The sequence below is a fragment of the Cyprinodon variegatus genome, unplaced genomic scaffold (genome assembly GCF_000732505.1).
Source record: "Cyprinodon variegatus isolate N-32 unplaced genomic scaffold, C_variegatus-1.0 Scaffold28, whole genome shotgun sequence".
NCBI classification, from domain to species: Eukaryota; Metazoa; Chordata; class Actinopteri; order Cyprinodontiformes; family Cyprinodontidae; genus Cyprinodon; species Cyprinodon variegatus.
Window position 1 is genome coordinate 2,079,311 of NW_015150481.1, and position 72,089 is coordinate 2,151,399.

Genomic DNA, 72,089 nt, shown 5'->3' on the forward strand with positions numbered 1-72,089 from the left:
ATTTTTTTGAGTTATGAACTATAAATTGATTTTCTATCTGTATAAGTGTGCAAATGACATGCTGTTTGTTAGTCCTATGCATTTTCTTTTTAGATTTTCGCAAATGTAATCACAAATATGAAGCTAAGAAATTACATTTACAAAAGTATTCACAGCCTTTTTTATTAAGCTTAAAATTGACCTTAGGCGCATACTGTTTACATGTTTTAACAGCATAAATACATTTCAACTTAGGTAAAATCAGAATGGACATGACTGGGAAAGACACCATCCATAAAGTGAAACGATGTAGACCTTCAAGACGGGATTGTCTCAAGGCACAAATCCGGTCCCAGTTAGCACAGAGGCCTCATCGTTCAGAGGACATTTTGAACCAAGGTGCAGGGTGATACCATTCCTGCAGCAAAGCATGGTGGTGGCAGCATCATCCTATGGGGGATGTTTTTCAGCAGCAGGGACTGGCAAACCAGTCAGGATAGAGAGGAAGATGAATGCAGCAATAAACACAGAAATCCTGGATTAAAAAAAAATTGCCCCAGCGCATTCTTAACCTCGGATTGCTGCAATGACCCAAAACACACAGCCAAGATCTCAGCGTAGAGGCATTACAGAACATCCTGTTGCATCAAGAAATGTGGATGCTGGAAATACTTTCCTGTAGTCCTCATGTCCAAAACAAATTAAAATGCAATGTTTTGACAATTGAGAAACAAAATAAAGGTTTGGAAAATCTCAATCTGTGGGTTTTGGCCTTTCTAATTATTGCAAATCAATAATTAGAGACACTGGTTTAAGTAAGTATGATGATCCTTGTAACTAAATGAACTCACTGTGACAAAACAGTTGTAATGTGAAATGATGATCACTGGTTTCTGATGATAATACTCTATTACCAAAAGATGCATAGACCAATTTGAAGGGAAATCCACATATAATTTATAAGGGAGCTATGCAATGGTGGGAGACATACATTAGGGGTGGAAAAAGAAAAAAGTATATAGATAAAAAAATATAAAGTCAACACTTAGGTTTAGTTTTTGAGAATAACGCAAAACTTACAAAGGAAAACACTAATATTTGAAAAAGATATTTATTTAAAAAATATTAAATATTTTATGGATGATTTTACGCCCTGTCCATATTATTACACCACAATGTCCTGATAGATGTTAACTTTATTTTATTCTTTCTATCTCACTGACCCCCTATATATTTTACCCCCTCTGTGTGACTAGTTTTTCCTGTGTTTTTTTATATTTATCTCGCCCCTAATATTTCCCCCTAATTATGCCCCCTGGGTTCCTTTCTTTTTTCAATTTTTTTAATCTAGGATTTTTTATTCTCCCCCTAATACTTTTACAGCATTTTTCCTAGCTAATATTCTTCCCCACCTTCTCCGCTTGGAGGCTCTGTAATAATTAATAGATTAATATTTAAATTTTTATTTGTATATGTTTGATCACTTTTTTTTCTCTGCCATCTTATCCACTGTGGAGGACCAACTCTGTCATATCTAAAAATAAATACAAAAATAATAAAATGCTCAATAAATAAATAAGAATTAAATTAATTGCCCCCAAAAATACAATAAACAAATAAATGTAGGTAGAAATTAAATTATACAGTGAGATATAAATGTGTATATCTCTTTTAATATGCTTCTTTATTTATTTGCCTTTGTAATAATTACGTTATATATTTATTGTGTGTTATAATCTTCAACTTTATTTATTTATTTCTTATATTTTTAAGTATTTATGTAAGTGCATGATATAATATTTTTTCTGTTTTATTCTGCCTTTGTATTTTTTTTACCCTTTTTATTTCTTCAAAGCTATTTGTTTCTTCTGTCGTTTTTACATTTTTGTATGCATTTCTGCCTCATTATGCAAATTAGGAGGGCTGGGTCTGAGCATTTATTTGTTTATATATTATTTTTTGAGGCAACTAATTGAATGCTTATTTATTTACTGAGATTTCATTTATTTCTGTATTTATTTTTAGATATGGCAGAGTTGGTCCTCCATAATCCACCTGCTATAACTTAACACATAACAAAAGCGGCCACGGGGAGGCGGTAGAGAGCACCCCCCAAAAAAGCACACACATCCTGTCGTCATGGGAGCGCCAGTAAATCGGCTGCGGCCCCTTTAAGAAAATCTCCCCACTTGTTTCGGTGATATCAACCAGAAGAAGAAGAAACAGGGCACGGCTTGTCTCTTTATAGCGGGTTATAACGGCGCTGTCCGAGAACGACGCAACTGGTATTTTTTTTTCTCCTTTTCTAAACATCATTTGCGTTTTCTCCTGTTATAATGACGAGGCTACCCGCTGTCTAACGACAAACCCCGGGGAGGATACAGTCGTTTTGACGGTGCTGAGCGGAGAGCGGCGGCGGACATTGCAGGGATGGAGGGACCTGGAAAGCAGACGTCGTAGTGAGGAAGGCGGGCAGACAGATAGACGCTAATTTGAGAAGCAGCAGGTGTACGGAAGGATAAAAGCAGCACCGGAGGGAACCTCAGTGTTCATGAAACTTTGCTACGATTTACGTGCTGGGTAAGAACCTTTCTTTTTTATTTTACCTCTCTGCGACACCACAGAATTAAAAAATAAATTTAAAAAAAGCTTATTTTTATATTCATATCCGCCTTTTTTGGCCCGTCGCCTCTTCTTCACGGCTTTCATATTTACGAGCTGTTATATATAGACATATTAATTTATATTCCATTTTATGTTGTCGAATAAATAAAAGTAGATTAGCTTCGCAGCTAAAAATAAAAATGCTACCTTCCTATTTAACAGGTAAATCGAGCTAGCTAACATTTTTAGCTAGCCCTCCAGGGACGACTTAACGGCTCCAGGAATGACAATAACCTTGAGAAAGTATGATTTTCGTTTTTATCACTTAAAAGCAACAGGCTTTATTTAATTTATTTGAAATTTATAGATAAGTCGGCATAAATATCTAATGTGTGCAGTCAATCTTACAATCAACAGTCGTATAAGAATGAAACCATGATGAGATTTTCCTCAGACACCTGTTAAGAATCCACATCACACACATATATAAATAAAAAAATGCTTATATAACAAAGAATGAGCAACCTTTAATATAAACAAAGTAGCATATGATATTAGTCTTTAATTTTAATATAATAAAGCTCCCTGAAAAGGGCCTAATGTGTTTGTTGGTGTGGCTAAAATAAAGTTGTTTTTTATCCAAAAAGATTTAAGCAGCAAAACATAACTTTATTCCTTTTAGTTTAAGTTGTTTTGCTCTTCGCCGTTTAAAAAAACAACAACAAAAAGTAGTGTTTTTCATGTCCTGGATGCCTGAGAACTTTCTTAAATGTGAGAATAATGCACCGCTTTTCATTTATTTAGCAATTATATGCCCGTTCATCAAATTTTGATCAAGTTTTTTGGTAATGAATTCAAATCTGCAATATTTCCAAGGTTTCTGCACCCATGTGAAAACTTTACCACCCTAAAGGGTTTCCCTCTATACTCTGAATACAGACCTATGAATCAAGAGTCGTATAAGAATGAAACCATAATGAGATTTTCCTCAGACACCTGTTAAAAATCCACATCACACACAGATACAAATAAATAATACTTATATAACAAAGAATGAGCAACCTTTAATCTAAACAAAGTGGCATATAATTGTAGTCTGCTTGTTTATTGTTTAATTTTAATATAATACAGCTCCCTGAAAAGGGCCCAATGTGTTTGTTGTTGTGGCTAAAGTAAAGTTTTTGATTTTATCCAAAAAGGTTTAAGCAGCAAAACATAACTATATTCCTTGTAGTTTCAGTTGTTTTGCTCTTTGTTGTCTTGCTCTTCGCTGGTTGAAAAAAGAAAAACAACAAAAAGTAGTATTTTTCATGTCCTGGATGACTGAGAACTTTCTTAATTGCAATCACTTAAATGCATCACTTTTCATTTATTTAGCAATTATATGTGGCTCATCAAATTTTAATCAAGTTTTTTGGTAATGACTTAAAATCTGGAATATTTCCAAGGTGTCTGCACCTATATGCAAACTTTACCACCCTAAAGGGTTTCCTCTATACTCTGAATACAGACCTATGAATCAAGAGTCGTATAAGAATGAAACCATAATGAGATTTTCCTCAGACACCTGTTAGAAATCCACATCAAACACAGTTATAAATAAAAAAAAATTCTTATATAACAAAGAATTAGCAACCTTTAATATGAACAAAGTGGCATATAATTGTAGTCTACTCGTTTATTGTGTAAGTTTAATATAATACACCTCCCTAAAAAGGGTCTAATGTGTTTGTTGGTGTGGCTAAAATAAAGTTAGTTTTTTGTTTTTGTCCAAAAAGGTTTAAGCAGCAAAACCTAACTTAATTTCTTGTAGTTTTGATTGTTTTGCTCTTTGTTGTTTTAAAAACAACAACAAAAAGTAGTATTTTTCATGTCCTGGAAGCCTAAGAACTTAAATTGTGAGAATTATGCATCACTTTCCATTTATTTAGCAATTATATGCCCGTTCATCAAATTTTATTCAAGTTATTCTGGTAATGTCCTAAAATTTGGAATATTTCCTATGTGTCTGCACCCATATGCTAACTTTACCACCCTAAAGGGTTTCCTATTTACTCTAAATGCAGACCTATGAAACACATTAAAGTTGCTTTTTTGTTTTCTCATATCACCTACCCTTTCCAATAATCATATCCGGTGTAGCATTTCAAAGTGCACGACCCACACAGTTATCTTTGTGATTGGACTCCACCTGCTACTTAATCTGGAGGAAGCCTTTCAGGGAAAGCATACAAACACGATTTCAATCAACCTTCTGCTCAAGCCAAACAATTAAACTGTAAACACTGAGTTTTATAAAAACATGGGTTTTATATTTAGAAAAAAAGATCGATGAGATAGGACTTACGCTTCCTCTAAAAGTTGTGTGATCTTTTCTTGTAATCTACTGTGCAATTTAGCCATGCAGTTTGTTTTTGCTGCCTTATTTTCATGAAAATAATTCTGTCTTGTCTAGAGTACATTGTTGAAGGACTTCTGTGTATAAACCTGCTCACATTCAAGGTTCTGTGTGCTTATTGTCTGTCTGTGTGAAGGATCCTACTCATTTACAATACTTAATCTAACATAATCCAAATGATCAAATGGCTTTGAAAGAGCTTTTTAATTAATGTGGCAAATTATAGCCTAAAACTAATATCACATTTTTTGTTTAGTTGGGATATCCTCACAATAGTGAACCTGTAACTTAAGGCAGAAGTTTGCCAACATGAGGCACTCTGATGGACCAAGCTTTCTTTTTCTGTTCTAATTTACATAGTGCTTAAATAGACTCATCTGTTGCAAACAAAAATAGCCAAGATATGCGGAAAGGCATATAAAAGCTAATCCAGCTTCTCAGGTTTATCCAGGTTTAATCATAAACTATATTAAGTTTATTATAAACTATATTAACCAAGTTTAAATCTAGTTTGGCTAAAACAAAGACCAGAAAACTATGATTTTTAAAGTGTTGTTTGATATGTTTACTCTTGTATCAGAAACACAAAGCTGTCTCTGATCACTAAGGTCAAAAGGAAATTAAATACTCATCACATTGTTTAGCTTCACCTTCTGAGTCACCTCACACGAGTTCAAATTGGATTCCTTTTTGATTGAAGTCGATCACCAGTTTTATGAGGGGCCAGATGGGCCGATCGGTGAGGATATATTGATCGTTTATATAACAGCACAGTGATATTGCTGCAGAGCAAGGACACGACTGGAAGGTAATGGCCTATGCTCTGTTGTCCCGTCTCTCACTGCCAGTCTCCAGAAAAGAAATATCATATTCCATCGAGGCGATAATCGTGACCATGTGGGAGTTGCTCCCTCTGTAGCAACCTTGCTGTGTCTGTGCGCCGACGCAGCCATGTGAAGGCATTACTAGTGAGCTCTAAAGGCACTATTATAAACCAAACAAAAAAAAACAGATATCCCTTTCACTGACATTTGTGTTTGAGCAGCCATCTATACCCTTTGCCCAGAGGTTTACATTAGCGACTTGGATGAAGGCTAATGTATTTATCTTGCTCATGCTGTTAATACTGCTGCAGAATATTTTTTTTATTTTTTTTTTCATGTGACCCTAGCTTAACATGCAATTGCAAATGGAGCAGAAAGTTTAAAAAAATTTGTACTTTCCCCTTGTTTTGGTGCTCCAAGTCTACAGTTTATATTCAAAAGTTTTCTTTATTCCCTATCCAATTGAAGAAATTATATTTATTAGAGCTGGGCAATATGGTCTAAATATAAAATCTCAGATTGTTTTATTTCTTTTTTTTCCCCCGATTTTCCCCCACCTACTTATTAACATCCACTGGCGCTCTGTTGTGAATATTTACATTAAATAAAAAGCTTAGATTCTCTACCGACCATCATGTTGATTTTATGGACAACATGAGCACAAAGGAACTATTAATAAAGATATAGCGGCGTATTAAATCAGAACATTTCAAAAAAATCTTCGACTTCTTACCTGTGAAGCGTTCCTGAGGCAGTCCAATCTTAAATTGTTTATATTCAATTTGTCCGTAAGGGTATACGGATAAAAATTTATCCAGCATTTTAATTAAAAAAAACATTCCATGATGAGAAAATCACCTCATAAAAACCTTTTTTAACCATCAGAAAAGTCCCATCCTTATACCTAATGATAACTATCTTAATTACCCTACATTCCACAAACATTTCCGGTCCAAATGTTTGGTCCAAGGTTTTAATCATATTTATAAACCCGGTCTTCTCCATGGTATATATGGGCGCCATGTCTTCAGCTATGTGCAAAGCGACCGCTTCTGTGATTGTTTTCCACTGTGTTCCTTTCCTCTTATATGTGGTGCTTTGCGCAAAGGTTTCAGCTACAGTTGGCTGTTTCTTAGCTGAGGTTTGTTCTGGGTTGTTCATGCCGGAGAGATTGGCATTTTTCATAGCTACCAGCCTTTAGGCTAATGTTGCAGTGTGGGGTTTCTTTCTCCATGTTTGTCACAGCAAACCCAAACCAGTTCCAAACAAAGGATGATTTTATTCCTTTTTCAGGACTAACTTCCTATTCACCGGTAGCCAGGAGGTCGCTTGCGGAACGGCACCGTGGGAGTAATACTCCATCTATGGAAGCTCCTGCGAGCCAAAACTGTTATGTAATACAAAAAAATCCTTTTTTATTTGCCTATTTTTCTTTTCTTGGCCGCCCAACCCATTAGCTTGTCCCTTTTCCATCTATCCATACAATAATCTGCTGTCCGTGTTACCCAGTTATCTCCACCTTTATATCTATTGATCATTTTATCTCTAATATCACAAAAAACAACAAAATATCAGACTTAAAGAATTCAACTTTAGAGGACTTTAAAAAATTATAACATCTTTACATGAAAACTGCGTAGGAGCTTTGGGAAATGAACCCTTCTGCATCAAGATGGGAACATGCTTTATATCTCAGCTCTGGGCAAGGCTTTTATCTCATCTTATGTATTTCTCCCTCTGACCATCTGCCACACATTTATTTTTTTTAACAAGTAAACCAAACAAAGTTGCGACATTTTATTCTTGGCTAAGGTATTTAAAGGTCCTGCTAATCCCTCCGTCTCATAGTGTGTTATGAAACTGGGCAAAAGTTGAGAGCAGTATCTTGCTGTTGCGCTGCTCGCTCTTTTCAGAAACGTGACACCACGGAGGGCGAATGAAATCACAGGATATCCTGGGATAAGTTGATGCAGCGTATTTTAAGACGCACCTGTAAGTGGAAGCTGGCCTTGTGTCGGTTAGTAGAGCAGAAACACGACTGTGGCATTTTGATCAACAGGCAGTTATTATAGATGAGTGCCTAATGTCCCGGAAAACATGTGCTTCCACAGGAGGTCTGTAAATGCTGCTGGTTTAGTGGATTTACTTTAACACTTTCTCCTGCACGCAGAGTCGATGGCTAATGGTAACAACAAGGATATATTATTAATAAATAAGCTGTTATCTATGGATATAGTCTTGTGGGCTTATATTTTGTCTTTTTAAACCCACAACTATGGACATTTTAATATTATTAAAATGGGAGAAACTTTCAACATTCTTTTTTTGTTTTTGCAGTCAATATTATTATTATTACTAATATTATTCCTTCTTGCAACAATCCACTGCTTTTGTTGAACGAAAAAAAAAAAAAAAAATCCAAATAAAATGTATTGAAATTAGTCGTTATAATGTGACAAAATGTGGACAAAATTAAGGGAGATTAAATGCATATGGGATGCAGCGTATATGTAACCAACTGTGGTAATGAAACAAGAATCATCTGTCTGACTGATTTAAAGGTTTAAGCCAAACAAAAAGCACTTTTGTTTGGGATGAATGAGGTGGGGAATATAAAAGCTCTAATAAAAAATGCATGGGTGAGGCTATAGAGACTGATGCAAGGCTGAAAATTTCATCTTGGCTTCGGGTTAATGGGAGTAGAGCGCAAGTTATACGTTTTTGCTGGATTTATTGCAGAAAAATGAACAGTTTTAATACAAACATAAAGATTAATCACTGTTAAAAGTTTCCTTGTTCGATAAGTGTGGTTTCTTTCCACGGTGTGAAGAGGGGTGGTTTATAGACGCACTATAAGAGCAACAAATGTGGACCATTAGAGCAACCACAAGGATAGATCTTTTAAATGGTCTAAAATGACTCTCCGATGTAGCTTTTTCCATTTATTGGCTGCAAAGAATGTTCCCCTTAACAAACACTGTTTTGTCTTCAGAAGTTGCAGATATTCATGGGAAATCTGTCAGTTTGTAATATAAATCAGGATAAGTCCAGAGAGCTTTTGCAATCAGAACTTTTTCTTTTTTTCCAAGGAGGGGACGCTCAAACTTTTTGTACCCTCTGGATCCTTCATATTGCCCTCATGTTTTTTTACTGTTAAAAAAAGGATTAATTTCAGAGATGGATCAAAGGCTTTGTTCGCACTGCAGGCCTCAATGCCTTGTTGTTCAGACTGTCATGAAAAGATCAGATGCAGGTCACATTTGGGCCATAAAATCGCTGGGTCACTTCAGGCTGCAGTGTGAATGTAGCCAGTGATTTGCGGCCAGTTTCCCAATCTCTGGTTTAAAACTCGACTGATTCTGGTTTTCTGCAATTTCTCTTTTCGAACTAGCATTGACAGAGAATACGTTTATTAAACATTCCTGGTGTTGGCTGTCAAAACCAGAAGTGTTTTTGCTCTCTCTCTCCATGACGAGGAATGGAGTTGTCAGTTTTAACTCTATTTACTTTACTATAAGCTGTGAATGGTATACAAAAAAAAAAACTTTAATATGTTTCACCTTTTAATGTCATCTTCTGGAAGTTAATTCCCACTGGTCTCGCAAGTTTCCTTTGTAATGCCCACTGAATCTAAATGTCATTTTCTGACTTTAAATATTTACTAGGGGTGCAGTGGATCTCAAAAGTCAACGGTTCGTATCGTTCAACTAATTTTTTGCATCAGAGCAAAAAAAAAAAAAAAAAAATCCAAGACAAATAAACAGGTTTTATCCTTTTGTTATTCACACATTTTTTTTCTTCTCCTGCTGATAAAGATCTGTCACAACCTTTTCTGTGAAGTGTGCATGCGATTAAACTTGTACCGCAAGCTAGATTGTAGCGAAAACTGAGTTTCAGTCTCACAACAAATCCATCTAGAAAGACTCCCGTTAATACATCCGCCTCCGAATAACCACTGGCTCAGACTAATGACATACCAGCAGTGATTTATGGGTTTGGATATGTAGGAATGATGACATTCAGAAGGGCCTTGCTGGGGTATTACAGACATGGCTATGCTGGAGGACTCACCTGTTGATGCCACAATTGACTTGGTTTTAGCTAAAGTAGCAAGAATTTCTCATTTAAAAAAGGATTGAAGAGAATCACTTTGTGCATTTTTAGATGGAAATGTCTGTGCTTTTCTTCAGACAAGATTTTGAAAAAGTTTGATTTATCAGCTTATGAAACGCTACGATTGGCTGAAAGCGTATTATGGAAGGTGTGTACTAGCTGGGACATCACCCAATTAGCTCGAAGTATTGTACTAAACGTTCCTCCTTTTCACGAAGAGAGTGAACGGCAGCCATCCCAGATTGATAACGTAGCACTTAGCTCAGTTCTACACATATGCACGACAGGATGTTGTAACGTGGCTGAGGTACTCTCACTATGTGTTTAAAGCTCTCGTTTTGCACAACTGAATATGGGCTCATGTTCACACCTATAAATACACCAGTACTGTTTTTGATGGCTTTTGCCAGGTCGGATTGTGCAGCAGGGGGCTGCATATACAGCGTGGTGATAAGCGGATTTTAAGCGGGCTTCGTTTTCACTCCTGTCAGTGGAACACCGGGGTGATGTCGCTTCAAATGCGTTTCCATGCTTGATGTATTTCCACCATCATATGTCTTTCTTGTTCCAGAGTACTTACACACCATCATGGTTTCATCCACTAACCTCTTTCCTTCATTAAATTGGACAGGAAAGCCAAAATGATACCATACTGGTGATTTAAATTACGAGGAGTGTTCAGGCTCCTCCTTTGTTCTGCTTGCAATGACCACGCTGTGGAACGGAACGTGCGCATCGCTTTTTTTCCTCTTCTCTCTCTGTAAGTCAGTCCACGGATCATGTCGGGGCCGAACTGAAAATATTGATCTGAGCGGATCAACGATGATCCGTTGCACCACAAATTTTAACCTTTCCCAGTAAGTGAATTCGATAAATTGGATTTTTTTTCCATCTGTGCTATCTATTAGGTTTTAGATATGGTGTGCTCAATCACCAGGGAAAGGTTAGACATTGAAGTTTTTGACAGATTGAGCAGTCATCAGATCTGATCAAGCTAAAAATGTAACCAAATCCTGAGTCTTTCAAAATCTCATGGCTCCTTTCTAGGCTAACCATCTCCTAAAATGGCTTTTAATACATTTTGCTCAGATTCCTGCATGGACTGAACATTTTGCCATAATGAGATTAGAGAAACATTTGTTTTACTCTAGGTTCCTGGGCCTCGGGGGGTCACTGACTGACTGTAGTAGTCGATGTGACCAAGAGTAACCTCCAGCTTGAGGGTTTATTAGCAGAAGATTACTCAGAGACACATACCAGCTCTGATACAGAACATTAGGCTTGCATTAGAGATGCAGAGGGAGCTTGTACAGCTATTGAAGCCTGACTAATGATCACAGGTACAAACAAACACTACCAGCTCTCACATGCTTCTACAAAGCGGGATGTTTTTGTTTTGTTGGCGTCGTTATATTTTACGATCGTTGCGTCATTTCTGCAAAACCTGTGTCATCTGTGACTTATGACGAGGTAAAGGTGTTTAGAGGTCTTTCTGTTTGTGAAGCAAATGATTCATGAGGGCTGTTTATTCGGACTGAGAGGGATCAGACCTTGAGCTGAAACCCACTCCTCCTCCTCCTGTCCTCTCCTCACTTCTATTGACGCTTCTATTTAGGACTTGTTCAGAACATGGCTCTGGAGCAGAGAAAATGCATCTGCAAAGGAAATAAACAAACAGGAGGAGGCCTTAAATGAAAACATGAGATCATATTTTTACTTTCAGATCTGTAAGTTCTTTATTTATTGACTTTAAGATAGTTTGAGGCAATCAGTGACTGAAACTGAGGCAAATTATTGTGGGAACAGAAAGGAAACACAAACCCCACCAGTCACATCTACACGTGGGTGGGGGACGGAAACTTAACATTTGTGTGAGAAGGTGTTGATAGAAACTTCATCCCACTGTTATCAGGCCGTATAACCTCCTTTAAACAGTGTCTCAACCATTTCCCGTTAGCTTAAGCATTCTTTCTACTGCCGTTAGCATCTTGGATCGTAAAACTACTTGTTCGGGACACTGTGAACACGTGACAGAAGGTGCTCTGGTTAGCTAATACCCAAACTGAACCTTTTGGCCTACATGTAAAATGATATGTGGAGGGAAACTAGCCACCTGCTGCACAGGAGGGTCAACATGCAGGCACACTCTGCTCACAGAGATGCAGGCTCTCAGGTTCTGGTCCAAACAAGAAAACATACATGGAACGTAAGAAAAAAAAAAAGTTTCCTGGTGTGATATGTGGAAAATCTTCTTGTATTAACTAGAACGATATATCATAGCTCTCATTTCCCTCACGTAGAAGCAACCAAGAGTTAAGTGGTTGAGCTATACCAAGCCAATTAGACAGGGTCAGGGGGGCAGAGACTAGATTTAACCTTTAAAGTCATTTTAAAAGATTCCTTTCTACGTTATGTTATTCTTTTTGCTTCTTTGAATGCCCTGCTAATAACTTAGCAGACATTTCTGTGATAGATAACTGGACGCAGTACAGAGGCTGTGGATTAATCCTTTTATTGCCTTTAAGTCATAAGCACTATAATTAGCACAGATTGTAGAGGTGGGAGATTAATTGTAGTGAAACAGCATCCAGTGGGTTTAAGAGGGAAAAAATAATGAAATATTGATGTAGGAATTGGCAGTTAAGACCTATCCGGTTTCATTAATGTCTTTCCTAAACTAGCAAAAATAAATGGAAGATAAGTTCCTTTGCTTGGAAGTACACAAAACTGCTGAAAGTGCTGCATAATTGTCGGCATCTGTTTTTCATCTTAAAATGACAGATTTATCTTTTTAAAAGGAGGTGGAAATGGAAGAGTCATTCAAAATTGACTCCTCTGAAGGAGTCTGCAACTCATTTTTGGTGTCCGATCAATAAAATGAGGGTGAATGAATCCTGTTAATGATTTAAACTTTAAACGAAGCCAAGGTTTAATCCTGCACTCTGATTTTTTTAAGATAGCACCCGTCAGATAAATTGTTCTCTCGTCTTGTTGTCTGACAGTCCTCAATCAAGCAGATTAAGTAATCTTATTGGATTACACTACTCCTAATCCTTTACCAATTGACAAATCCCAGCAGAAGGCAAACGGTTCAGGGATGACTGCTCATATTTGGGAAAGCATCATGTATCAGTTTCAGACACTTTTTTTAATCTAAATAAACGGTTATTGGAAAGAGTTAAGTCCCCACACTCATTGCGTGGCGACTGAAACAGGCCGCTGTCATCAGACACCAGCCGTGTTTTGGCCACAGCTTTAGTTCTGGAACTAAATCAATTTTGGGTCAAAAAATCCAGAGCAGTCCACTGCACCCAGAGCAGAAACGAGATGTAATCCTTCCATCTTTGTGTCTGCGCTAAAGGGCAAACCAACCCCACAGGGACGGGGTTAAAACTCAAAGAGCATTAAAGGTTACAGCATTCACTATGTCACCTCGCTGGACCTTTTAGTGAATGTGAAAAGGTTTGAAATACTAATGGTGCTGGTGAGCAGATCAGTGAACTGATGGCATGTGGAGGATCACTGTCCCCTCCAAAAGTAATAAGAATAACCGTTAAATTTTTTTTTTTTTTTTTACGTTTTTCTATTGCAGGGTTGCCGTCCGCCATGTTAAGGTAAAGCCCAGGTACGCGGTGTTGACCATGCTAAAGCGCCTGGACAGGATCCGCTTCCGAGGCCCCAGGACGAGAGACGACTTCCCAGATCTGGGCGATTCGCCACCCGCCTCCGACAGTGAATGTAACGACGACGTGCAGCTGAAGCCGAGAGCATCTCTGCGGGATGCAGAAGATGTTCAGCGAGACCCTGTGAGTTTGATCTGTGGAATTGTGGTTTTCCTTTCCTCTCTTTATTTATGTACTTTGTTTTTCCTCTTGACACGATAAAGTGTTATGCAACGTTTGCTTTTTTTATTCATCGCACTGGAAGCAGTGAAAAGAAATAGAGCCGTTCTCTTTAAAACCCATGGGAGAAGAGCTTTTACCCTTTGTAACGGAGCATTTCCTCTCACCAAAGGGAGAAAAATATGCTCCTTCACCCTACTGATGTTTTTGTTGCTCACAGAAGAGAGGGTCTTATAATTAGAGTGATGTGGTCAGGATTAATGTGGACATGACACCGAGATGGCAATCTGCTTGTGAACAGAGGAAATAGGAGGAGCAGCAGTGAGATGAGGAGATATTAGACAGCAGGAAAGAGATTAAACCTGACTTGAATTTGACGTCAGTGGATTGAACTAGTGGGTGTCCCCTCCTCCTGCACCGAGGTGGGTGGAAAAAAAATTCTCCTGTTGGTGGTTAAAATTACCAAGATTGTCGTCATTGAGTCCTTGCACAGATGGAAAGATGTCCAGATTGAAAGTACTTTGCCAATCACTTCCTTTTTGTCACTTGAAGCCAAGTCGCTCTGCATTCTACTTTCTGTTTGTTTTTAAATAGACGTTGGATAAAATGGTGGTCTGGGACTTTTTTCTGGATCCCTTCTGAAAATGGTTTGCCGAGTAATGCTGGATCTGAGATGCAGAGTCTGACTGGTATTCACCTGAAGTGCTTTCAAAAGCAGGGTTTTCTAAAAGTATTCATTCTTTTTCCAGGTTTATAGTTCAGAATTTCATGGATTTTACTGGGTGTGAAGTATTGCATCATGATTATGGGGAGGACGGTTCCCCAAGTCTAGTCTTAGACTTACTTAAACAAACTTTATTGACATTTTGTACACACAGTGTATACAAAACTAATTTTTCGTTTTTGTACAGCCCTCATGACATTTTTCTTAAAGTGCAGCAGTGATCCGAGTCTCCGAGCACTAAATTAGTGAATTCCCCCTCAGTATGTCACTAGATCTAGAATTTCTGGTTATGAGCCATTTATTTGATTTAAGTTTGCTGAAGGAGGCCTGCCTCTAATGGTTCCAGGAGCGTAGCTCTTGAGGACTAGACTTGGGACCCTCCTTATGTAAAACTACCTTTAAGTGTATATACATCTGAAATCTTGACCAAAAAAGGCCATTCTAATGCTTGCATTGGATCAAAAGGGTCTCAGCGTCTCGTTAGATTCTATATTAGAATCTAGGTTTGAACTTTGACCCCAAGTGGCTCTTTGGATCTTCCACAGTGGCTCTTTAATGAGATAATAAGATCATACCGTTTTTTAATAATAATAATAATAAGAGAGTTTTTTTTTCTTTCTTTTTTTTTTCTTTTGCAGTTTTGGATATTTTTGTTAGAATTAAACTTTGAATAAAAATCAAAAAGGAGTGTTTTGGTTCATGTTTTATTGGGTTTTTAAATCGACATGAATAAACCACAATCTTTACTAATAATCTGAGACCATTCATCATTTTTTCACTTTGCTTTATATTGACCCCCTGAGCGTTGCAGCTGATGTTTGCATGTCTACATGTGCAGCAATGTTTGCCTTTGTGAGCACCAGGAAGACATCGCCCACATCAGAGCAGTGATGAGTCACACTCTAAACCCCAAAATAGACAAAGCTAGCTCTTAACTCAGCTGGGATGCACACATTCAAACACGCGTGTGGCTTACAGTATATGTCACTTTACCAGTGGATAGCTGTGTTTAGTATGTTAAAGCTGCAGCTATTTTGTACCCCCTGTAGGGTTCCCCTGGAGCCTCTCAGGTCTCTCCTACCCTCCAGGATTAAATCACATGACACCGGTTGAAGCCTCCACTTCATCACCTCATGTGAAAAGGGTAAAGCTTGTGACCCCAGCTGCAGAGTTCCCATCCCATTATCTTTATTAAATAAGCTTGCAAGCTCACCTGTTTCTTCTAATAGACAAACTGCTGTGGCTTTAATAATCCTAAACCAGTCAGGCCCCATTAGAATAATTGTGATGGGTAATTAAGGAACAAAAAAATTCACACAGCACTTTTATTTCTTGCATTCATATTGCTGCACCCTATTTGATCGTTTTGATTATGGTCAACACTGCAGAACATCTGTCCTTAAAACGATCAGCCAATGATCTGGCTATCACATGTAACCGTATATGGATGCTGTTTTGAGTTGTGGGTCAATAAACAGGACATGAGTTGAAAGTAGGATGGCTTTGTTATGACTTGAAGTGCATTAAATCTGCTGCTTGATGCATTTCACTCCCGATCTTACCCTGTCAGGGAGGAGATAAGAAAAACCACGGAATGTCCTGAATTCCTTACTGTTCTCTGAAAATGTTTTTTGGAATTATTTGGACCATCGTTAGCATTTTCCAAATACTCATGTGGTTAAATACGAAGTAGCAACTGAAACTACATTTTATTTTATTGTAATTTAGAGTATTGACGTCAGACTTTTATAAGCTTTTACTTTAAAGACTTTTACGTGCATGCAAAATATATCCATGCTTTTTATTAAGCTTGCATGCAAAATAAGTCTGGAGACTTGCATTGATGTATATGTAACAAAAATCTTATAAAAATAATTGTATTTGAGCAAAAAATGTTTCCATTAATTAGTATTTCACATGTATGTTGTACAAGCAGAAACGTATACATGCTTTAATTCTAGTTTTGAAATAAAGCAAGAGAAAGGAGCGCAGAGCACCTTAAGGTCTTTTCAGACTAAATGGTGAGCATCTTTAGAAACATGTTTGAGTTGATGCAGATTCACTTATTAGTATTCTTTACTTTCAACTGACGTCACGTCTGCCTCGTTACTTATCCGTCTCATGAAGTGGTGGTTTGACTGAACGAGTTTACTAGAGCCCCGTGTTTAGTGAGCATTCAATCTTGACTTGAATATGCCTTTTGCATGTGTTTAAGGTTGCTCTAACAGATCTAATCACAAGAGACTGATAAAGGATGCTTTCGGCTTCCTCGTGAAGATATTCAAACAGGGCCTCGCAGTAAGGATTTCACAAAAAGATGCAGGAAAAACTGGCCTGCTAATATTTAGTTGATTTCGAAGGGAGCGGTGTCAATAAATTCCAAAGTTTGTGGCGATCACTTTTTTTTTAAAGGTTAGTACCGTAATTTTCGGACTATTAGCCGCACCTAAATATAAGCCGCAGAAGCTAAATTGCATGATTTGTACATATACAAGCCACACCGGACTACAAGCCGCAGGTTTTTTATGTTTAATATCCGTCTTTCTCGCTGTCGTTCTGTCTCGTACCACTCGCGGTAGAAGTCTGCTTCCGGAGGACCTCTGCATTCCCCCACGCGCGGCTACCGTACTTGTGTGTTTAAGTAAATGTGACGTCAACATGGTGGATCCTTAAATCCATGGATTGAAGTATTACCCTAGTGGCCGTTAGCTGTAAAAGTCCATAGATAAGCCGCATTGTTATATAAGCCGCAAGGTCGAAAAATGGGGAAAAAGTCGCGGCTTATAGTCCCAAAATTACTGTAATTCACTTTTGACGCTAATTTACAGATAAAGAGCCTTTCAGTGTCATAAGCAGTGATTTGAAGATGCATTCAGAGTACTTTAAAAAACTAGCAAACGCTTTTACGTCGAAGGATTATTTATTTACCCAGCCATTCAGTCACAATGAGCACAATATGTTGTTACATCCCCATCTTCTTTTATCAACAACCAGGTATGAGTTGACATTTTAGATAAACACTGCGAATGTTGGACCTGAAAAAAACAGCAGAAACCTGTCTGAGTATGTTTTGTTGACAGACACACATAGCAAGTACAAGTTCATATAATAATCGTTACTTACGTGACTCTATATGAAGCAAGATTAGTCTTTCAGCACCTCAACTCCGACTTCTTTAACCCATCCACAGTCAAAAAAGTTGTAGGCATCCTCCTTTTCCATGCCTTCATTTGTTTAGCAGTGCAAAAGCTTGTTTGTAACGCTAGCTAGTTTGAGGTATCGGGGAACTGAACTAGCAGGTATTTTTCCAGCTTGTAAGTCAAATCAGTCTTGGATAAGTATCTATTCCATCGTATAATTTGACTTTTTCCATGTATAGATTCTGAGAATTAGAATCTAATGCATGAAAATATTCGGAGCAACAGTTGTATTTTCTTCACACATCGGCAGCCATTTTTAGTTGGCCTGACCAGCACTTAATTAACCGGAAATGATTGGTTCAAGTGATTGCAAGCCAAGAATTGGATCAAATGCCATGTGAAACATATGCATCCAGCCATATTTGGACTTTATGTATATAAAAAAAAAAGATACTATGTAGATTCTATCATTATGCTTTTTTTTTTTTTTTTGCACATTCAAAGAGTATAGTTTTTATAGGGCACTTTACATAATTATTTAGTTCTCAATGTCTCAGAGTGTTAATGTTTTTAAGTAGTGATCCTAATAAATTTTGTCAATATTTTGTGTTGTTACGCTGTCCCATCAAGTCTCGCGGTGGGACAGAAGCAGCCTCCTAAGCTCATGTCCTTAAAGAGGAAAAGCATATAGGCAATAATCATTAGATTTGATGTTGGGGCTCGACCTACTTGCAATTCCCAGGGGGATCTAAAGGCATCAAACATTGTGCAGTTGTGTTAGTTTACCAACTGTGGGATTGTTGTCATGACGCAGAAACTGAAAGAATCAAAGCAGAAGAGCTGCAGCCGAGCCCTGATAATGCAGCAAAGCTTCACTCCCACTATCCTCTGGTAACTCCACCTCTTCCTCATCCTCCATGTTTTCACCCTCATTCTCGTCTGTCCTCTTCCTTTCATTTTCCTCACTCTCCCCCCAACAGCACACTCTACTTTAATTATTTGAGGTTGTTTTTTTTAAGAACACTATCCATCATTAAGCTTGTTTCCCATGAGCCATGTCTGTCATTTGGCTCATTCGTCTCCTCTTCTATGCTTCATTCTTTGCATAGAGAGCATCAGTTTGAGACGATGCAGCATATCTAAGCAGGAAAAAGCACAAACCTACCGGCTGCAGTCGGCTTACCCCGCTGCTGCAGCATGTGCGTGTGTGTGTGTGTGTGTGTGTATGCGTGCAGCAGAAGTCTTAAAGGACCCTCACTGTAGTCGAGCAGCGATGCTCAATCTGCAGTGCTCATCCTCCACTAGCGCATCCGTCTCTCTGTTCCCTGCATCGCCCTCTGAGCTTCACCCTTTCTCCAATCTCTCTGCCGTTCTCCGCTTCCACTTTACTGCTGTGTTGAAAACCATCGGTGTTGTTTGAGTCATCGGTGCACACGTCAGTAAAAGGGGGGGGGGAGGGATTCTCCTCGTCTCCTTCACTCCTGCTGGTCCTGAACCCGGAGAGGAAACATTGGCGTGAGTCATGGCTCGGTACTGATGGTGTGTTTCAGATAGTTTAGGCTTTTCCTGTCTGTTTTACTCAGAAACGGACCTACTGGGGGTTCTACCAGTCCCCCTCTGGATTTATTAGGTTAAGCTTCTGATTGTGTGTGTGTTTCTTCATGTGCAGGCCGGTTCAGGGTCCCCCACGATGGCAGCCGCCGTTCAGGACTTCCAGAGGTCAGAGTCAGAACGCCTCAGTGAAGTGAAAGGTCACTTGGAAATTGCCTTACTTGAGAAACATTTCCTACGTGAGTATGCACACACCTCAGTCTGCATTTGTGCTTATGGCTTTATGGTTAGGACCTGTGGTTTGGGCTGATGAAAAGCAGGACAGAGCTTCTTCCACAGGTGTCTTATGCAAACTGCAGCAGGATGCAGACTCCATTTGCATGGAAACATCGGCTTCAGGAGCTTTGCTTACAACCTAATTCCTCATTTTTCAGAGAGACCGTGACGGCGAACACGTGCTTCTGCTTTTTGCTGCCTCCTGATATTGTGGCTTAACAGTCATGATGGTCACACTTCTGGGTGTCAGCTTTCTGCAATGGTTGTTATCATCATTGAACTCCTATAGCTTTATAACCTAATGTTGGATTGGACTCTGACTTCCTGTTTGTTTGTTGTGGGCTAGCAAACTTGAAATGATACTGGGAGCATCCTGGATGCAAGCAGCTGCTGAGCTGATGTTAATCAGTTTAGCAGGCTACAGCCAATAATGCGAAGAGAAACACACTCAGTGACCCCAGAGCTGTTTACCTTGTAGATTAGACATGAATGATTTAGAAAGTCACACATCAATCAGCTACGATTATCAGCAGGTCCTAAAATACATCACGAGAAAAGCCTCTCACTGTTTGGGGCCTTAAAGCATGAAGAAACAGCTATATTTAATTTTGATGTACATCTTATATTACTATGTGGTATTTTGTTTTAAAAATGTAGCATCTTTTTTCAGTTAAATCCTTCACAGTGTAACATGGTGGAAGTCATCTATCAGCTCTCACCAAAGAGGCTTTTTTTATTACTCTTTTACGTGGAGTCTGACTTCATTTTCAATAAATGTTTCCTGTGTTGCACCGTCGTGAGCTGCCTTCTGATCCGATACCAAATACGGCCACTTAATGGATGATTCATTTTAAAGGTTGGTTTCAAATTTCTGCGGTTTCATCCTAAAAAGCTCTCACTTCCAGGGCATTATAAATGATGACATAATCAGATTTTTTTTTTCTTTCCTGTGATTCAGGCCTAAGCCTTTGTGCCTCTCATTTTTTAACTGTACAAACCATAGTCGGGTGATCTAACAACAGGTTTTTTTTATTTTATTTATTCCTTCAATATTTGCAGGGTTTGTGTTTGGCTTTGCATAATTACAATGTTGCTTCCAGCCTATTTTTAGTTTCACTTTGACTGCATAAGATTTGCATTCAGGACAGCAGCTAACAACACACCAACGCTGAGACTTCTGGGAAAAAGCCCTCCTGTTACAAGGCTAGTGTAATGGGATTGCTGAAACATTAAATAACCTCAAAGCTAACCGTTTTATTTTGCTATCATTCTTATTTAAATGAAAAGTCCAGCTGTTGTTCCTAAAATAAAGTCAGGATAGTGTAGGACAGTAAGAGAATCACTGTTACATCAGTCTAAAACTTCCAACCAAACATGGATGATGGTGTCCAGTAAGGGGGACGGGTTGTACTGTAGTGTGTAATGAACTGTAAACTCTCTCCTTGTTTCTTTACATCTAATATGTGTGTTTGTGAGACAGGGAATACCTCAGGCAGTGTTCGCTCTCATAAAGCCTCATATGAAGCTAAAAGGTCCAACGTCATCGTTACGATATGAGCTCTTTTCATGCTTCTGGATATATATATATGTATATATATTTTTTCTTTTAGTCTAAACTCGCTTTTCCATTAAATAAAAACCTTTTATCTTTATTCATCCAGAAGCTCTCTGTTACATCATTCCCTCTCCCCTCTTTTCAGGTCTCCTTTCATTTCCCTCTCATCATGAAAGAAACAGCATGAATGGAACCAAAACACATCTGTGATCTTTTCATTTTTTCCCACTCAGAAAATGATTTCTGCTGCTTAAAAGAAGGCAACAAACTAGCAGAGGTGGTGCTGCCTATCTAGACTCCATCTTCATCCTTCTCTTTTTATTTCCGCTCTCTTACCACCTAATGCAGTTCTGCCCTTTCAGCCCTGTTGTTATCATGTTTACTTCTACGTCCGTCTGCTCTGTTTATGAAGTTCCGTGCAAACAATAAACAATGGAGTAGCACTCGGCGAGGTTTCCCAGTTAAGCTTGCTGCATAGGCGGTCGTACGTCAGCAGATCAATGCAGACTCATGTGCTTATATGGAGTTTGTCATTAAGTGAGCTAAAGAGATTAAGATGGTGAAACAAAACACTCCTTTTAGAGAATAATAATGTGTTGGGTAATGGCTTCCTGGTGCACACATATAGGAAAACAAAATGTTCTACTTAGGTTAGTTTGAGTTCCTTTTACTTTCAGAAATGAAGCTTAGATTTCATCTGCTGTTTGGACAGTCAGGAAAAAATGTAAAAGCATAAACATTGGGGGCATAAATGATGACAAGATGAAAATGATAACATGACAATCATAACAGCAATGATTAGAGTTTTGGAGAATTTGCTCCATCTAACGATGGCTAATCGTTGATTAGCATGAGCCGGCTGTGTGATGTAGGCAGACTGGAAGGTGCTGCAGTCTCTTGAAAAGCGTAGGTTGAAAAAGAAAATCTTCAAATGTTAGGCAATACCCAGATTAGTCATGTAAACAACAATTGTACATCTCTTATTAAACAGTTTTCTAACTGCAACATGATTTTGGAAAGTCATATAAGGTTCTCATAGTGTTGCTGGTCAGGTTTCTGCTTAATGCTGGGGTCGATAAAATATCCTATACCAACAATAATCGCAAATATCACCAGGAATCATAAATGTGTTTATGACCTATTTTATAATGTGGAATACTACAAAAGGCTTGATATATTTCAGAACATTAGTCAACAACAGGTATGAGAACTTTACATTGTTTTAAACTTTCTAATATATTGAGATTTTAGACTTGGGCTAATGCGTGGCAGCAGACGTCACAGACTTATCAAACGTTTAAATCTAGCAACTGCCATGTTTAGTACCTACTCTGGTCCCCTGCGCGTCATCAATGCCATCTGCATATTTTGCCGTCTGGTGTAAAAACATAACAAAGGTGACCCAAATATTTATTTATACCACTTACCAAAAGAGAATTAACCTTGTCAGAGATGGCCATCAGCGATCAGAAGAGCTGACTGGCGGCGGACTGCAAGTAGCCGTCTGTGCAGTATACATTTGGTATCAGGTGAGCTAGCCTAGACTGTTGCCAACTAGATTTAATGTCTTGTACATTCTTTACTTTCTTTATTAATTAAACTGACTAAATGCCTTGTAAAAGAAATGAATTTGATATTAAGATCTGAAGATTGAGCATCGGACAGTATCGTTGTGTTTAGCTGAGAGTCTGCAGGGACCCCTTATGGATCGCATCCAGTCACTGATTTTTCTCTGTTTATCGTTTAAGGTCACAGGGATTTAAATGAGGATGATCCATTGTGGTCAGAGGGGAAGCGTCACACAGCTAAGCTAAGCGTGCGGTACTCGGTATGGCAGTGGTTAGTTAGAATGTGTCATGAGGTCGTGGTTCTCTCATTGCTTATATCGGATTGATTTCCGATATCAATATTGTATTGGTTCATCCCTATTAATAGGTGGACATAAATCTAGTAAAACTTTAGTACAGGTTTGCTATCAAAGTGTACTCAAATTTAACATCTGGAATAGTATTTAGGGATGAGTATTTATCATATAGTTTATTGCAATAAGAATCTAGTCATAAGAATTTTTATCATCTTAAATGATAAACTAGAATCAGTGATGATTTAAACCCCTGAAACTGTGTGAATTATTTTATTTTTAATTCTTTTTTTGAAGAATATAATTAAACTCAGTTCCGGATTTTAAGTATGTTCTTCAAGAGTATTATTTGTGATCGTCTGACCTATGATTACTGTGGTAAACAGCCATAAAGTTACCTACGACTGGGAAGAAGTAATGATTTTTTTTTTTCTTTTGGTTGTTGTTTTTTTTATCTCCACTTTTATCTTTATCACAATATTATCCAATATTGTGATAAGATTTTAAATGCATGTCCCTCAGCCCTAGTACTATTACTAGCACTGCTACTTAAGAGGGTTAATTTGTTGATTTTTCTTGTTTAATCCAACAAAAGTTGAGCTGATTGTGTTGTTAGTTAGAGCTTCTCTGATACAGTTACCATATTTATTTCTGCTAAAACGTATGATCCCTTAGTTTGAGTTGTTGGATTTAAACTATCATAATTATAAATATCATTATTTAGATGTAACGTTTAAATTTATGCAGCAGCTGGAGAAATCTGAGAACTTGATTATTCAGACTCTGAAAAATCCTCATTTGAGCAGCTATAGGTAGACATCTGCTATTAGGAATCACCGGATGGAAAGACGAAATAAAGTAATGAACTAGGCTAATTGTCTTGTAATGACTTTATATCTTGTTTTTCCAATATGGACCTTCCTTGTGTCTGCAATAAGAATAGAATTTAACGGAATTTAAATACAGAAAAACATTCAATTTTTCCCATAATATCACCCAGAATTTTTTTTTTTTATCATGTTTTTGGCATGTTTTCTTTCCCTTATAAAAAGCAAGCATAACGTGGCCGTATGGTCTGATATCCTGTTTATGCTGTGTTTGATAAAATGAAGCCCATATTTTAATCAAACAAGAATTCATGCTATAAGTGCAACCCCTTTGTTAAAGACGTATAGTTGAAATGAAGTGATTCTCCTTCCACTGGTAAGCTGTCAGAAGGTGGTACCAGTGGAAATCACCTTATGTCATTATATTAACAGGCTTAATGTGCTAAAGCTGTTATTGCTTCCCTCTGTGCCCTCATATTAAGTATTTCTCCTTCCTTTTCTTGGATGTCTTTTCACCTCAGTTTTAATCATGGATAGAAATGCTGTCTCTGGCTTTTAAAGCAATGATTTGTTTGATTTAAAACAGTGATTTTTATTATATATATTAGTCTTGCCCTTTCAGTTTTTGTTTTATTTCTAATTTTTTTGGTTAATCCTTTTGATGGGTCTATAAGGTTAGGAAGCGCTGCATGAGTTTCCTGTGTTTGGTCATGCTTTGAAGGTCAGTGCGAGAGGCTGCTTTAAACTCGGCACAGTGTCTCTCCGATCGATACGGTGTCCTAGCTGCTGCCCTACTTCACACTGGGCCAGGGAACACACTTGGACATGGTGCACACCACACAGGAGTTGCTCTGCAGAGGGCTAATGGAATCAGTGATGAATAAGCTCTGTAATGCAGTGCTTTTGCTGTTCTGCTATTTAGCACTCACTCAGCCACACCACAAGTATATATCATGTCTTTACATCACTAATCAGGCCTTCAATATCCAAAAAGTTTCAGCTAGGCTGGTGTTTTCTTAAATTCAACTGCAGAATGAGGCCTCTTAAGAATGTTTTATTAAGGCGCGTTTCTGTGATCTCATAAGTTATAGTTATTTATACTCAACTAAATCACAGAAAGGCAAAATATCGCCTCAGTTTGGACCTGGTTTAATAATACAGGAGCTCTGCTGCTACATTTGCAGCCTTGAGTTTTATCAGGGAGCTGTAAACATGACAGACTGTAGATTGGACAGCTACTGTGGAAACTGGGGAGTTTTCTATATCAGAAATCTATAGAAATGTGGCTGAATAGATCAATACTGCCTCTTATAAATGATGTGCGTTTGAACTTTGGAGTAAAGGCCCTGGATCAGATGAGAAAATGCAATCTGCTTCAGCAGAGCATATTTTTCAGCTGTCAGCTGTAGTATTGAATAAATACTCAGGTGTTTATAAACCTTTGTTTATGTAAGAGATGTCTGCACATATTTATCTACAGTAACGCATTCAAAAACGGAGGCTTTACTCGATACGTTATGAAATGTGTGATATGATGCTTTTGTTTCTCCTTTGGCGCTGATGTGAGTCTTTGCGATGCCAGCTGTACATCCTGTCCTTCCAAAATAAATCGGTGGAGAAGTGTGACGTACCAGAAGTTTATAGAGACGCTGTCCTAAAACTGAAGGGGAAGATGGTGAAATCTGGGTCATTCAGCGATGGCTGTGTCTGAGTGGGAGGAAGCCAGTAGGCAGGAGTTTTAGATACGATTAAAGGACAAAAGATATTCTGTCTTTGTTTAGGCTGAGCTCCTGTTGGATTACTGTGTTGTGGAGATTATGGAAAATCAATTGGAAATACTTGACAAAGTATTAAAAGTGCACCGATTATGATTGTCTTTATAGAATAAGCAACAATTGTTTAATCAAATATCTGATTTGAAACACATGGTTAGTATTTATGTTTTTCTAACCAATAGAAGTGTAAATAACATTGCATATTATCTTGATACAATAACAAAGTATATATATTGTGATTTTGATGAGAATATAGCTCAAAAACCTAATGAGATCTTGTTGTTGGTCTGCTGCGGTTAGTTCAGATATGCTGCCGACCAGCCTTTGGGGGTTTAAGACGAATTTTAAAGTAGGGATGTCCCGATCCAATATTAATATCAGATATTGGCCAAAAAACTAATATTCAATTTTATATTTATTTTCCTGCTGATGGAAACAATCAGCTTCTGTTAAAAGTTTTCGTAACACATTGGTTAAATTTACACTGGTCGGTTGTTTTCATACCTTTTTTTTGTTGACTTTTGTTCCCTGTTTTAGTAAAACTACTTGATCGAGCCTTCCCTAACATCCTACAGTATAAGTAATAAAAGCTGGTATGAATTGTGCTAATATCGTATTGGGTCAATATCGGTATTGGCCAATTCTCAAAGCTGCCATATCTGTATCGCATCAGAAATAAAAAAGTTGTATTGGGACATCCCGAATTTTAAAGGAGTCAATAAAATGGTAGTGTTTAATGAAATATTGTGATATTTGACAGTTCAGCTTCTTTTTTTTTTAACATCCCTAGTGAACAATAACTGCTTCTTTGTTTTTCGCTGATCCGATCTTACACAGATCTAAACTTTTTCCTTTGTTAATTTTTGTTTTTTAAGACTTATGATTTTGGTCAGATCTTGAAGAAAGCCAGAGAATGACATGATGTTGAAACATTTTATGCTGGCTCTCGTGATGAATCAATAATCAAAATTAATCACGGTTAATCTGATTAATTGTGTCAGCCCTAGCTGTATCCAAGCATAATTTATCGAAATTATTGTGGAAGGAAAGCATGTGATAGGAAATTGCACCACTACTCACACTGCCAAAGATACTAAAAGCTTGTTTAATGATCAGGGAGTATTGTCCAAAGGAAAAGGAGATACCTCAAAACAATGTAGAGTATGTGAGGGCTACTGTTAACGCAACTCAAGCGTCTTTTATAGCTCAGCATAACCCCAGGGTGATCGACTCCATGCTTCACTGATGCAGTATTTCAGCAAATTAAGTGCCAAATAGGCTGGTTCTTCAATGGCCTGCCCATGTATCATGTTTTTGCCATAATTATCAAGAAATGTTGCCAAGCTCACCTTTCCTATTTTCATTTCCTATTCATTTTATTGATTCTTCGAACATTTGCTCCCTCCACTATTTAGTTTTGCTTCTGGTCTGAGTTGGACAAGACAGCCTAAGTTTATATGGTTCTGATTTTAGTAATTCCAAAAAAGTTAACGAATTCACTGTCCAGGTTTGAAGACGTTTGGTTTCCCATCCAGGAAGCTTTTTCAATTCAAAATGTCAAAATTAGCGTTGAGTTCGAGGCTCTATAGAGTGGAATAAAACAAAGCCTTGTTTTGGCTTAGAAAACATGCAAATTGTCGCCCCTTATGCATCCATTAAATCAGAATCCAAATATTACAATAACTATAATATTTACTCTACAGCAGGATCTGAAACTAGCCACACTGATTCTTTAAGAAAAAAACTGACTAAAAGAGAAAACTTGTGCAGCTTGCCCTTGTTTTAAATTCATATTTTATTAGCTTATATATTGAGATGAATGTTTTAATAACTTGTAGTATTCCATTTTTTGGTGTTTTTTTTGTTGTTGTATTGTTTTATGGAACAGGTCTCTTAAAAAAAGATACTGGTTTTATACAGTTTTTATTTCCATTCATTTAAAAACCTCATTCTGTTACCTGATGTGAAATCTTTCATTTTCATGCTTGAAGTCAGGCTTTGATCAGAGCAGGCTGTGTTAAAATATCTCTAACTCTTATTTACCTGGTGTTTTAGCCGTTTTGTTAGCGGCCCCTCCCTTCAATCCCCCTCCTCACTTTTTCATTGGTCCGTCTGTTGATCTGCAGATTGGCTCCAGGCCCTTAACCCAACCTTGTTCTGTCCAAGTCAACTAGTGATTTGGCAAACATTGTAGTGCATGTGAACAATGGCCAGTGTGAAGCAGCAGATTTTCTCTGTGTCTCCCTACACCCCACCACCAAAGCCCCCCCACCTCCATCCTTTAATGAAAGGAGCCATTGTCTCTGAACGGGTTTAGAAAAGCTGGGCTGTACTTTTCCTTTCAGGTCTTTAAAAGTTTGCACCTAAATTAAAGGCAGCATCTTGTACAGTATGTACTGTACAAAGGAAAAATTACAAACCACTAGGGTTAGGTAAAAATAATAGATTAAGGCGTATTTAAGGTTGTTTTTAAAATACATTAACGATTGTGTTTGGAAATCTGTTATTCCAAGCCCTCTTAGTGTGTCGGACACGGCAAAGCTCCACCCCTCTCTACCTCTGCTGCCCTCCTTCTGTTTCCACCAGCAAACCGCCGACCATCGCTCTGTGTCCCCCCTGTTGTGTTGTGACCGATAAATTAGCCTACAGGACCCTGCCATGAGCTGCTGCCTCGTTTATGGATGAAACGTACATCCAGCACATGCTGTAGCTCCCAGTTCGGAGGGACTTTAAGGTGTTCTCGGAGCCAAACGACGTGAAACCCTGGCTCGGTTTCAGGACCAGCCCAAGGCAGCCACCCTGCCATCCCGTTCCTGTGGAAGTGTCCCAGGAAGTGGACGGCTACAGAGACGTAAGATGTGCAAGTTGGAGGACTGCACCTTTGACAGCTTTGAGCTGCTGTATAGCGGAGCTGTGGATAGGATCAGAAGAAATAAAAGTAACCTCAGCCTCAGTAAGTGTAGCAGCTTTAAACCTGGGATTTATTTGGCATTATGATCTTTTAACCTATAGTTTAATTATCAAACCTGAGATATGCAAGATCATTGTAGCTGATCATGGTTTAACAGACTCCCTGAAAGCTTTACTCTCCTATTCTTAGGTTACTTTGTTAGCATGTTGTCTAGTTAGGAACACAAACTGGATTTTGACCATTAAAGATTCAGTTTGGGTTTTTGTATGATTATGATTATTATATGATTTCACAAGTAGTGTTGCTTTTGGCTGTCGCTTGTTTCAGCTTGGAGTCCTAGCCAGATTTAATCGATGTAATCGCAGACATTAACTCTAGAAAAACTATCAGCATGTCAGATTTAAGCGACTTTTCATGTGGCTATCTTCTCCAAAGATCCATCTTTACATTCAGGTTGAAACTTTTAATTTCTATTACTTGTTTTAAAAGGTTCCCCCTTAAACCTGATGATTCTCTCTTCAAAGGGAGGTTTGTTATTTATTTCAGAAGAGCACGCTGGAGAAGGTCAGTGCTTCAAAGTGACATCTTGTTGCTTGACATTTAGCTAATCCCTTTTCTGTGCTGCACATAAATGGTTCAGTTACTGGCCTTCATTTTTTTTTTTCAAAGATACCCTGTGATACTAGAATTTCTATAGAACTCAGCGCTCCTATTTTAGAAGCAGAACATGCAGGCATATTGACAGAATTATTAATGTGTTTTCTAATGTAGAAAGCCACACTGGAATAGGGACGGGAATGTACTCTAGCTCTTTCTGCCTGACACAGATAGCATATGGTGTCATGTTGTCGTATGGCCTATTTCCATAGTGTTGTCCTGGATGGACTTGTGGGAAAGGAGTCGTCCATTTCTCACAGTTAAGAGAAATGTAACCTTAACAGATTACATGAAAGCCTACACTTCCCATAATGCCTTTATAGCGCCAACAGGTTTATATTCAGCTGTGAAAGGGAAAGTAGTACCCTAAACCAAAGTTTTTTTTTACTTGTGTACCACCTTGGCCTTTTTATGGTACTATGAGTACCGACTTGGTCAAACGTGTCAATGATTTTCCAAATTTGGAAAGCATAGCTGATTATATAATGAACATTTAATTCTCAGGCACATCATTCTTTTCAATATAATGAAAAAATAATATGAATATGTTGCCTGGAATAAATATTGAACCAACTACAAAATAAGATTAAGTTATAAATGTAGAAACTAAAAAAGTTTTTAACAAAAACTGGAGTTGTTCTGAATAATTTCCCTATAATCACATCTAAAGTTGACAAATCAGGGGAAAAAAAGCAACACTTAAAAAAAAGTATAATATTCAGATTTACTGTCATTTATAATTTGCTTTCATCAATCAGCTGTTTATTAATGGGACACCTGACCTCATACCTGGCCTATATTTTAGCCATTTATCCGTGACTGCAGCTATTTTAGTATGTTCTTCCCTTGTGACCTTTTTATTTGCCCCTTTCCTTTCTCTCTCACTCACAGAGCAGTTTTGTAGATGCACGGCACTGATACCCACTCTACTGATTCATTTAACTGTTGATTAGGACATTTCTTTTTGGTTGAATAAAATCTTGATTTTTTTTTTTTTTTTGTGTGTGTGTGTGTTTGGGTCCTTACAGAGCAATACAACCAGAAATATTTTATTTTATCTCTATCTGGGAAATAAAATATTAAATATTTTCCATGTACCCCTCTGCAATGCAACGGTGGACCACTAGGGGTACTAGTTGAATCGCTGCCATAAAGGATTGGGTTTCCTCTTGATGTCTAGTTATAGTTTTTCATAGTTCAGGGAAAACCAGTGTGTATCCAAACATACCTTAAGATATTGGTATTAATGTAAAAAAAAATCCAAACCATCCTGTTCTTTTGTGGAAAAACTAATCTACTAACATATTTGTCCAGCCTTTGTAGGAGGAGCCATCACTCTTTTGGTTTGTGCTTCAAGCTCTGCCATAAAGTCAATTTCTCTCCTTTGTTTTCTTGAAAGACTTCCAGCGGCATTATGGATCCTGCTTTAAACTATAGCAGGTGAAGACCGATGTCTGTAATCTCCTGGATCAGCACAGACACCTGCCATTGTTTTATGCTTTCTCTCGTTTATTTTTGTGGAGCAAACAAAGCCATAAAAAATTTCTTTCTAATAATTTCCAGGATGATGGATGTTTCTCCAAAGGTTTTTAATTTCATTTGACCTTAATGACGGGTTGTATTTGCTTCAGAAGATGTCTGATGGATGCCTTTTAGGGGATTTCTTGACTCCTCAGGTCTTGTGGCAGTCAGACCTCTCGGCTCAGGTTATTAGTTTTCCACATGGGGCCTAGCAGGGTATGATAGTTGTATTTCCCAGAAAAGAGGTTATCTTCTTTTGCTCAGGATTTTTTCTATTTTGTAGATAATTAACTGCAATCTGGAGCATTTGATTGTGAAAACATTTTCTATATTAGAACAATTGCACTATAAGAGAATCAAATGATTATTTTTCCAGCTCAGGTTTTGTTGTGAAAAATTGAGTTGTGAGACTTTTTATAGAGAAAGTAGCCATAGATTAAATATCTCATTAGATCATGTTACATAATAATTTCAGTATGAACCAAATGCCTGTATCACATACTAGTCCTCTCCAATATAGTATTTTATTACACACAATTCTTCCAAATATTATTCTCTGCTATTTTTTAGAAACCCTAAATGGATTGAAAATAATTTATGTTAAATTTTCTAATATTCTGTAAATCACTACTGTAGATGTAAATGATGAAATTGAAATTGAAAGTTGTAAGCAGTCCCTAAAACTATCTTCATAAAAGATGAATGAACGCTCCGCTAAAAACCAACACAAAGTTTGTATTGACTGAATTGGGACGGCTCTTGTTTTGTTTATCTTATTGGATCAGATCAGCATCACTGTGTCGATCACTCTGGATTTCTGTTCTTCTCTCCATTGATGCAAGTCTGACTCGGCCCTGGGGAAATAAAGCAGACCCTGTTATAAACAGGACTGCTTTAGACTTAGACGGATTTATTTTGTCATTTTGTATACACGAGTGTATACAATAAGAAATTTCGTTTAAAACTGATTAGATATTGGTTTTGGGGTCAAATATATTCTGTATGTTAGCAGCAATTCCTTTAAGCCTAACCACAAACTTTAAAGAAAATTTATTAAACATGAAATGAGACTAAGTATCGATTTTGAATAATTTCATCCGCACAGTCAGAAATGAAGTAAAATAACCATACCATTTTGTTGGAATATTGACCGTTTTACTTTTGTGTGTTAATATGTATGTTTAAAAGTCACATTTTTCCCATATTTCTGAGCTCTAAACTTCCCTTCAATACTGGTTTTAGAATGATGCTAATGCTTTAGCTACAGGAGGTTAAACAGTAAATGTTTTATTAGCCATAACGGGAGATGATGAAGGTCAAAAGTAGGGATGCAACAAATGATTATTTTACTAAATGATTAATCTGTTGACCTTTTTTTTTTTAATAGTTGGATAGAAAAAGGATCCTTAGGGAACATTTTTTTTTTTTAAGAATTAAACACAGTGAAACAAAAACTTTCCAGGTTAGGGAGTTCTGGATTACGCATATTGATGACCAACAACACTTTTTATCTTAAATGCAAAATATTTCTATAGATTTTTATCAATTTTTGTATAATTACTGATCTAAGCGGTTCGGTCCATCAGCTAAAGGCATCTTTTTATAGTCTCTATATTCCAGTTAACGATTTTTCGATGACTAAATTAGTTTAAGATTATTTCAATAACCGTTGAATCGTGATTAATCCAATTGTTTAGGCACTGGACAAAAGTAATGTGAGAAAGAAGTAATAGCTGCCAGAGTTGGAAATTTAAACTTGTAATTGATGTGTGGTGAATGTGGTGCCCCGGCCTCTATAAAGCGTCTTTTTCTCCACCATTACCTTTAAAAAAAAAAAAAATCTTATTAATGTGATGCAGATCAGCTTTTTTTATTTTAAGGGTACATTTTAAGTTGAAGTATTTCTCTGAATTTGGTGGATTAGTGCATGCAAACCCTGAAGCTTCTGCAAATACGCACACCTCCTTTGGCCTCTTTCCTCCTCCAATATTCATGTGATCCTTTAGTCGGGGACAATGGTGTGAGAGGAAATGTTGCTGATGCTGCAGTCCGGCCTCAGAAAGTCCTGATACCTGAAACCAGCTGACTGAGAGGAAGAAGTTGCGTTTATAAGACAGGATGTAGTTGAACGTGACTCCAGTTTGAATGCTAACATTCTATTTTTCTCCTTTTTTAATGATGTGAAACTGAACAAGGAAGTGAAACTGTCGTATTTCTATAATACTGAAAGTCAGTTTTAACTTTTAACTGTGTCTTCAACTCTAGTTTGTTGCATGTTAGAAACTAATCCTCAGAATTTTCGTTTGTATTTTTCCCAGAGGAGGAGCTGAGAAAGTTGCGGGAAGAGACCAATGTGGATTCTCTACGGCAGGAGCTGGAGAGGGAGCGGAGTAAAAGGCTGGATCTGGAGCAGAAGATGAATGAGGTCCTGAGAACGAGGTAAGCTGCAGATGTGAGTAATGAGGAAAAGATGGAGAACAGGTTCAGGTCAGCAGAGTTCACCATAGGTCAAGTGTGCATGTTTGTTAGCGCTGGCATTGGCTGCGGTTTCCTGTTATAAATAGAAGCATCAGCAGCTCGGTGGGCGGGGAATTCCTCAAGGAGGTGAGTTCGTGCCTGAGCTTTGAAGGAGATGGAAAAACAGGGTCGCACGCCAAAACGTATTGCCAGCTCCGTGTGACCCTGCAGCTGTGCTGGTGTCAGCTGGAGTTATGCCTGCAGGACTCGGCCTGTCTGCGATCAGCTGATACCCCTGTGGCCCACCACTGAGAAATACTACACAAGTTTCATACATCACAAATAAACATTTGTTTACTAATCATAGAAAACATTAATGATGGCTATCGTAGCAGATTAATGGAGCAGCAATGAATGTGCCTTAAATGATCTCAAGACAGGCTTACTGAATGCACTAATGAATCATGATACAACAAGATTACAAAATAAGGAAATCGGTGTTCAAATCAACCTTTTCTTTTCTGTAGGTAAACACCACCGAAGCAGCCGCTTTGGATGTTATCATCCCATTTAGCGGTTATCAGTCCCATAGAATGGCTTCAGATTGTGCTTCCTACCTCGGGCCTAATCAGGCTCAGTAGGTTATCCCAGAATTAACCCTTTTTTACCCAGAGAATTTATCTATTTATGTGTAATCTGAACATAATTTTAATGGTTCTTCATCTATTGTTAAAGAAAAAAGTTGATCAACATGTCACTCATATCGAACAAATCTCATATCCTGTCAACTCTTGTTTTTAAAAATTAAAGCATTAAATCTGTGTGACTGGAACATGTTGAATTCACTGGAAGTAAAGCTTTAAAATGCAGTTGTTGTTTTTTTAAGAAGGTATGCTGTAAATAAAGTACATAAAAGTACAAAGGAGGTAAATAGAAAATAAAACTTAATAGTCGCCGAAGCGTCTATTATTAACGATAAGCTGCATATTATCAGCCATGAGAAACGTACTAGAATGTAGAGGAGGTGCAGCCTGGAGCCTTTCTATGGGACTAATAATGGCCATTTAATGATTGATCACATCTGAAGCGGTTAATTAAAGCATAAATCTGTGTACTTGGAGGTAATATTTTAATCTACCTCATATAAAGTCATTGCGACAGCTGAATCGATACAGGTGAAGATGTAAAGGCGAATGCATGGATTGATTTTTGCAGAGGCTATGCTCTTTTTATGGCAGTGATCATTTAGCGAAGCACCTGTTGTTGGGCTGCTGTCTTAACGTGGACAGATTGGGGTTAAAATTGCATCTTATCAATCTGCATGTACCCATTTCTCTCTGTGGTTTGGCATCGGTTGTTTATCGAGCGAAGCACTTCCTCAGATGTTTGTCCTGTGACTCTAAAGCTTGTGGTGAAAATGAGAAGTTGCAACTCAGCTGAGTTTCCTTCGTCTTTCTCTACCCTCAGACTGGAGGACTCTCCACCTCAGCCCCCAAGGAAACAGCAGTCGCCCTCCAACAATGGCACAGGTAAGCCCCAGAGGGAGATGGAGAGGTGGGCTCTGATGGAGATATTTTCTGTGGGAGCCTATAACTGAAACACAGTGGGCCGGAAGTGTTTGTGGCCTATTGTAGGATATGAGACTGTGCGTGCGACAGTTGCATGTGGTGATTTCCTCTGTGCAGTTAAAGCAAAAGAGCAGCACCGTGTCTGCACCACATGCGGCACTGTGTGCTTGTTTCTTTGTTTGTTTCAGAGGATAGATGAACTCATTGGTGCAACTATATGTTGTGTGGATCTTTGGGAATAAGTGTTTTTGTCAGTTTGACCCCCAGTTAGAGTGGCTTCTGTGTATGTGTACCTGTCTGTAGCTCGTCTCCAGAAATGGGCAGACCCCAGAGTGCTGTCTGGAGACGAAGGTAGGAGCTAATTAAGGAAAATAGGTTGTGATTGTGGATCACTTCATGTAGGTCAGATGACTCTCTTATCTTCAGTAAGGAGGGTTGAAGAAGAATAAGGAATGATGGAAAGTAGAGTTTAAATTGTTCTGGCATATTCCAAAAAGGGAAAAAACAAACCACTGGACTTTAGTTCAAAGTTTGAAGATGTTTTGCTTCTCATCCAGGAAGCTTTTTTAATTCAAAATGTCAGAATAAGCGCTGAGTTCCAAGCTTTATAGAGTAGCCCAAAAACAAGGCTCTGTTTGAGCTTTGTTAAAGTGAAACGCCTTCAAACTTTGTCCAATGGATTGTTTCTTAACTTTTTTGGAATGACTATGACCTGGATGACTGAGAATCTTTACCAGCATTCTGACTTCTTAGTAAAAATAACTTAATATCATTGTTTCAATAAGGTTCAGTTCATGATACTGATAAGTTTTCAATAAAAACTGAACTGTTTAATCATAAAATATCTGGAGGAATGTTCTTATAAGAGAAGATATGAGGTTTTTGACCTATCAGCTCGCTGTTCTGGTTGTTTTTGTTCTAATCAGCATGGCTCCTGCTTAAGGCCAAACAGTAGGAGCTTTTGTTCTCCTTGAAAATGTTTTCTGTCTTCTCCCCACTGGACTTGGCAGGGTTTGGCTAGGTATTCAAACTATAGAGATCTGAGTTTAACAAGTGCTTGTTTTCACTATGTCCAGTAGTTTTGAGTAAAGTAATTGGTCAACTCTTAATCAGCAGGTTCTCTTAAAGTTCTAACTTTAAAGTATGTGATTGACCAGTTCCTGGCGGTATTTCACTGGGAAGTGAAGGGAAGCTTTCAAACTTTTGAAGATTTATCGTAGGCCTTTAATTAAACTTCATATTTGGTTTCCTTTGATCTACAGATGAGGATTGTGGCCATTGGGGTGCAGTCACTCAATAAAGCAAAAAAGGACATTGATTTTGGACTTTAATCTCAGAATAAAATGTCGAATTATTTTGGACTCTATGGCCAAATGAAAGGACTAACAATTCTATAAAAAGGGAATATTACAAGTACTCAATTCTATGAGACCAAAATCAAAATTATGAGAACAAAGTCAGAAATCAATCAATTTATTTATTGAGTGGTGTTTTTTTTTTCTTTTAATGTTCTAATGCTGTTGCATCATGATTAGTTTTCTCATCCTTGCTGAAAAAAAAACAACCTTTCAGCTTAATGCTGCTGGAGATGTTTAACCGTTACGATATTTTTCAATAATCTAAACCTCCTTTCATTGTTTCCACTCTCATCCCTTGATAATGCCGTTTGTTTACTAATGTTCTCCAGCAAATGCACAAAAACTACTCATTAAAATGAGCATATATGCAAGCAGCTGACTGGAATCATCTGTCGTTCAGCAGAGAAGCAGCAGAAGGAGGTGTGGAGTTCACGGCTGCAGAAGTGGCTGTACGAGCGCTTCGGGGTTTACATCGAAGACTTCCGCTTCCAGCCAGAGGAGAGCACTGTGGAGGCAGAGGAGCCGCTAAGTGCTAAAAGGTGCGTTGGATTTTTTAGGGACTTATTTGCTGTGTTCAATTTTGGTGGCTGGATCCGTCGAAACAGTTAAAATGAGAAGGCCAGAAGAGTTTGGGTATAGATTCAAGCAGATCCAGCCTTCCCCAGCTTTCACCACCTAGAAACCATGTAAGTTGACTCACAAATGTGGCGAAGACTGGGTGCCGAATGCTGTTTGCTAATTTCATGTCTGCAGAGCTTCAGCAGCTATACCAAATATCAGATTATTGTCCCCACAATGCAGAGATATTGGAATCTGTGCTTACGTCAGAAAAAGGGACAGATAAAACCTTTCAATAAACCAAGAATAAAAAAAGATATTTCTGAATAAATAACCATTTGAATGAACTATTTTTATTAATTATTCACATACTTGCAATTTATTAAACTGCACTTACAATATTCACCACTGTTGGCGCCATTTCCCCTTTTTCCTCTGAGCACGGAACAGCCAGCTTGATTGGACTCGTAATGAATCAATGGATAATTAGGCCACAGAGGATATAGCGGTCCTTTACTTCCAACTGGGTGAAAAGAAGGCTGCATTTGTCGGCCACACACGAAGGAGTTTTCCAATCCTAACAGACCAGGGCGCTGCACTATGATGTAATCGGCTGACGAATCTGGCCTTCGTAGGACGCAGCCCCTGCATTCAAACTCAGCAACTGAGCACGAAGACAGACATGGCACACCTCAGGGTCATTAAGCTGCTGCTGTTACGGATTTAGTGGTTGTTGAAGTGAAAGTTAATTCAAAACGCTTATTCATGTTGTCCTTGTAGCTTTGGATCCTGTAGATTTTAGAAGCTTCGCTTTTCTGTTTCCTCTATAAAGGACTATGAGTCATAGCAGGCTGATGAAGGCTACCCTGTGGCCTTCTCTTTCCTAACAAAGAAGCTGAATTTTGTCTTCTGTGCTATTCCTAACCTTCACTCTTCCTTTTCTCATTTCAGGTTGACAGAAAACATGAGGCGACTCAGTAAGTTCTTTAAAACTCATACAAACTGTAAACAAGGATAATGATGTAACATTTTTAACAACATCCAGTCTTTTAATTAATGTTTTTTAGTCCCAAACCTTAACTGTACACCTTTTTATAAAGTTATCCTAACACATCTTCTTAACCTTGTTTTAGAGCGAGGAGCCAGACCTGTCACTAACTTCTTAAGGAACCTCTCCGCCTTATCCAACTGGCACTCGGTCTACACCTCAGCCATTGCCTTCATTGTGAGTCAATACTTTACATAAGAGCCTCCATATATAAGTCAGCCCTAAGAAAGTTTTATGCAAAATATGCTGTCAATTTTAGATTTAAGATGAGGATTAAACACATTTCTGCAGGTGAAGCTTTAGAGTTTGTAGATGAGGAAACGAAACGAATGAGTTTTATGGGTTTTATTGACTCTCGCAAAGATCGCTGAGGTGGAATTAGATCATTATTAATGTCTAAAGTTGTGCCAACTCTTCTGCCAGTTGATCTGTAGCCAAAATTACTCTGAATCTTTGATGTTTTGTCATTTAACAACATAATGATAGTAGAGTTTGTCATGATAATCATCGATTGTCAACGAAAGGATGAATTTTTCTTTTATTAATGGTAAAAATAAGTGTTTTTTTTTTTATTATTTGATAAAGAGGATCCAATTGTCCTTATTTTCTCAGACTCTTAACTCTAGGTTTTTATTCAAATCAGAAATACTTTAATAATCCCAGAGGTAAACTACTTTTGTTACACGCTCCAGTGCAAAAATAGTGCATAAATCTCAATTATTGTTAAATATATAGATATTTTTAGTTTTTATTTGAACCATTTCCTTAATTTGTCTTTATGGTTTGTGTATAATCCCTGAGCATGATGCTGCCGCTACCATATTTCATTATTACCATTGTGTGTTCAGGGATATTTTCTGTTTCATGTGGCCTATGAAGTAGAAAATAGAGTTTATTCATCAAGCTACTTTCATAGATAGAAGTTACAACCTACTTCTCAAACATTAAAGAGGAAGAAGTTTAATAATTCTAAAACCAGATCATTTTTTCCCCCACCTATTTGCTAAATTTGAAAACTGCAACCAGTTACTGCGTCTTTTTATTAGTTTTATACGTTTTTGTTTGGATTTTACTCGGGGGTGTCAAAATAAAGGGAGCTGAAGGCAAATGAAGGAAACCTTTGCTGGTGGTTTGTGAAATAATTATTTTATTTCTGGCTGGGCACACAATAAAAGTTTAATTATCGTCTTTTGTGTTATTATTGTTTAAAGATCTGAGCTTTTTAGTTGCTAAACACCTCCTGATGATGAGATGTTCTCTTTTCTTCAGATTTACATGAATGCTGCTTGGCACGGCTGGGTGATCCCCATGTTCCTCTTCTTGGCCATCATACGCTTATCTTTAAATTACCTCATTGCCAGGTAAAAGAAAAACTAATTTGTCTGTTTTCTGCATAAAAGTCGTTTAAATGTTAATAACAGAGAAGTCGGGTAATGAATAGATCTTTAAATTAAATGATGTAATTATAATTTCTTTGTGTGCCAGAGGGTGGAGGATCCAGTGGAGCATTGTGCCTGAAGTTTCAGAACCCATGGTAGGAAATCCTCCAGCTAGATCACAGCAAATGCAGCTTCTTTCATGGATCAAAGTCTGTTTTAATTTACTGCTCATTGTTTTGCAGGAGCCCCCAAAGGAAGACTTGACTGTGTCTGAGAAGTTTCAGCTTGTACTCGACGTTGCACAAAAAGCTCAGGTACAGGATTCTTCCACACGGCCAAATCCAAAATAGAAAAGAGTTTGGTTTATGGGGTTTTCTTTGTTCCGTCTACAGAACATTTTTGGTAAGATGGCCGACGTTCTGGAGAAGATAAAGAAGTAGGTTCCGCTTCACCTGAGATCCCGTCCTGCTCTTCCTGCAGCAGAACCCGACTCATTTCCTGTCTGCCTCTTTGTGCGTTGCAGTCTGTTTATGTGGGTGCAGCCTGACAGCACCCGGAAGCTTTACATCTGCCTGTGGGTCGCTTTCGTCGTGTCCTGCGTCCTGCCATACAAGCTGATGGGTTTCATGATGGGTGAGACTCACAAACATTGCACACAGTTTTTAAATATCAGTGAAACCACTGAATAAATGCAGCTGTTATACACAATGAGAGCACTTCCTGATCAATATAGTTAAATCATCCGATGTAAACGTTTATAAAACACCTGCTGAGCTTAGTGTTTTTTATTAATCTGAAGAGCATCTTTTTAACAAGCTAATGTCTAAATTAATCAGGCTACCTGCTCAGTAGGTGGACTTTGAAAGACTGTTCTTTGAATTAAAAAAGACTAAATTATTATTTCAAGTTTAAAATAAGTCTAAAATGTTTTCTTTTTTGTAATAAAGTGATAAGTTCAGAAGCCAGCTAACTGGCAGTGTGCAGCTGCAATCTGTGGATGGAAAGTGCTCCAGCATTTTCTCTGCATGATCCTTAGAATGGCTAGAAAAGTATAGAATTATATTAGTTTTTTTTTTTTTTTTTTTTATCCATGTGTGGATATTTATGGGAAATTAGAACCATCTGTCCAGGTTCCTTATTTAAAGCTCAAAACTGATAATAAGAAAAGGCTTAAAACTTCTTTTAATGAGCAAAAATCTGAAAAGTTGATATGAAAACTGTGCCTCCCACCATCTTCATAGCTTCTACAGAGCTATAGAGGGGAGTATCAAGCTGTGACATCAAAGTCACAATCACTAGATTGTTCCAAATCTGATTGATTAGTTGGCGGTGCCTCTGATTTCATCACAGCCCTTTTTTTTCCCGACCTCCTCACTAGTTTCTCTCTCCTCTCCACAGGAGTGTACGCCGGTATAAAGTTCTTCATCATAGACTTCTTGTTTAAGAGCTGTCCAAAGCTTCGAGACAAGTATGACACACCTTACATAGTATGGAACAGCCTCCCCACGGACCCCCAGCTCAAAGAGAGGACCAACGCCACCGTGTCACGGAGGGTGAGTGGACCGGCTTTCCTAAACAGATCAAACTAAAGGGTTACAGGTTGTATGACAGTGTAGCCCAGTCCTCCGTCGCACACAGAGGAGCAGAGAAGAAAGAAGCGAGCTGCTCTCACTCTGTTCGCTCTCTGTTCTGTCTGTGGTTACCTAATGGTGTGTGAGGATGCGTGGCTTCAGTCTCAGGTCTGTTCTGTTGTTTCTCTCTCTCAGCTCTCCTGCATTGAGAAGGTAGGGGCTCTGGTGTGTCCCCCACCCTTTGGTTTCCTCCCCACCCCGCCCCCCTCTGTGCGTGTGGGTGTGCCCACGAGCTCACCTCGAAGCGTGTGTGTGATGCGTGACACTTTCAGGCAGTGACTGAATGAAAAGGATCAAAAATATCAGAAAATATCCAAATATTTATATCTTTAAATTAAATACCAACCTGGTTTTCTATGTATCAGCAACACTTCTGGCATTTCTGATCCTACATGCTCTCAGATTTAGTCTTTATTAAGTAGCCAAGAAGCACATAGACCTGTTTCATTTGACTTTATAAGGTTTCCTTGTTTACCTTAACAAGCACTAATAAACCCTGAGTTATAAAAGCTGGTAGTTTTATGTAGAAAAACTCTAAGCATAAAGCCATCATGAGATGTTTTAGTGTAAAGGTTGGCATTTTTACACACGGCAAACATACACCTGAAACTTTTTCACAGCATCATCGTGGAGTGATGGATTTTATCATTGGGGGGCCTGGTGGGTTTATTGGAAGATGAATCCAAGAGGAAAAACCAGTTGGAGGAAATAATGCTTTCCAGTAAAAGCCGGTACAAACGTAGGGAACCCATGGATGGCTTTCCTTGACTTTCCACGATGCTCCATCACTGGGGTTTAATCCTCTGGGGTTTGGGATGTGAAAAAGTTTGAGGCGTGTGAATGCTGCGAGAAGGCGCTGTGAACTAACCAGAGTCATTTGGGTTTGTGCTCATCCAGAGGCTAAGTGAATGACGGCCTCCCTCTCAGCTTTGCACGTTTACACCCGAGCCTGACGTAATGAAGTGCACATGCAGAGACGCACATTGTTCAGTACTAACAGATCAAGATGATGTTTGGAGAGAATCAGTGATGTGACCTGTTTCTCCCTCTTTTATCCCCTTTTTTTTCCATCTTCGTTTTCCCCTTCATTGCCTTTTCTGTTGACTTATCACTTCTATGCCATCCTCCTGGGGTTTTTTTTTTTCTTTCTTTTTCTTCCTCCTGTTTCTTCTCCTCTCATATGGCCCCCAAGGTTCAACCGGTGGTGTCTCGGAGCAGCCTAGCCACGGTACCCAGCGGTATGAGCAGGGAAGACGAGGCAGGTCGCTCTCACAGCACCAAAAAGGGGCCCTTCCATGAGATCTTCAACCTGCCAGAATCAGAGCGCCCTCTGGCGGGTGAGGAGACGTATTACAGCTAGTTAAAAATTCACCACAAGTTTTTTAAAGACTGCATTGAAATCATGTGAGCTTTTTTGTGTTTTCATAGTGTGTGAGAACGGCTGGAGGTGTTGTCTGATAAACAGAGACAGGAAGATGCCCACAGACTACATCAGGAACGGAGTACTCTACGTGACAGAGAAGTATGTTTGGTTGCTCTTGCTCATCCAGAGGTTTAGAAACTGTTTAAGAGGTTATTAAGCTTAGTTTGTGTCAGCTGACCGACTTTCTTCTACTTTCTTTCAGTTATCTTTGCTTTGAGAGCTCCAGCTCCAAATCCAGCTCCTCCAAGAAAAATAAAGTGATCAAGCTGGAGGACATCACAGACGTCCAGAAGGTATCCCACTGTTCTACTGTACTGGAATCCATGCATACAGGCATAGATAAACTGCTATGAAGGACTAATTATTTAATTTTCTTCTTTAGTACAAAGTTCTGTCGGTTCTGCCAGGAAGCGGTATGGGCATCTCTATAGCCACTCCGTCTACTCAGAAGGTAAGCGTTCTGCTCCCACCAGGCGGCCTCCAGCTATAAACTAGAACTAGAACTTTTAAGGAAAAGTTGCTTTTTGTCTCAAACTCAAATAAACGGACTGGTGCTGGTGACATCTCATTGGATGTTAAAGATATGGCAATGTTTAAAACTTAAAAATATATAAGGTTTGTAGAATTATGCCGCCTCGACCGAAAGAGGAAGTCTTCAAATGCTGTATCTAGATCTGGAAAATCCTGGACTTATCAGCAAAAACATCCCCAGATGTTGTTGTCGCCCCTCCCCTCCCTGTTTACTGAGTACAATTTTTTTCATGTTTCTAAAAAATTTTTTCCAAAATTTTCTAAACCACAAGGTACTAATCAATACAAAAAGTATAAAAAAGTACAAAAATTTGGTCAGAAATATCTGAGATGTTTACGGTTTACTAACGGCACTGTGGCTATGAGTCTGAATACAAAAGTTGGTCCAAACAGAGCAAAATCACATTGTAGAAATTTGTTCGCAACATCATTTCAGATCCAGAGCATCAAGCTCCAGAAATCAGCACTTAGAGCAACGGGGAATGTGGCAAACAGCATCTCCAGTTAAAAGATAGAAAACTGAGGAGGACATGGGCTGCAGATGTAAACATTTCCTGGTCACAAACGTACCGAGTAAAAGAAGGAACAGACTGAAGCAACAGCAAAAAATTTAAAAAAACAACAAACTGCTGCCTTTTATCTTTCAATGACTTACCGAACGGCTTTAAGAACACAGGTTCACTCCGAATCCGTTAACACAGAGCAGAGACAGTAGTGAACGCCATTACTGTATGACACAGAATCCTAACAACAACAATGCTCGGAATACAAAAATAAAACAACCATATTAAAAATATAAAGTAAAAATAACTGAGTACTATATGCATTAGAGCAGACTTGTCTGTTCTTGAGATTGACAGCTGTCCCAGCATGCACTGCGGCAGCAGCAGCTTCCAGGGGAGCGCTCAGAGTATTAAGTTAAAAGTTAATTTAAGGTGAAAACGTTATACTTTTTAGCATCACTATGCAGCCTATTTACTGATTTAGAGCTTAATTTTAAAAAAAAGTTACAATGTTGAGACCACAGCTAGCAGCAGACCTCCGATGCTAACAGCAGCCAGGGCTAACGTTAGCCCGTCTGCAGCAAGCCTCTCTGGGCCTGTGTGTGAAGTACCACTGGCTCTGATGGCAGTTTCTTTGTTTTATTTGGCAAAATGTTCATTTGATTTGCATTTATCTGACTTTGTACATTATTATTCGCCCACTAAATTAAAAAAGTAAGAATTTAATATTATCTAGAGACTATTAACAACAGGAGGTGAAATGCAGCTCCAGACGAGCTGAGCGTGTGGTGAAGTCACGAGTACGCTTCTGTTTATTTATGATTTATGCTGTATTCCCTCAGAGTCCAAACTTTCCTGTGTTCTTATCAAGAACATACTTGGTGAGAACTGGAGTCCGTACTCACGTTTTTGTGAATTGAGAAACGGCCAAGGTTTCTAAAGTAGGGTGACTTCTAAACCCAGAAGGACTCTACTTCTGTTTTCCAACACACCTATCACTGCAGATCCAGAAACACGATCTCCAGTTTGCTCACAGCTGCAAAAATGAAGAGTTTTTTTAGGTATGGCGGTGCCTCAGTTATAATTTGGAACATCTTGACAAGAAACCTGCAGAGTGGAGAGAGCAGAGCAATGCTCAGAAGCTGCTGGTAGCTTCTCATAATCGCCTGTTTGGTCATGGTTGAATCAGCTGATTCTTCTAAGAATCCAAATAGACTGGATATGCTGATGAATTGGAGAAAGGTCTCCTAATAAAGGTTATGATTAAAAAAGTTAGTTTTTTTTGTTCTTTAGCCAATAAACCTAATTATCATTGGTGCTTAGCTAACCTGCCTCTTACCAGGTGTTTGCGTCTGTTTCAGCCGCTGGTGTTTGGTGCAATGATCCACAGAGACGAGGCGTTCGAGACCATCTTCACTCAGTACATGAAGATCGTCACCACCTCCAAACCACCGACCAGCGCAGAGATTTAGGCCGTCTGCTCTTCACTTCCACTCCTCCTTTTTTTGGGAGGGCAGCAGAAAACTGAAGCGGAGCGGCTTCTGATTCCCTCAAACTCCTCCTGCTCTCTGGACGGATGTCGGCTCCTCTTTGAAGGCTCCCAGTCCTGCTCCAGCAGAAGGACGCCGTTCATCCTGCAGGGGAAGCTAACAGAGTGAGGAGTCGGATGGGCGTAGCTCCTACGAGCTGCTGAGGAGCTGGATCTCCTCTTCCACCTGATTTTTTTTTTTTTTTTTTTTGTCCTGGCTTTCTGGTGTTGCATGTGTGAGTGTGTGGTGTCAGCTACCATAGGAAGCTTTCTCTAACCTGCTTCGAACTACCAGATTGGAACCGGTGCCTGTTGGCTGAAACCCAACGAAACCACAGTTGTGAACGTGTTCAGCAGCCGTTTGTTTTCCTTAGTGTTGAACATGTCCGCCTCCGACCAACAGAGCCTTTCTGTTAGTTTACATCACCGTTCTTTGTTTTTTTTCTAAACACATTTTAGCAGCGACAGAGCCGCCGATGAAACCGGCTCGCAAACTGGAAAAAAAAAAAAAAAAAACCTTCTGCTTCTGTTTAAGTGTGCCGACTTGGAAAGTGACGTAAACGTTTTAATTCTTTTATTCTTTTGCCTTTTTATTCTTTGAAAGTCTCTGTAAGAAACAGCCTTCTCTGGATGCGTAGCTGGTAGACGAGCACAGCGCTGACTGCCATTTTTTAGATTTCTGGCACAGTTAGAGAACAGTGTTTATGTCAGAGCTCTAGCTGTACGTGTCTGAAGAAATCTATTTTAATGTTTAGCTGGTTTATTTCATGCACTTTACCAGAACTCCTAACTGGACTTGCTGGGAGGAATGTTTGACTATTAAATCCTTCCATAGCTGGTCAACAAAATCAGGCACTTAGTCCCATTAAAAAAAATGTGCAATTAAATAAAAAAAAAATCCTTATTTTATATGTCAGTGTAAAACCCAGGCCTATTTATGGCTTCTGATTTGTCGCTTGAGCTGTTTTTGGGTTTGTAGCAGTTAAAAGTTATGATGATAATCTACAATAGTGCCTCACAAAAGTATCCATAATGCAGTTTTAGGTCCGTCCCTACCGTGCTTCTCCATTAGCTTCCACCTTTTGAATGTAGGTCAAAAAGCAGCTTCTTAAATGTTAAACCTGGACACTTCCTGGTTTTTTCTTTTAACCCCCTGGTGCTCATTGTTCTGTAAAAGCCGGATCTGTGAAATGAACAGTTATCTAGTCCCACCCGAGCTGCAGATGTCTGCAGCTCCTCTCTTCTGAGATACTTTTGTCAGGCACCACAGCTGCTTTTCTCTCCCTCTATCTGCAATGTCACAGATACAGCTGAGATTTCTAGCTGTAGTCAAAGGTCTAGGCTTAAACAAATCTTTAGTATCACTGTATTTTTGAAATTTCCCAAGATTAAAGCAGGTCTTTGCTCTCGGGGAACGGCTTAATCTGTGTTTTAAATTGAATGCCAAACTAAAAGACACTTTCTGGTGTTTTAGTGAGCAGAATGCAGTGATGGACCGGAGGATTATCTTTGGAGTTTTAGTGTGACTGATATGAGATATAGAGTAGCTCTATAAAACTCTCCAGCGACCTAACTTTCCTGTATGTCCTAAACACTGTTCAAAGGGGAAGCCTTGACATTTACTTTTTTTTTTATTTCTGACTGATTATGGTCTGCTTTAAACGGACTGTCTCAGATCCACTAAACTGCCCTCACACTAGAAATGTCAAGGTTTCTCCTCAATCCTAACTCCTCCTGTTCTCCTCCATCTGACTCAGCTGAGCTGGATATGAAGCTGCCTGAACTGCAGCAGACCGGTTCGGTCCGTTTTAGAGTGAGAAGAATGTTTATGTTTTTACTTTAGAATCTGTTCACTGTGCTGAATCATGAGAAGGCTGTTCTCAAATATAGCAAAGAATGTACTATATGATAGAGCCTTCCCTTCCCTGAAACTAAAAGGTTCACTTCCCAGAACTTTTTACACGTTTCTCATCAAAAGCACTATAGCCTGTGGAGCTCCAGCAGGCCGGAGAACCAGAGCGTGGTTAAAGATTCTCCCTGTACAGCTCTAGTTCTGTTTTCTGACCTTTTGACCTCTTTCCTCTGAATGTAAGAACTTAGTTCTTACATTCAGAGTTAACTTTAGAAAGTCGGAAGAAAGTGAGATGGATGTGGGACTACAATTGTCAGCAAGTTGTTTAAAAAAATCTGAATATCTGAGGACTATGCAGACAGAATTTTCCATGACTTTCCAGGTAGTTTTTCATAAACTTCACAGGCTTTTTCAAAAAAAACTTGAAAGAAACCTTCCCTCAACTTGAAACCCAACTTAATATTTTGCAGATTCTTTAGTGGAATATGTCTATTTTTTATCTAAAGATGGACATTTCTTTGAGAAAGTATCCAGGAAATCCCAGGACAGTAGTTGCTACATCAAAGCATGAACCTGGGAAGCTCCAAGAAAGTTCTTGGGAAGTTTTTAATAAATATCTAATTGTTTTTTTGGAGAAGTTCCTGGTTAAAGAAGTTGTCTTTTTTTTCTTTTTTTTTCCTACATAGCACCATTTACTCATTCACAACAAATGTAATCTCTAGAAACTTTACTAAACAGTCTAGTAAAGCCTGTCTAGTAAAGTTTCTTCATGTTACATTGCATCAAGTCTGTATCATGCATATTTGAATACCTCCTGATAAGTGATAAAATTCCCAATAAAGTATCTGGTTAGTTCCAGGAATCTAATCTTGAAGTTCTAGGAAAGTAACCATAAAGTTCTGGGAAAGTAACCTTGAAGTTCTGGGAAAGCACTAGACTGTTCCATGTAGTATTACTGATGTTTTAAAAGTGGAACGTTATTCTTTATTTTTGCCAAAACTTTTTTTTTTTTTCTGTCTGCCACGCTCTGCCTATGCTCATGTTTACATTGATAACAGTTTGATGTTTGAATTCCTTCGACTTTGGAGTTATGAAGACTGAACTGATCTTCTAAAATTATTATTTCTTTTTTTTTTTAAGTGTTTTTTTTCCCGTCTCCAATCAGATGGCCTCATCTCCACAAACCATAGTGACAATAAAACCAGTATTTCAAGCTTCAGAGTGCACGTTCAAGTTAATGTTCAGTTCAAGCTGCCAGAAACATCACAATCGATAGTTACGAGGGATTGCTGTGGCAACATCACTGATTTGCACTAGAAGTTAAATCTCCCAAATGGGGGATATTGTCTCTTTCCTTTCATCTGGTGTCTGCTTTCCCATTAAGTATATTCTGTGTGTTTAGTATTAATGAAGTGTTTCCAAAACAGCATTCATCATCCAAGTGGAGCTCAGAGAGGATACACTCTGGAACATCTGCATCATTTTAGTAATTCTCAACAGGCTGTAAAACGATTAAAATCATTGTGACTCAGTCACAGTATCTAGTCGGTCAGTTGTGGAGGACGCTGTAGTTTTAACAGTAAATTGTCAGCGACTGCAGCTCTTTTTATTTGATTTTTTTTTTTTTGTTTGTTTCCTTTCTTGAAGAGGAATTTGTATACAAAATAACTGAAATGTTAAGAAAATAAACCACTGAGTTTTTAAAAGACACTTCTATTGTAAGAGATAATGTGATGTAATTTTTTTTTTATTTAAGTAAAAGAGTTTAAGATACCATCATGCCTCTGTCTCTTTCTCAATGAGTTTTAAGTGCAGTACCTGCATCTGACCACCAGAGGTCAGTGTGTTTTTACTTTTCCTGTTCATTTTTATAATGTTTTTGGGCTTTTTACATATATTTAAAGACATTAATTATATAAATCTGATTAGAATAAGAGCCTCAATGTGGTTTATATTTCCAATTATGCAATTAGTTTAGTTTTTTTCCACACTTTAATCAAAATATATCAAAATTAAATGGGGTTTTTTGTGTGTCAGAGATTCCATGAGAAATCAAGTCTTCCACTAATTTAAAAGCCAGGATTTGATCTTTTGCAGATAATTTATGAAAGGAAACTTGAACTGATGCTCCCGAACACGAGCTGACAGCCCTGAAGGCTCCTCTAAAGCAGATCTGAGCCTCCCTGTAACGCACTGATCCTCCTGCTGTTTCCCTCAGCAAGTCGCCCTATTTTGAGACAATGCGATGCAAAGAGTGTCACTGAGACAAAAACCAACTTGCATTGAGTTTAAATGTAGTTTGAGGCGAAACGCTGTAAACTGACACCTTTGTGGCTCATATCCCCCCCACTGCTTGAATTGATGGATTTGGCATATTTTTAGTCAGTCAGTCTGAGATGTTTCCATTTAATATCTGTATTCATGACTCTGTGTGACAGCTCTGCTTGCTCTACTTGTCTGGGTTAGTATGTTTTAATTGAAGTGTCACCAGGCTTTAGCAGCTAAACTACAACCCTGGTAGGAAGAGTGAGTTTATGAGGGAGGAAAAATCTGAATATCTTATTTAAATAGTTTCATAGTATCACCATACTGCTTCCTTCATATCTGTCTATTGCATAAACAATTTCTGTTATAGACTTTGTTTAATATAAGAGCAATGCACAATAGAACACATTTTTCATATATATTTAGCCCTGCAATTTTTACTTTTGATACTTACAGTGGATTAAGAGCATCTATAAACATACATGTTTTTAAGACTTCAACCAGATTCTATTTAATGTAGGTCTGGACTTTAAATAGCCCATATTCTATCAAGTTAGCTCTATGTTCAGAGTTCTTGTTCATCTAGAGGATGAACCTCTAAAGCAACTTCTGAGGATGTATTTAAAGCGATCAATCTTCCCATCGTGCTCTCATTCATTTGGGATTTCCTAATGCAATTGATGACTCAATTTGATTGCTTTTTGATTCAGTTAAGAACATTAAGCAATGAACCCAATGACGTTACATTAATCATGTATTTTATATTAACATGACAGTCCCTAACTAAATAGATGCAATGATTTAAATTAAGCACAGTGCCAACTGTTTACATACAGCAGCTTTAGATACTGTTAACAATATTTTTATTTACTATCTCGTAAAAGTTTTTTTTGTAAATGTTGGGGGGAGATCAGCGGAATATTGATTGAAATCTGTCTGAACCTTCAGGAACTTGATGATCTGAGTCTTTTAAACCCAGAAGCATTAAAGTATTTTCTCATTATTCTGACTCCTAACTCCTGATTTGTTTTTTGTTTTTAATCCTCTCAGGCACAGGAGGGATTTCTACCAGAGATTTCTCTTTTGACAACCTGCACAAATAAACCATGACTGAATCCCTTCTCCTGGAAAACCTGACCCATAACCTGACTTTTTAACTGTTGAACGCATTTATTTATTACAAAAAAAAAAAAAAAAAAACATTCTGAACAAGCTGCACTACAAGAAGGTTTACTGTATTTGATCAGAAAAGTTAATACTGAGAATAGTTTTCACGTGGATATAACTTTGGGAACTGGGTGAGATGGAAATACTCTGTCACATGAAGGAGCGCTGAAATAATAATGTTTAGAAGTTATAACAAAATTATTGTTGCAGAATGTCTGTCTACCACAAGGAGCTACAGGACAGCTAAATGTTGTAATTTCAAATTATCAGTTTTTTTAATATAAGCTTAGAGCCTTTTTATTTCTTAAACATTTAAATTCAATATTAATCTGCAAATTTTGATTACATGAGGTTCAAATATATATAAAAAAATTGTTAAACAACTGAAAAAAAGCTCTGATTTTCATTTTTTTTTTTTTTTTTTGGCAGTCACGACCAGTTTCTAAATGGTCTGCTTTTATTTCAGCTCCCAAAAAATATATGAAAAAAATCATATTTCAGAGAAATCCAAACCAAAACACATCAATGACATACAGGATTTTTATCCCAGGAAATCCCTTATGGCATTTTTTTGTAATACCTTCTCCTCATTAATACCTCTCCTCAGAAGCTGTGTGGTTATTTTTTCTTTTTGTTTTGTTTTTTTAACTTTTTCCTACCTCAAATTCAAATTCCAGCCTTAAAAATTCCAACAAATTTCCATAATTTTATCAATCAGCTGACTTTATCCAGGCCCTGCTGGGTTAAACGTAGCACTACCCTTAGCAAAAAGTAGTATACTTAAAGTAAATTCTATTAAGAATACTTAACTATATATATAAGTTTAGAAAGTATTCTGAACAATGTACTTTTAGTGTGCTTGAAGTATTACGAAAGTAATACTTCTTCTAAATAAATTGGGACATTTTTAAGTTTATTAAAGTATACTTTTGTAAACAAAGTTAACAATAGTATAGTCAAGTACACTTGACTATACTATTGTTAAGTATATGAAATATAGTTTAGAACAGGCATACCCAACCTCGGTCCTCAGGGCCCGCTGTCCTGCAGGTTTTAGAGGTTTCCTTGCTCCAGCACAGCTGATTTTAATTGAAAGCTGATTAACAGGCTTTTGGTCTACTGCAATCATTACAATCAGCTGTGCTAAAGCAGGGAAACCTCTAAAACCTGCAGGACAGCGGGCCTCGAGGACCGAGGTTGGGGATGCCTGGTTTAGAATAAGTAAACTCTTAAGTGCACTGCCTGATTTTAAGTATGAAATTATTGCACTTTTAGTATACTTGAATAAACTACTTCTTTTCTAAGGGTAGTTTTCCTGCAAAACAGTTTGCAAAAGTATATATGATTAGCGGCACAAAAAGTACTGTCAAAAATAGCATTTTGCACTTGCCAGGTTAGTACTGCTACATTACTGGATTTATAGCAAATATGGTGAAGAGGGTGATGCTACATCATTGTTTTAAACTGGCAAATAGTTGGTTTTAACATCCTCAATAAGTTGTTACATTCATGCTGATTTTGCACAGTTTCTACCTTAGTTAATTAACATGCTGCTGTCATTTTGCACATCTCTGATGTTGCTGCTATTTTCAAATATCCAAATAAATGTAAAAATATCCAAATATATTGATTATTTATTCTCCAGGTGCACAGCTCTTATATTGTTTAAACAGTTTATAGTATAGAATTTTATTTGTGTATTTTTTTTAACTCTTCACTATTATGTTTTTCTAAGTTTCACATTTGTGTGAGTATTTTTTCTACAATGTTTTTGCTGCTGTGAACATCAGAATTTCCCCATTGTGAGACAATAAAGGGATTTTCTATTCTATCCTTAAAAATTAAAAAATGTAGATCAAATGTTTATTAGCAACAAAAAATGGACTAAAACTTCATATCACTTAAAGAAAAACATCAAAATCTTTTACATTGATTTTCAATATAAAGAGGCTTTAAACTCAGCCTATCTAAAAAAAACTCTAATGCTTTTCCTTTAAATAGAAACACTAACATTAGCCTGTGACAATTAACTTCCAGCGCAGAATACAAATGACCAACATGTTCTAAAAATATAAAATAAATATCTCACATGATCATAGAAAGTCCAATCTATTACTGAAATCTGTAATATATAAAATAAATGAGGTAAGGCCGTAAAAAAGGAGAGGCACTTGAGCTGGTTCATGCTCCACCATATCTCTGTGATTTATTGAACACAAGTAGTTATGCTAATGAGGTCATTATTTAAACTAATTCTCTTTCATTAGCAAATAATTCCTTGTCAGCAGACTTTTCTTCCCATTATGGCCAGTATTAATGGGAGCTCTGCGTCTTAACTTATTAAGGAGTCATAGTAGTTGCTCTGCTCGTTAATATGTACATTTATCCAATCAGGCCACTGGTCGAACACAACGAGTAAGGATGAAGCTTTCTGGTTTGTTTATGTTGAGGCGAAACGGATCGAACAAATGAGCTGAAAGGTTTTGCAGGAGTCTCTGTGTGGAATATTTTGGATTTCAGCTGCCTGGAGCCTTTCCTCCTCCATCCTTATTGCCTGCAGCAGTAGGATATGAAAAGTCATTCTAGGGTCAGCAGACTCATGGATTGCTTTGTCTTTTTTGGGGAATGCAGGGGGTGTGTTTTTTTTTTTAAGGAACCAGTGTGCCGGCTTGGTTCATGGGATCATTTGGCATGATCCTGCCAATTAGGTCCAAATCCTCCCCAGCCTCCCAGTGATTGGTGCACACGACCTTCCCAGAAGCCTCCAGCTGTTTGCTGTGTAATGAAAGCTGAAAGAGCAGGGAGGAAACAATCTCCTCGCTATGCAGAGGAAACCATTCTACAGCTGAATTTTAGGGTTTTATTAGATGCAGGTTCAAGCAAGACCAGCTCATCCTCATGTCTCCAAAGAATGACACAATAACTGCAAAGGTTACGCTAAGATTTGTTTGCTCTTCGGAGCTCCTGTTGCATCCCGTTCGGAATTAGTTTTAATGAGCTCTGCTCAGCAGTGATCTTAAAGTTGTTTTATTTCTTCTCCAGCCTCTTTTCACCAAAAATTAAACCAGCCTACCATGGAGCGCAAACACTCCTGCAGTCACTGAGGCTCTCCTTATGCGAGGTAACATGTTTTATTTATAAAGACATTGTTTGTAGACTCTCCTTTTTAAATTGTTTAGCAGGTTTAACACACTCAGGTGTTGTAGCCCCATTAACTCCACAGCCTTAATGTGTTTTGAAGCCTCTAACAAGTTTTGGAGTCAAAGAGCCCTGTTTTTTTTTCTCAATCCTTATTTTCATTAACTTTTCCACCTCATCTATTTTTTATTTTTTATTTTTTGCAAAGTCCAATCTTCCCCAGGTGTGCCGTTATCACTTGCACGACTTTATAAAGTCCTGAATGAGGTTGGCAAAGCTGCTAAAAGATACAACTTTCACAGACAATATATATAAAACAGATGTTTGCACCCCAAAACCTGCAATAAAAACTCAAGCAAACAGCTCATTTAAACTGTGGGGCAGAGAGGTGGAAGAACAGTGATGTGGGCAATTATCACTTGAATAGCTTGATAAAGTCCTGAATGAGGTTTGCAAAGCTACTAAAAAAAAAACTTTAGAGATAATATATTAAAACAGATGTTCGCACCCCAAAACCTGCAATAAAAACTCAAGCAAACAGCTCATTTAAACTGTGGTGCACGGTGGTGGAGGAACAGTGATGTGGGCTTTGGTCTTCCATCCCGAACCACACAAGTTTGATTTGTCTTTTAAATCTTACATTAACTTTCAAAATAAAACACAATTATTTCTAGAAATTAACTTTATTATGATAAAATATCTAACCTCACTCTGTACCAAACTCTTTGAAATGTTTTTAATTGATTAATTATCATGTTGTCTCCTTTTCCCCGGCTGACCTCCCGCTAACCGCCACTCTCTGGAGCTTCTGCTCCCATTTTAACTCACTCCGCTGTTTAAATGAGCTTGACCCGTCTCCACCTGCTGCATCCCGCCGAGAAGCTCCTTCATGAATATTTTAAAAGAAGTTTGCTTACTGTCGAATGAACTGCATGTGCTTGCAGCCACACACACACTCACGCATTCACTCATGCAAGAGGCCAAGAGAGAATACAACACGCCGCCCCACATTTTTGCCTCTCCTATAGGTAAACACACCCTCACATGGTAATTGGGTGACTTTGGATGTTAATGAGCTCGTATGGAGTTTACCCGACACGCCTGGCGGATGTCACGTAACTGCAACCCTGCCAGCTTTTAATGATGTGTGTGAAGTGAATGGAGGATGAGGGGATCTGGGTGTGTTTATGGATAACTGGCAGATGTTTAAGATGAAGGAAGGAAGCTCTTTCTGCAGATGTCTCATGCAGACAGCTGAGAATGTCACGACCTGATGTTGGAATGAGGGAACGCGGTCCGGCGCTTTGCATCCCGGCTGTTTGAGTCTCAGCATGGCATGTTCTGATTGTGTTTCTTTGTATTTTCCTGACTCTTTGAGCGTGGATGAGTTGCTGATTGAACACAGGTTGTCAAAAGGCCAGGCTTCAGCTTGCAGTAGGGTTTCGCTGGAGAGAGTGCAGAACAGAAAAGAAATACGTTTATTTTATTTAGGATACGTAAACCAAGTCTTATGTTTATAAGCAGCTATGTGGAGGATTTGAAGAGAAAAATAATGAAATATGGCTATTAGTCATTCTGACCTTATTACTAAAATGAAGATAAAAAAGCTGAATTTTTCAATCTTTATCCAATTGTCTGATAAAGATGTAAATACATACATCTATAAATTTTGTTGAGTCATCCAGATGCTTTAAACTGATATTTTTGTATAAAACCTTCCCAAAAAACTTAAAGGTATAGTGGAAGATTTTCATGAATTTTTGAAAAGACTTACAAAAAAAAGCACATGCACAACCCTGTACCCACTCATCAGAGGGAATGACTATTAATTACGTGCGAAAGAGTGCACAAGCCCATTTCTCCTCGTGCACGCTCTCTTTAAAAGTTGCTCATATAAGCTTACTTTCCAAAAGAAGGTTTGCAATTTTAGCACAATGTCAGACTCACCGCCGGTAAATGAAAATGGGGACGAGCACGTAGGGACGGCCTTACATAAACATATCATCAGACAGATTGACAATTAGGAAGACCACCTATTTTGATGATCCACCCAGAAAAAGAACATCCTCCACTATACCTTTAAGATACTATGCCCATCTTAAAGCACGGCAGTGGCAGTCTCATGTTGTGGGGAAGCTGCTTACAGTTGATGGGTGGGTTGATGCTGCTCAGTCCTGGATCGAAACCCGTTTGAGGCTTCAACAGTGAGCTTTGATCTCCGCTGCAGTAGTTCAAGACAATACATGTCCATTCCTATGTCCTAGTCAAAGTTCAGACCTAGATCCTGGAAAGAATCTCTAGACAAACTTGACAACCGATGTTCAAACCTTGTTCACTGATTTTAACTGAAGTAAAGAAGTTACATCTACAGCTGCTCTCAGCTCAAACTGTGTAGATATGTGTCCCATAAAGACAGAATGATAAACATACTGCCATCTGATTTTGACTCATTATTTTATTATCTGAGAAATTCTTCAGTGTTTTTAAAAAGGTGACATGATTTATTACAAAGAGCTGTTCCCCGTGCACCATGTTTGGTCTTCCATATAATGACTTACAGAAGACGACAGTCACAGTCGACTGTGGACATACCCTGTGGAAAACTCGTCTTTAGTGTGTCCTCGGACTCCAAACTGGGAATTATATGAACAAGGACATCCTGCCCTGGCAGACTGGAAGGTAAGGGAGTATGAACGTCAACAATGTAAAAGGGAATCTATTTTTCCTCCTGTGCAGTCGTACGTTTCTGGTAATCCTTTCTAGTGAACTTTCACTAGTTGTGATTGGTGCATTTACAAAGTGTCACCAGAAATAAACCACATTTTCTTACATTACAGAGTGTGTCTTAATTGAAATAAGTATGTTTTTTTTTTTCTTTAATCACACAATTTATTAGAGACTTTATAAGAAATGTAAACATTTCCATATATGTGAGTATGTATTGTGTCTATTGTGATTTGGGGTACTTTGAGTGTTTCATTTTTGTTTTGTTTGTTATTTTTCTCTCTTATTTATATTGTAAGCTTTAAATACTGATTTTATTTCCCTATTAAGATCTTAACAATCTGCAGCCTTTCCTTATTTTTTTATGTTTTACTTTAAGGACTGTTTTGGTTTTTGCCTCAAGCCTATAATGAGTGTTCCTATGTGGACCTTGCCAAATTAAGCAATCTCTTCTTGTTGACATTAGGTGTTTTTTCTTTCTCTGTCGTCACTTTTACCTTATTTATTTTCCAGAGTTTTTCTCTTGCTCCGTTAAGGTTTTGTTTCTTTGCAATCAGTCCGATCTTCTTCGTTTCATTTATTGGCAGATTGCAACTATGACTTTTAGGTACATGTCTACCATTCTGGAGTATTTAACATGTGTCATGTCCATTGTGATTTCTTCCAGTTACTTTAATCCTGTTGCTCCGGTTAAACCTTTACGATTCCATTCCCTTATATCTGTCTGATCTTTTGTTTTACTATAGTCTTTTCTTCATATTTCCCATGACGTCATAATATATGGGTTCTGCACTTTGTTATGTTTTCATTCAACAGATTCGTCTGTTTTCTGATCATTCCAATCTTATTCAGCTGCTGCTTTTCTCCTGCTACTAGGATTTGTTTAGTTCATGTCCTTCCATTTTCATTCAGTTTTTCCTAACCCCCATTAGTGAATACTTGTTTTATGCCTCTGTACCCATCATATCATGTCAGTTTGCCACTTCAGTTTTGAGAACATTAGAGTTTGATAGTTTATTTTTACTTTATTAAATACTTCAAATCACCTGCCTCCATCTGCCCATCTGCATATGGGTCCATCCAAGCTCAACACTCCCTGACATTTCCCTACTTAAATACATTTTAAACAGTTGCATTTTTTGAGAATGTGAATTTTTAACTCAGGAGTTCAAGCTTGATTTCTGTTGGTTTTGTCAAAAAAAAAAAAAAAAAAAAAAAATCCTTTAAAAAATTGCCAGAGGTCCTCTAACAAAGGAGGCGTCTATTTCTATGTACTGCATGTAAAATTACCAGCAAATATGTAAAAGGCTGTATTTCCTGTTTCAACACTGTCGTTCAACTACTAACTTTCCTTATTCTGTCCTGACACTGAGCAATTTCCCAAACTTTTACCTGTCTTATTTTAATTACATAAGTCTGTTGCACAGCAGGGTTTTTGGTGCAGAGTTCGAGGTAATCATAAGGCCATTATTCAAGTCACATCTGACGGACGAAAGAAAGGAAGTCAAGGTAATTGAGTCCGGAGCAGACTCCCCTGCTCCTGCTCCTGCCAGCGGGTAATGAGCTGTGCTTTGGAGTGTCTGTTTTTTCTGGATGTTTGTAAGTCTGTCAGTCTATATGCTTTCTGTGTTGACTTGTCTGACAGTACGAGTGTGGGGGGTATAGAGGTTTTTGGCGTGCTTGTGATGTTCATTAAAATATTGACAAAACGTGAAACTCAAATGAACAGTAATGCAGTTTCTGCTGTCAAATAATGAATGGGTGAAAATAGTCAGTTATGTCTCCTGCTTCTTACTGTTATGGATTTTTTTTTCAGCATTCTGCCATTTCATACCAACAACTTGCATTGTTTCCTGTTTGGGTTTTATGACAGAAATCCAACACAAAATGGTGAATAATACCAACAGTGAAGCAAGGTGGTGGTCTCATGATGGTGTGGGAACTGGTACAGCTCTAGAACTGATATTTATAAATAAGAGCAAATATAATTCTAAAGGATTTTTTTTTCTTGAGCCACAATGTCCTCAATAAAATGATAAAATGAGCGTCCAAACATCTAGTGGATGAAAAAGTTGTGGACCCTGAAATTTCCCACAATGCACCTTAAAAAGTAGTGATAATCCAAGGTCACTAGACGAGCAGATATATCCCTGAATGCTTTGCGCGGAGAGCTCTCCTTGCAAATCATTATGGGATTTGCTGTAACAGCAACTAATAACAAAGATCTTGCAGGCACCGCGCATTGGAGGCGGAGTTACATGATCAATTTGGAAGGAAAAGTAGTGATTATCGCAACCACTTGTGCACATCTAGCTTGTGTTTTTCTTTATTTCCTTGCTATGTTTCCCTCTATCGCTCCTCAATGTTTAGCTAATATAGAGAAGGAAAGATCACAGTTTAGGCTAACAGCTGTGCTCAATATAGCAGAATATATGATATAATATTTACATACTGCTTTTTGCTGACGATACTGCGATATACTCTGCACCAGTAACTTATTGCATGCTCTATAAGCTCAAGAAATATTTTCATACATTTCAATGCATGTTGTGCAGTATTGAATCTAAAAGTGCACTTTTCCAGCTATTATCACTCTGCATAGCTTAGAAATTTTTCTTAATTCCTCGATTTAGTACCTACATATTAATCTGGATGTTTTGAGCTATATCTTTGTCATGCCAGTCTTATAATGACTCCATACATCTTTTCTCGTTAAATGAAATACTGCCAACAGCAAGCTCTGCAAAGGCTAAGTAATTAACCATCATCTTAAGTTGAATCTGGGTAACATAAAGAATTCATAAGACAGTGTTCCCCAACAACCATGGCAAAGAAATACTTTGCAGAGACGTTTTATAAACTCTGCAGCAGATGATTTAAAGCCAACACAGCTGTTTCTTCTACAGTAATGTGGGTCTAACAGCAGAATGGTTTTATGCTGCAGCAACAAACTGTCTGGCTCTGGGAATGTACTACATGTTAAGTTCATGTTGCTGTCACTACTTGACAGGAAGCTAAGCTGGCGTATGTTAACAAAGAAAAGTGGAGCTTGGTTGCCTCCAAGGAAGTGGACGGACAGGGCAGCTTTGGCGTAGATTTTCTGTTTAGACAGCAAAAAAAAACTGAACAAACTGAATATATTTTGCCTTTTCACCTCTTTAATAAAAAGACTGTAAACCCATTTTTGCGCCAGAACATCAACCTTAGTAAATCCATTATTGTCATGTTTACTGAAGCAGCGATAAAGATTTGAAAGTCAGCAGCAAAAGGTTGCATTTCCCCAACAATTCTGGTTTCTGCTGTTGGAAATAAAAAATTAATGTTGGTGAACAGGTTTAGCAACCTTTGTGTTTAAGGTTAGGGAATGGGTTTGGGAATAGGTCCAGGTGTTAAGGATCTAATTTACAGTTGCACTTGAGATAAACTGCGCCTGAGAGTGAATCCTACTCCCAATTTCTAGTGTTGCGTTGAAAAACTATGTGGAGTTAGAGGGAAGTTGCAAACATCACAGAAAATCTTAGATCATGCTAAAAATCTGTCGGTGTAGACAGATGTTTAACCCTTTATGCCTGTTGTCGCAAATATGCAACAAACCATAGGTTTTTATATTTGTACATACCAAAAAAAACCTTTGATAGCACCTATTTTTGGTACAACTGGTCCCTGATAGTTCATCTTACTATTGAACAACATAACTGTTATTACATATTTACAACACAACTAAATTAATGTTAATTTTTAAGCAATAATCGATGTAAAAACCTCTATTTGGCAACTACATAAAACCAAAAAAACACACTCAAACATAAAAATTAATCGAGGCGTAAAGGGGTAGAATACCTATGGGTGTTTTTATTCAATCATGACTGTCTTTAGCAGCCTTCATTACATTTGTTTGGATTTTGTTTTAGACTCACTGATGGGTTATACACATGTTCATACATTATTAAACCAAAGTTTTGAAGAACAAGTGCCATATTGCCCTAATGTCATTTAAGTGGGGTATGGTAATCGTATTTAACCAAAAAGTTGACATTTACTTTTTTCTCAACAAATGAGGGAGAGTGAAATGGAGAGGCAAGCAACCATCTAAATAAAAATGGTGCTTCCTAACTTTTGTGGTTGATTAATTGGACTAATTAGACTAATATCTTCATTTACCCTAACTTCTGTGTTAAAGTCTACATCCAGGTTATGCAGGAATTGTTTGAAAATGTTTGTGGAAAAATCCTTAATGATATTTGATAAGGTCATATAAATATAAGCTCTTTCTGTGAGTTAAAAAGTCCCACCCACTTATTTTCCCCAATCTTTTTCAGGTGCTCCTTTGCTTGCTGTCCCCAGATGTTTAATAACAGTGTCTTCAAGCCTCTCAGCAAAAGAGAAATAAGTATTGATCCTTTCTTTTTTAATACCACATTCCCTATTTTGAAATAACCTGAGGATCTTTATCTTAAAGCTCCTCTAAAGTTAGTTGAAAATCAACTTTCAGAACTTAACTCTGGCATTGTTATGGCCTCCCCTCAGCCAACAGTGAAAGAACCCAGAGTAAAGTGAGACATCATTCCTCTGAATGACATAATATATCATTTTGATGGCTGGTAAAATTGCTGAGCTTGCTTAAAAGTTCTGAAAGAGCTTTCTTCTTTCAGAAGTATTTATACTGCTTAAAACTTTCCACATAGATAGAGATATATAGATATAAATATATATATAGATATAAAGATATATATAGGTATAAAAACCACAACAATGGACATAGATAGTTATTCAGAATTTAAAAGAAGTTTAAAATGGCTCTCTGTAGGATGTAGTTCTCACAGTATGATGCTGTATCCTCAATGTAGGAATGCAATAGTTTTTACTTATTGTGTCTCTTCTAAAACCTTAGAGTAAAAGAAGGTATTCTCACATCTTTTAGCAGCTTTCCGTGATACACTGCAGTCTGAATATGGAGATCAATGATCTAATTCCCTATTGTTGCTCTGTTGATATATTATTTGTTTTGTGAGTGAATTGGGACATAGTGAAATGCATGCTATTTAGAACTTGCTATGTTATTAATGAGCTCCATTTTCCATAATAAGTAATTGAAGAGCCACTGATATTCCAATTTAAAACACTGACACTATTCTGTTCAGCATTTTCTTAACAATTTCCTATTGTATCAAGTCATTATGCAAGATCCTAATATAAAGCGCCATATGTTGAAATGGTTAAATTCACTGGCAACCAAAAACACACTGTTCCCGCTTTCTTCCACTTGATGGCAGTCTTTGAATGCATCATGGTTTATCTTGTCTCGTTCATTACCTTCAATGCACAGTAAAGGTGCACTGTTTCTAACAAGTAATGGTACCTGCACTAAAGCTGCAGCTCTATTGCTGGTTTATGCATAAATAGTGCAGATTTATAAATACCGGTAACTCTATTTGTGTCAATTAATATCAATGCAGGTTAGTATTTGCACCTGCAAACCAACATGAATCCAAATCTAAATATCAATCATATTATCTCTTCCACCAGTTGAAAAGACAAGTAAGTTTGGTTAACAGAACTTACTCTCCTTTGCTTGACCTTACTGCAAATTTTTTACGTATTCACAATTGATTTATTTGAGAATATGTCTATGAAACACTGAAATACTGACAGACATCATGGCAATTAATGTCTGAACGCTAAATTAATTTTAAGGGACTAAAAAGAGGAAAAAATAGTCATGTTTGCTGCTATACTGGCACAGAAGCAACAGCATATATTCTACGAAATAATAGAAAATAATTAAAAGAAAAGATCGCCATGTTTGCAGCAGTTGTTAGGTCTGTTTGACACAAAAAATAATCAAAAGTAGGAAAGCCTCATTACAAATTCAATAAGAATGTTTGACTCTCACTGCCACAAACATGCAAAATAAACTTAGTGTACAGAGTAGACATTAAATCAAAACCAGAACACTGCATAAGCAAATTAAACCACCTGTTAGAGCCCAGATATGTAAAGGAAATTCCCAAGAGGATAACCTTAATTTAAAAAAAAGTTTTCTTTGAAACTTTCACAGGGACAAAAAACACTTTATTGTGAACAAATTGATGCTACAGTTTTAGTAATAATTCACAGCTTTAACAAAAAGGACTGAAAAACAATTTTCTTATTACTATTTACTTATATATATATATATATATAAGTGTGTCTGTATGTGTGTGTTTATATATTATTTATAGCAATAGACACAAGTAAAAAAAATAAACAAAAAAAGCTTTTTATCCAAACTATGAATTATTACTTATATATATATATAGACTCAAATGGTTTTGCAGTCCTTTAAGTAAAAACTTATTACAGTTTGTTTTCTTACATTAATGCACAATCCACATATGATAAGGTATTTATAATTGAATAATAATATTAGTGGCGGCTTAAAAGGGATTGCCCTTTTTTTTTTTTTTTACAGTCTGCAGTTTTAGATTAGTGTTATAGTTAGTTTGTCTTCATCATTTGTTGTTCTTTTACACTGATCAAAGATTCCTAAAAGTATGGTTTTAAAATGAAAACTTGGCTCAGCCTAAAATCTAAGTCCCTGAAAGATAAATCAACTGTCCATTCAAGTAAGAAATCAGTGAAGAAGAGTTGGAATAAGGGTTTAGGCAATTAGTGCATTTCTTGATATGCATTGGTGAATAAGCTTTTTTATGTTTAATTCATAAATTAAAAAGGAAAACAGCTTGCTGTGTGAATGGAAGCATAAAGGCACTGAAAAGGGTAGGTTGTAGCTTAAATTAGAGAAAAGTCAAGCGTACACGTGTGAGGTGTAGAAATGGCTGTACTTGATAGCTTTCAGTATGTCAGCTGATTGTCTTCAAAGTGAGACAACTATTTGTTCAGGTGGACACCTTCTTGTCCGCCAGAAACGCTTCATGGATCAAATTTGTGACAAGCCGCCACAGAGAGTAATTTCCTTCTGTCTAGGTCTCATCATCCTCTTCAATCTGTTTTTAATTTTTCCCTTGGCGAAACGGACACCTTGTCTCCCTGCCTGTGCTTCGACCATCAGGTCGTCTCTCCGGACTCCTGGCTTCTCTCAGGGTTTCATTTGGCCATTGCGACACGGCGAGTCAAAGAACAAGCGAAGCGGCGAGTGTTGAAGATGAAGATGAAAAGAGGTAGAAGGCTGTAATCAGGTTGTCTCCTTCGGTCGCACCTGGGATCCATCTTTCCCGCTTCCACTGGCCCACATCCGCACAGGAGAACCATCTAGCACATAAATCACAATCGGCCACCAGTCACCTCTCATTGCTGCGCCCAACCATGGATTCACAAAGGGACAGAAGGGAGGGGAGGGCGGCTGCCTTTAGCCTTGACTATGGCCAGGCTTAGGGTGGGGGGAGTACTGGAGGGGGGGTGTTTAGCTGTGCCAGTCCGCGCTCTATCCCACTTCCACAGTCAACTCCTGGAGGCTCCACAGCTGTTCTGCCTGTATAGTTTCTTCCAGCGTGCTCAAATGAAGATGGATTGGAGGTTAATGGTTTAATGATTTTGCTTTACAGGTAGCTGGCTTGCACTTTCCTCAGCGGACAACCCTGCTGTGTAGAATACACCAGAGGGACAGCTGCTTCTACTTAATTCCCCATCTCCCCTCACTGGCTGAAACAATGTCGGGTTTTCTTTATTGTCCTCAGCAGATATTGCCTTCAGCTCTTTCAGTTATGAAGAAGCAGAGACCGAACCATCGGAGTGTTTCATAATTAGAAGAAGGCAGATGATTACAGCATGGTAGCAGAGTGTCAGCATGCTTCTTTGGCGCCCTGCGTGGGCCAGCGGCCACCCGCCATGTCTGTTTGGAGGTTGGCTTCCCTTGGAGAGGTCATACTTAAGATGAGAGGCAAAGCAGAGCCAACTAAGTGCTTTTGCAAAATACTATTTAGTCACTATCCAGCAAACAAAGATGTATATTTCATGCTACAGGAAAATCTCAAATTTGCTGAATTTAAAATTTTTTACTTTTTCTAGAGGGCTACATTCTTTAGGGTCATGAGGGGGGCTTTCTCCAGTCGTCTATGGCTGGAAAGTGGGAGTCACCCTGGACGGGTCACAAGTCTATAGTAGAGTAACACGCAAAGATTCAACCTAATATCTTTGTTAATATTTGGTTGAAAACAACTATTTTAATGATTTCTACAAAAAACAGTTTTTGTTTTCCCCAACATCAACTTACATCAAGTTAGAAATACTCATAGACAATGTTATACAATGAGCCAGTTAAATTAAGTATAAGGAGTCTGTTTTCTGAACTAATTACTCTTGATGTTGTTCATATTTTTAAGTCTAGTTCTCCACAGTCTTGAAGAAGTCGGTTTCCTTAATCAGGATTCAGATGCAGAAGTTCTTTGGAGGGGAAAATCTAAATTACCTCTTTAAAAGGATTTACTTCCCCCTAGATAGACAAAGATTTGCATGAGTAATTTGAAAAGCAGATCAGGTTTTTACTCACTCATATGGACTGCCTTATTTTGAAAGGTTGGAAATCATGTCTCAAAAAATAAAAAAAAGTTTGTGAACACATGGTGTTTATTACATCTCAAGAATATCTGAACTTCACAAGGGATGAAAAGTGATGGAATTGTTCTTTTTTTCATTTATAACAGATACAAATCTGGTGTAAATTAGCTTTCTTACTAGAACAGCTCATTTTTTTAACATTTGGATGGAAAGGTCTATTTCTCACACCTTCTCTCCTCATAATAAGGTAGAAAAAGAAGTGAAAACGGGGGATAAAAGGGGATTTACCATTTGAATTTGTTGGTATTTTTTTCTCTAAAAATTTGAGCTGTTGTCATTGTAGCTGTTTTTCGAGGGTCTGACTGTTGAGCTCCATGCTTGGCTTCATAAATTATAGCATCTTGCATTCATATCCTAACATGATACCAGAGAACTTTAGTGACAATGATGATAAGAGTGGATGGTAAACATCAAGACATTTATTCACCATACCAAAATTCACCAAACTCCGCTATCCCTGCCGTTGGCCTGCCAACCGACTGCCTGGACATAAGGATAGAAGTTGGAGCCTGACTCTCACTTCAGCTTTCCCATCTTTTCTCGCATCCACCCTTCTCACCGACCTCCCCCGACCAGCCCCCAGAATCCCTCCTTGCTGCAGCACTCCTGCTGACTCGCTCGTTCTTCCTAATGAATTGCTGGATTCACCAGCACCCGAGTGGAAATTCCACCCTCGTCATCCCCCATGTGTCACGCTGAGTTTTATTTTCTGCTCCGGGTAGGAGATTTAGAGGGACTGGCAGGACTATGATGCATGGAAATTATAAGATGAAATGAGATTTTAATCACTCCCCTGCCTAAATGTGGCCGCTGAATTAACAATGGCTAATATAGGGAGAAAATTGAGTTTAGGGCATTTTCAAAAGCTGTCAGATAGTTTGATATAGGCTGCCCTCTCTATTAATTTTATGGCCTCTATAAAAGCCACCTAGCCAGTTCTTTAAAAAAAAAAAGAAAACATGATGGATTTTTTGTGTTTTCAAGAAATAACAGCTAAACAAACCTTTTTTTTTTCAGGCTATCCTGCCTTGTTGCATTGTGAAGAATATTATTTATAATATCTAGAGTTTGGCAGGAACAGAAGAGCGCTGCCTGGAGAGTATCATGGTGAGCTTGCAAATATATATGGAGAGGGGGGAGGGGCGTTCACTAAAAGCCACATTTCCAAAGGTTATTATTTTTTTTCTTGTCTGTGATAGGATTATGAAGTCATCATTTTGTGAATTCAGTTTTTAAATGTATTTTTTTCTAATCATTGCTTGTTCATTTTTTCTGCTCCCGTATTCTAACCTAACTATATAACTTCTTCTTTCCTCTCTAAGTTATTGTTGTAAAATCCTTATGCTGCTCATTTGGCAGACTTCTGCAGCTGGTGCTTGGCTTCTTTTCATTTAACCAGGATGTGTTCTTGGTTTGTATTAGATAAGTAATTTCCTCAATTTAAGATTGGGTCAGCTCAGGTTTTGTTTTGTTACTCTATCCATTATTCTTTGGCTTGTTTTCTGGGTTTGATTGCTTTAGTTTGCTTTCTGTTCACACCTCACACCAGATCCTCGTTTTTTAATTAGTGTATCTGCAAAGAATCCATTTTGCACACCTTTCTGCTGTTCTCCTTTGGTTTTAAAAGTTGTATTAGATCCTATTTAAACTTAAAAAAAAGGTCCATTGTTGTTATCCTGAGCCTCTTCTATATTAGATTACTATCACTGATGATGATTTTCCCTTACTTATTAACTGATAGACATGGAAGACTACAGACCTAGAAGATCACCTAAGAAGACACCAGTTGATGGGGTAGGGGTACCACTTGTTTTGCCACAGTATGCTCCAGTCCCATTCTAAATTAAATGGTCTCTGGTTGTATGGAGACATATGCTACAACAGAGAGAAGATATATATATATACCTTTTTTTTAACAAAACATTTATTGAAGAATGATTTAACAATCAGTAAAAAAAAAAAACAGGTCGACAATACAATATTGTAATAGCAGCTTGTTATATTTTAGTTCGCCATCACTAGAAATGGTGCACAAAACACTATTCAAACCCCACAGTTGTAAAAAAAAATCCCCAGTGGCTCTGTGGAAGCAAAACTCCAGCCTCAACCTGGCCTTGATGTTACACTTCCACAGAGCCACCGCATCAAGCTGAGATCCTTCCTGCAGTTTGTCCCTTGCAGTCAGGTAGATAGCCATTTTGGCTTTAGAGATTAAATAATTTAAAATCCGGGATTTGAAAGCAGTGGCTCGACTGTAATGCACACTGTTGATAAAAACAGAGAGAAGAAAACTACTGAATTCACGGATCTAAGATGAGTAGAAGCTTTGGGCTGAGTTTGCTTGCTTGTTCCTTTTGTGCCGGCACATTTTTCATTGTGCTGTATTTTAAAAAATCTGGAACCTCATAAAAAGACTGTAGGTCATTCATATACATCAAAGACATCATGATACCATTGCCAAGATGTCTTTGGTGTATATGCCAAAGCTCGGTTTGCAGTAGGAATGTGTTCAGTGAGATGGTTTCTACTGTCCTCTCTGTCTGTTATGTTGAGTCCCTATCTGTAGATTGCCCCATGCTATGAGGATCCTTAAACTCTCTAGACAAAGGTATCCAACTACAGTCCGTCCAGGGCTAGGGTCATCAATTTTCTTGTTTCACTGCTTCAGCGCAACTGATTTCCATTAACTGGTGACTAACAGGCCTTTTCTGAATTACAGTCATCTCTATCTGGTGTGTCAAAAGCAGGAAATAATTAAAAACTCTGTGTCCAAACGTCCGCACTACTCATTATATAGGGGTTATGCCATTTTATGAGCATCTGAACATCTATTGGATGAAACAGTAATGGACTCGAAATTTCCCACAATGCACCTTGAATAGTAGAGATCATCCATGGTCACTAGACGAGCAGATGTAAGCCAGAATGTATTGTGAGAGCTCTCCTCACAAATAATCATATATGATAAATTAACTATGATTTATACGAGGGGCATTCAGTAAGTAGTAAAAGTCTAAAATGGAGCCTGTTGAGTGTCGAGCAGTGTTCGGGTTTTTCTATTGGAAAGAACTCACACCAAGGGAGACTTTGGATGAAATTAAAGTAACTTATGGTGATGATGCCCGATATGACCTTGCAAAAATGTTTTACAAGGTTATATTATGGGACAATATCACTATAAGTTACTTTCATTTGATCAAAAGTCTCCCGTTGTGTGAGTCCTTTTAAATGAAAAAACACAGACTTGAGTCAGTTTGAACACCTGTAAATCAGAAACCACAATTAGTTTAGAGCTGTAATTTGCTATTTAATCTATAGAGATTTAAATAATTTCACATGCAAGATTTCAGGTCGATCAAACATCTGGAAGTGGGTCAGGGGCATTACTTATTGAACGCCCCTCGTACATTCTTCTTAGCTTTATATCTGATGCTGTTCCAACAAACTAAACCACAGAAGATTGTCTGATGTTACACAGACTCAAAGATCCTCAAGACTGGTTCCTTGCACTCCAAAGATCATCATCTGCTCAGATAAACACCCAGGTACTTAAAAGATTTGGCATTTAATGTGGATTCCTTGAATGTTCACCATTGTGTGTAAGTCCACCTCTAGTGACCTAAATATGATCTAGATGTCAACAAATGACCTTAAAATAATAATTTATGGTCTAAGGAACTTCCAAAAGCTCATCCATGCACATATTCTACGTTAAAAATTTTTTTTTATTTATATTTATGATTTAAAAACACAATCGCCTCCATACAAAATGGTCTCATCCAAAATCCTACGAGATTTTTTCTTAGATATAATTCAGACCCAGGAAAAAAAAAATCAAACGATCACCTTTCTCCTTCTTCTTCCTGCACTTTTCATCCCCTGACATTGAAGATGTTCCTGCGTAAAACTCCTCCCAGTGATTTCTCTGCCCTCTTTATGACAAAAGCAACAATTAGTGTGATTCCCTGGGCAGTGGCGCTGGCTTCATACTTCGCTATCACACCACCCCTAAAACCTATTCCCAGGCTGCACACAGACTGCTTTGGCACAATGCTATTACTGAGGCTAGCCCATAGGAAATAGACTGAGAAGAGAGCTTATTGATTGTCTCTGTGTGAGAGCTGGTTGATTTTTCTCTCTCACTTGTATCACCTCTCTCTGTGCTCCTCATGTCTGTTGCATTCTCTCCTCTGTCTCTCTGCAGCATTTTGATCCAAGGTGAAGAACAAAGCCTCAGAATATCTCTGTGTCAGCCTATTTTCTAATGTTTTTTTTTTCCAGAATCTTCACACTGTTTGTGAACATGCATTTTATCTTATTCAACTAGTCCGTAATTACCTGTTTGATATAGTTGAAGAAAAAGTCAAAGAACTGATCTTATGGTAATCCTTCCTGAAACTCTATGTATATATTAAAGGACAGAAAAGAAAGAAAAAAATCGAAGCTATTAAGCGCCTCTAACATTTCCCTGACTTATTTTTTTTGTGGCTTTAGCTGCTTAAATAGAGTCAATTTATTATCTGCCCTTTCGTAACTAATTTTGTATCAGTGCTCGCTAACACACAACTGTTTGATTTACAAGAGGCCATTTAATATTCATTCGTGCCTGGGAGATATCAGACAAACTCCCAGGAGGCGGCTGTAGATTTATTGGCTTTGTGCGCCCCTTCTGGCTCTGGCAGTTGGGTTTGCGATTGGACGCAGAAAACGTAAACCTGTTTCACCTCATTCATGAGCTGCTGTTGTCCATTGCTCATCAGTTTTTTTTACATCGCTCTGTATAAAGTCTGAATCTTTTCCTGCCGTGTTTTTCCTCCTGTGTGGATTTTGAAGCTTTGGCAGTAATAAATACAGTACTGCACTGCTGATAAGGACTGTTTTTCAACACCTCCTGCACACTTTGCACCAATGCACTGACTTTTAATGACCTGCCCATGCCTAGGGGGGAAATGCAGAGGAAGAGATTAGGAGCCGGAGAACATCCAATATTTCCGAATGTCAACAGCACTAAATAACAAAGTCCTTGAAAAAGCCCCCAAAAGGAATGTATGTTAGCATCAGCATAAGGAAGTGAGAATGGGAGGATGAAGGATGGCTAGAGGGGAGGAATGCTGTCTTAATCTACATGTGTTTACTACCATGTGTTGCCTATGCTACGACTACATTTGTTAGTTTTTGTGTTGAAGGATATAGATTAGCTGAGGGTTTAAAGCTCAAACCAACCTGGAAAGGAAAATCTGGTTAAATTTAAGACAACCACACTTCTTCTCTTGTCTATTGAAGCTGCTTTTATCATCATAATTAACAGTTTGGACAGATGAATAAAACAAGAACGATGGAAAAATCAATGTCAAATTATTTTGGTTGTGAAAACTGAATTTTTTTTATATATATTCTCATATTATGAGAATTTATAGTTTCGATTAAAGCATATCTATATGTTAGAATGGTCTAATCAAAGCCCAGACTTAGATAAAAGAGTGTAGAGTGTATATAAAATGAAAATTTATTGCATACAGCTAGTAGATAAAAATTAACAATATATGGTGCAGCAGTGATCAGAATGTAAACAATGTAGGAGAAAAAATAAACCAGTTTAAATAATGGTGCAAAAGGGCATTAATATGAAAAAGTTTGCTGCAGTGCAAAAATAAATATGTTGCAAAATGCAGTAGAAACATTGAGTTTTGTCTTCTTCAAAAGGATTATAAAAGTTCAGCAACATTGGTAGTTTAGCAGCTCAACAGTCTGATGGCAGCGGGGAAAAAGCTGTTGCAGAACCAGATTCCCATAGGGCAGTGGGGAGAGCAGTCTGTGGTTCTCCCTAAGACCTCAGTACAGTAGGGTGCCTGTGCCACAAATTCGGCATTTATGCATTTTTATGTTTTCCAGACGTTCCAATATTCAGTCTAGGTATCTTAAAAAAGATCTTCCACAGTTATCCCAGCAAAATATTTACAAATCAAAATGATGCACTACTTTATGTTGGCAAGCCACTCAAAATCCCAATAAAAAGCATAAGGTTTATTATTGGAATGTGATGCAATACTTTTCAAAGTCGCAGTCTAGAAGGGCATGTATACTAACCAGATTTGGAGCGACTAACTGTACTCTAATCTGCCCCGCTGCCCCTTGTTTTCTATGCCGGAGTATTTCTCTGAATCTGTCTGCATGTGTGGATGAGCATTTGTCTTTGGCTCCTGCGCATGTGTGTAAATGCTGTCTGACTGTGCAGAGGGGCCGAGGTGAGTGATTGCCTTGTTTCTGTGGGCGGTGAGCTGTATCGCTTTGCTCTCCCTGTAAATTTGGAAGTTTTAGGTGGGTTTTTTTCCAAGGCGACTCCAGAGCTGTCAGACCTCAGATTGTTGTACCATTTCCTCCCCTCAAAACAGCAGTAACAGCAACTGGATCCTCCTTGTTCAACCTGAATCCACTGAATGTTATCCGAAGGACATTATCTGTATATAGAAAACAAGGATATATCGGTGGTACCTTAAGATCTTTATTTATTAGGACATGAAATCCAGATAAGATCAAATCAAAGATACTGTTTGCTTTTTAATACGTCTTCTATGTTCTGCAAGGAAAATATCCTTCAAAGAGTCTAATGCTTGTATAGTAATCTGCTTAAAGCAAAGGGGAAATTTAATCTCCTGGATAAAAAAAAGTCTTCTCCTTTAGAGGTGAGGGGAAAAAAGAGGGATCAAATTTAAGAAGAGCAGGATGTTGATTCAGGAGCGATTTACTGTCGGCATGAAGAGCAGCAGCAAAGATACCAGTAGAGTAGGTTTGATTTATAGAGCAGAGCCACTTTTGACAGCTGATAGCACCACAGCAACGGGAGATGGATGTATTAAACAGGATCTGGCTATATTTTAAGGCATTATATCCGTGTAGAGTGACATTGAGATTAGGTATGATTTGAGAACGAGATGACTTCTGTCTGACTATTCAGGTTTGCAGGGATAACTGGGATAAGTGGAAACAAACTTTTTTATTTTCCTGAAATGATCTAGAAATGCTAGTCATTAATTAAAGGCAGACTATTCTCTCAAGTTGGAATAAATTACATTTTGTTCCCAAATTATCTGTTGATCAGTAAAGAAGTGTAATCTGTAAAGTTACACTGAACTTCCCTTTAATTTTTTACATAAACACCCTTTTTTTAAAGCCATGTGAGTCTTTTAATGCAGCGTTATGATGGCTCATCTACTAAGGCAAAAATAAAATCTATTTTATATTCCCTCTCTCTCACTCTCCCACTATCTGCATAGAATAGAATAGAATTCAACTTTATTGTCATTGCATTGTCACAACTACAATGCAATGAAATAAACTCTGCATTTCACCCATCCCCTTGGGGAGCTGTGGGCTGCTATTGTCCGGTGCCTGGGGAACATCCATCAATTCCATTTTAAATGTGTTTTTAAAATGCAATAACCTAAAAAGTTAACTTACAAACAGCAGGATATTGAGTTTGCTCAGTTCAAAAAACTGTTTTACTGCTATCATCAATCTATATAAATATGCAACAGAGTAGACAAAGTGGCTTTCTATCCCCTTATGAATGGGTGAAGCTAATTAACTTCATACCAGTTCCAGTGTTAACAGAACCATCATGGTTTATGTATAATACAAATGTTAGCTTTTACACATGCTTTTGGTAAAAACGATGCTATAAAATGTGCTTTTATTTTTAGCTTTAGTTGTTGGGAAAGTGAATTAAACATGATCCATGTGAGGGCAGGGATAAATGGTGAGATCTGAGTTGGGTTGTAAGATAGAAAAATAAACGCTGGCTTATTTATGTATTTTTAAGCGGTTAAAAAAACGAACAACATCTGA

At 37.9% G+C, this 72,089-nt stretch overlaps 1 protein-coding gene across 4 annotated transcripts; it reads left to right on the plus strand.

Annotated features, from left to right (window-relative positions):
• The first annotated feature begins 2,192 nt into the window (after positions 1 to 2,192).
• gramd4 (GRAM domain containing 4) lies at positions 2,193 to 46,514 on the plus strand. Of its 4 annotated transcripts, none has more exons than XM_015397967.1 (20): positions 2,193 to 2,559; positions 13,511 to 13,724; positions 19,294 to 19,414; positions 32,877 to 32,997; positions 34,483 to 34,544; positions 36,342 to 36,480; positions 37,451 to 37,476; positions 37,633 to 37,724; positions 38,817 to 38,908; positions 39,033 to 39,081; positions 39,169 to 39,240; positions 39,319 to 39,362; positions 39,450 to 39,559; positions 40,325 to 40,479; positions 40,693 to 40,710; positions 41,750 to 41,894; positions 41,986 to 42,079; positions 42,183 to 42,273; positions 42,363 to 42,431; positions 44,376 to 46,514. In XM_015397967.1, exons 1-20 carry the CDS (start codon positions 2,531 to 2,533, stop codon positions 44,484 to 44,486), a joined length of 1,854 nt encoding a protein of 617 aa, XP_015253453.1. In that variant the 5' UTR covers positions 2,193 to 2,530; the 3' UTR covers positions 44,487 to 46,514. The 4 variants fall into 4 exon arrangements, with proteins under 4 accessions (XP_015253453.1, XP_015253461.1, XP_015253467.1 ...); XM_015397975.1 differs by having other exon boundaries at positions 36,345 to 36,480; XM_015397981.1 differs by lacking the exon at positions 40,693 to 40,710.
• Positions 46,515 to 72,089: the final 25,575 nt, after the last annotated feature.

Bases quoted from the DNA above. Each gene is read 5' to 3' on its own strand.
- gramd4 (XM_015397967.1), top strand. From the start codon at position 2,531: ATGAAACTTTGCTACGATTTACGTGCTGG. The intron at 39,560-40,324 runs GTGAGACTCACA...TCCTCTCCACAG, and splicing joins GCTGATGGGTTTCATGATGG to GAGTGTACGCCGGTATAAAG. The intron at 42,080-42,182 runs GTATGTTTGGTT...ACTTTCTTTCAG, and splicing joins GTACTCTACGTGACAGAGAA to TTATCTTTGCTTTGAGAGCT.